General features: G+C 38.9%; 1 pseudogene; it reads left to right on the forward strand.

The window, feature by feature from the left end:
* The first annotated feature begins 27,599 nt into the window (after positions 1-27,599).
* On the forward strand, positions 27,600-27,713 carry LOC124103030 (small nucleolar RNA SNORA72; annotated as a pseudogene).
* The last annotated feature ends 44,376 nt before the right edge of the window (positions 27,714-72,089 follow it).

Below are 72,089 nucleotides of genomic sequence, written 5' to 3' on the forward strand. Positions count from 1 at the left end.
ATTTAGACCTTCACCCAGATCAATGCCTTCAGCTTCTGAAGATTGGATTTTTGTTGTCTTCTCATGTTTTAGAATCATATAAAACAAAAACAGAATCATTCTCAATTGAGTGATGGCTGTTCTTAAAAGGGCTGGCTATGTTTTCATGTTCTGGAATAGAGAGCCATTCTCTAAGAGTCATGCCCATCCGCTCCCACTAGATTCCCCGGTGCACATGCCCCATGTTTCCAAAAAATGGTAACAAATTGATGGGGGGAGTGAAATAAGATCAAAAGACTTTTTACACTTGGAAAAATCTGTAAAAAGCTTAAAAAATAGTTTTAAATAGCCCTCTGATAGATTCTGTTGTTATTGGTATTACTGTAACACTTATTTGCACTTCTGCTGGTCACAGTCAATACTAGTTCATTAATGGCACCACCAATGTACTTACACAATGTACTGGTTATAATTTAGCTGAGTGGCTTGCTGTCCCCCATGAGAAAATGGTGGAAAAAACAAGATTGACCCAGTAAATGTTAATATTCAGAATGTGATTTAGAGTACAGAATTCAGATTGGATTTCCCATTACAATGAAGGATTACAGAGATGTGCAAACATTGTTGGTTCATCATTACTAACACACACTTGCCAGGATATACAGGCAGCCAGAGGGATTGAAAAGTAACTGCCTTAGCTCTGAATTCCAGGGAGTTTATAGGCTTAAATCATCAAGACTTGACATCAGGCAAATGGAGTTTCTGAGGCTGAACAATAATTTGGAACCAAAGGTATTTGAGTATGCCAATGATTAAGAAAAATTCTTTTCTTAGGCCCACCATAGCAAAACAACACCTACAAATGTAGTTATCCCAGGGCTTATTTTCTATATTTTGAGCTTTTGCACCTCTTTTAATGGAAATAAGTATTTGTCCAGCACGGTTTGATGTTCTACCCAGCCCTGAGAGAATGGGTAAAAATCTTCCATGGGGGTTCTTAGTGAAAAAAAAATAATCACAAGTTTGTTAAACAATAGGTCAGATTCTGCTTGGAACAGGAGGACATCATGTTTATTCAAAGGTTGGGTCTACTGTATTTCTATTCTTTGTGGGGAAAAGACCATTTGACTCTCAAATTTATTTACTCTTAGTTGAAGAAAGAAGAGGTTTTTGATTGATCGAGTAATAAGTGTTGAAATTTGGGAATGCTGTTAATGAAGGAAAGGCCTGCCTCTTCATGAGAGCTGTGTAACAACAGAATATCATACACACATTCGTGTAGGTAACACAACACACACACACACACAGCTTAGATCTGTTCATCATGCAAGATTGACAAATTGGAGGAGGCAAAGATACCATAATTACTTGCTCATGCTATTTGGCACCTCTATTACAGTTACTTAAAGTATTCATATCTGATCACTTAAACTAGATTGTTAACCCTTAAACTCAAGGACCAACTATGTGCTTCTTTGTTTCTTCTAAGGAAAGTAACACAGGAATTTACATTCTAACAGGAAACATCCCGATATAGGGAGAAAAATCTTTTCTTAGAGGAAAATAGATCTGGAGCAAGTTAGTTCACCATTTGTAGAATCAGAGGGTTAGACCACAGAAGGAAACCCAAACAGAAGAAATGAGCACTTGGTTAAGACAAAAGTAAAACTACTATTGTATTATTCTCAAGTCTGGATTAAAAACTGATTTTGATTATTAATTTTTTATTTACAAAAGTTGTTTTGCAAGATCTACCTGGTACCAACAGCTCGTATCTTTTTTTCACCCTTGGGTTGCATTAATTTTTTTTCATTATTCACCAACTATTTCCTCATTGCTTAGGTATAGTCTTAGTTCAAGACATTTTTACATATTCATTTAACAAATAATGTTCAAGAGTTTACTCTGTGCTATGTGTAGTCCTGACTTTATGCATCCAAATTAGACATTAATAGTAAATACCAAGAAAAATGAGATAAAGATTTTAAACCTAAGAAAAAGATGCATATATCAGATTACATATATTTGTGGGTCCTAATGGGTTGTATTTTAGTTGAACAGAGACTTCATGGTAATACACAGAGGAGATTCAATCATGTAAAAGAACAGCAATTGGAAAATGTGCATTTCAAAAGGAATAGTTTTAGAACTGGGATTATCTGATTTCTAAATGGGAAAGCTAATATACAATGTCATAAAATCAGAAAAGCCCCAATTATTTTCTGCTTTTATATAATTACTCTCATAATCAAAATAATGCAAGTACTTAGTTTTAAAAAGGCAAATAGTAGTTACTGAAAAACAGTAATTCTCTGCCCATCCTTTCTATGTCTTGACATCTGATTTCCAAAAGTGTAACTTTTCCTATTTTATCTAATGTATTTCATATTTAGTAGCTTATCATGTTCAAATATGGATTAAAACCTGATATTTTTTAATTTTTTTATTTGTTTTAATTAGTTATACATGACAGTAGAATGTACTTATATACTTTGAATCCCATCTGATTCAAATGTGTGATATGTCAAGGTCATTGTACTGTCATGTGTAACTAATTAAAACAAATAAAAAAAATTTTTAAAATACTTTGATATATCATACATAGATGGGATATAATTTCTCATTTTTCTGAGTATAAATACTGTAGAATCATATTGGTCATACAATCACATATATACATAAAGTAATAATGTCTGTTTCATTCTACTATCTTTCTTATCTCCCCTGATTTCCTCTCCTTTCACTTCCCTCAGCCTAATCTAAGGAAACACTATTCTTTTTTTTTTTTACATGTACTTTTTTTTTTTGCATTAGCTAAATGTTTTCTCTGATATAAGGAGGTTGACTCATAGTGGGGGAGGGTGGGAGAGCATGGGAGGAATAGATGAATTCTAGATAGGGCAGAGGGGTGGGAGGGAAAGGGAGTGGGCAGGGGATTAGCAAGGATGGTGGAATTTGATGGACATCATTATCCAAAGTACATGTATGAAGACTTGAATTGGGTGTCAACATACTTTATATACAAACAGAGATACAAAAATTGTGGTATATATGTGTATTTATCTGTCATTTTTAATTTTACAAAATTTGTGCTCTCAACTGGTTCATAAGGCACAAAGAAGGTAATCACTGTTTGCAATTTGTTTGAATTTGGCAACTTTCCTGAGGTTCCAAAGAACCCATCAATGGCAGTGAGCATTAGTGACACCCTAAATACATCAGTGGTATTTTGCTTTAGAAGGCAGATCATAGAGTAGAAACTACAGGAAAGACTTGAAATAGGAGGAAGTTCTAGATGATGTTGGGCAAGTCATTTTTGCTTCTCTGGGCTTCAATTCCTACCTGTAAAATAGGATTATTAATGTCTGCTATTTTTCACAGGACTGTTATAAAAGGAATCAAGTGAGATTTGTATATGCCCCTGTAAAATTCTCCATAAAATTAAGCATTTGTTATTTTTGTACTGTCCAATAGAACATCTAGTGGGGATGAAAATGTTTTATACTTGGGCTATCCAATATTATAACTACTAGCTACTAGCTACATGTGTATATTGGATACTTCAAATCTGCCTAGTATGATCAAGGAGCTGCATTTATTATTACTATGTTTAAGTTAAATTGATTTCAATTTCAGTAGCCAATTAGGGTAGTGTGAATCTAATCTAACCTCCTGATTTTATAGTCTAGGTGACTGAGACCTAGACAGGTTATCTTGTCATGCCAAGGTCACCTGACTGATCCCTAGGCAACAATTGTAGCAGGTCATATAGATGATTTCTTAAATGTAGCAAGTTTATAGTTATTATTGGATTATCTTCTTGATCTATTCCTATGCATCAAATTGTGCTTCACTATATTCAAGGAAGCATCATCTATGACAATCACAGTGGAGAAATCTAGTTGAGTGACAACAGATTCCTTTACACTGAGGAATCTGGAGCTTAGTGACTAGATACTGTATAAATATGGTACAAGTAAAATTTTACGGGCACATGAATTGAATTATAATTTAGATGAGAATTTTTTTCTGCCTTGTAGTTTTGAAGCTAAGTGAGAGATATGAAGCCACTTAGAGGCCACCTAATTAAATTTCTCCATTTGACCCTGAGAAAAATGAAGACTAATTGACTACTTCATTTCTTCCATTGAACTTCTAGTTCAATGCAACATTCATAGACCTAATTTCTTTTTCAGGATAACATTTGTTGAGTCATTTGCCAGTATTTCAATTGTAGAATATCTTGAAAATAATTTTTATAAAAGAGAAGACAAAAATCACTTAAATTCCTTTTATCCACAGATAAATTGTTTTTAATACATGGTATATTTTTGCTCTACTTTTATTCTAATGTATATCATTCAAATAAAGTTGAGATTATTATGTGTGATAGTTTGATGTTTGAAAAACCATTTTTTCAAGATCAGATCTAGTTTTAAAATTCTAATTTGGACATAACTATCTGTGGCACATTGAGCAGGTCACTGGAATTCAGTCCTTGTGTACATAGCTTTCCAATAGTAGATAATGTTGTATTTCATATATTTTATATTTATTAAAGGTCTGGATATACTGTCTGGATATGAAGCCAATAACTTGAGAGACAGAGAGAGACAGGTGGAGAAGGACCGCATTACTGACAACAAGCTGTCCGGTAAAAGATGGAGGTGAAGATTACACCTTGCCAGGGGTCATAGGTACAAGAGCTTATATGGGATGTCTCTGGAGTCAAATTTTAGCCACATCCAGGTGGGCACCAGAATGGTCATTCATTCTTGAAGTAATAGCATCTCTTGATGTGGTTTTAATATTCCATAGGTCACTAGGCATTCCCAAAGAAAGACAACTGATTAAGAGGTCATGTGATTGGTGCTGTTCTCCAATGTTTTCCCTTGTTTTTCTTTTCAAGCAAGCAAATTTTATTGGTTATTTGCAAATGAGGCCTAGGGCAGTGAGACAAAACAGAAACAGTGAAGAACAAACTTGCTACTGCCGGACTGAGCTAACCCATTCATCAGCTTCAGGTTGTTGGAAGGGTTAAATGAAAATTTATAACTAAAGTTTCTGGCACTGTTAGTTTTCTTGTCTATCCAATGTTTATGTTTTAGCAGACAGGATTTGTCTGCTCAGATCAAGATTTCTCAGGTACTTAAAGAGGTAAGCCAAGAGTCCAATCAATGGGATGACTTCACATAGAATTAAACAAACCCTGAGCCCAGATGAGGGTCTTCAGGGGTGTTAGATAAGCTACCGATGAAGGAAGAATAGAGAGTGTGAAGGTATAAAGAGGTGGATCAGCACCAAGAAAGGATAGAGATCAGTACTTCATAACTTTCTTGTTCCACCCCTCGAGAGTCATTATGAAGCTCTGAATCTTCAATCTGTGGGATGAACTGGGAGTCTCAACTCCATCGCTCATTACCTGTGAGATCACCCTCTCCAGTTGTAGTTCACCATCTGAAAGAAGAGCTTATGCAGAGGATTCCATAGGACATGCTAGAGGTTTTTCTAGAGGATTCCACAGGATATTTTGAATACTGCCTTACGTTGTGATTCTGACCCAGTCACCTTGCTAGCCCTTCCAGGTCTTCTCTTAGCCATTTGCTGTCCTCTCTCTCCATCGCCAATTTAAAACTCTTCCCTATAATCTTCTAGAGGTACTAGAAGTGAGGTATACAGGCTGGCAAGGGGAGTGGATGAAATGCCTCATTCTGACCCTCTCCCGGGAGTAAAGAAAATACGTTCGTATGTAAAATACAACACAGTCACAAACATACACATGTAAATATGCCAAGTACACATAAAGGTCACATTTGTCTGCAAGACAAAAATAAAAGCTACCTTGTGTTTTTTGGATGTTTGCTATCTGCCAGCCATCGGACTCTCAAAAACCCTTAGAGGTTTGTACAATTACTATTGCCCCTACTTTACAGATAAAAGAAATATAGTCACTTTGCCAACATGACATAACTAATAACTGACAGAATTCTCCTTTAAATGACTTTAGAGTCCACACCCTATGTGACTAAAATACATCTTTATAAAGGTTCAGAACAAAACAATTCACCTGGAAAAAGAATAGCTGGAATCCTGCAGTGGACATGACCATTGGTAGTTTGGGGATAAATAAATCCTTTGCTAACATTTGCTGTTGCCCCCTACTGCATGATTAGTCATGTTTATGTACCAAAGTCTACCTTTAGGGCCTGGTACAGCACAGTGCTCAAAACATGATGAAGGAGTGAAAGATTAACTGAATGAATAAATGACAAAAAAATGAAGATAGCTTGCCTTTCCTACCCCAGTCAGAAGCAGGAAAAAACAGGATATTATTCTCTGTTTCAGCATGAGAACATCACTTCCTTTCTACTGAGTCAGAATGGAAATGCACATAGGTGTTAGAAAGCTAGTGTTACATTTCGACAAAATTCATTTAAATAAACATGCCTCTGCTTGCCATAGTTTATTGGACGTGCAATGTAGCACAACAAAAAATGGTGAATTTTACTGGGAGCTCAATGAAAAGCAGTTTTCATAGGGGGAATCTATGTATCAGCAATTTGTCTTGAAAAGGGATGCTTATATGATCATGAACCAAATTTTAAGCCAGATTCTGAACAAGGTATGGTAGGAATTGGGGGGGGAGGTCCCTCAACTGCCTGGGAATCTACACAAAAACATCTGATAAATTCCTACCTTGTTCAAAATTTTATCTTTAAGAAGGTATAAAAGGTAATAAGGGACTTGATGACTTGACTCTTTCCACTTGAAAAGAACATTGGGACTATGGGTGACAATGGTGTGTTCCTCTAGGTTAGTAACAGATCTACCATTCTGGTGAGGGGTGTTATTGTGGGAGTCTACCCACATGTGGAGTAAGAGTTTCTGGGAAATCTCTCTGCCTTCCTCACTTTTGCTATGAATCTAAAAGTACTTAATTTTTTTTTTTTACTTTTCTTTTTTAATTGATTCTTTTAAGTTATATGTAACATTATGATACATTTTGGCATAATCACAAAACCATGGAATATAATTTGCTCTAATTCAGTCTCGATCACTTTCCCATCCCTCTCCTTCCCTTGCTCCACTCCCTCTACTGATCTTTCTGCAATTTATTTATAGTTTTTTTTATTCGTAATTTGTGGATATGCTTGCTGTTGGGATTCACTGTGACATGCCTGCGTGTGTACATACGAAAGTTCTGGTCAGATTCATTGCACTGTTATTCCCCTTTCCTGTCCCTCCTTCCTCACCCTCAGTCCCCTTGTCTACTGATATTTCCTCCACTTTGATGACATTCCCTCTTCCTTTTTTTTCCTTTTTCTCTCCCCGCCCCACCCCCCCACCTTATTTTGGATTAACTTCTGCATATCAGAGAAAACTTTTGACATTTTAGGACTGGTTTATTTCACTTAGCATGATAGTCTTCAATTTCATTCTTTACCTGAGAATGCCGTAAGTTCATTCTTCTTTATGGCTGAATTTATAAAAGAATAATGGTGATAACAGGAGATTACTATAAGAAATCTTTATTACCTTCAGGGTATATGACTTTAAAAATGGGATTCTGAAACTTTGGAAATATTCTCTGCCTTTAGGAAAACAAATCTGAAAAAAAAAATAATAATAAAAAAGATGTACTTCAATCTTTGAGGAGGGACTCTGCTTCTAATATAGCATTTATTGTTACCTTATGTCTACTATATTTATGTTTGTCTTCTCAATGAACTTTGTGGGCTCCTGGAGAACAGACATCTCATCTATTGAATCTTTTGTCTCCCAGTATCCAGTATGGCGTTTTTCACATAGAAAGAGTTCCAAAAGTGTTGAATTAGTTTAAATCAGCTCCAGGCATAACACGTAGAATGTGAAATTCTGTGGAGCTGTTGAAATTCTGTGGAGCTGTTTATGAATAGCTGTGATGACTACGAAAAGGGAGAATGGTAGGGTTTTATTGCGTCCCCTTCCAAATGCAGGTACTAAAACTTAACGATGGGACTGAGAGTTTAGCTCAGTAGTAGAGTGCTTACTTAGCATGTGTGGGGTCCTGGGTTCAATCCTCAGCATGCAAAAAAAGCAAAAACAAACAAACAAAAACTTAATGGCCAATGTGTTGGTATTAAGGTAGTGAGATAATGAGTGTCTTCACTTTGTGAAGGAGATTAAAACCCTTATAAAAGAGGCTTCATGAGATGGTCAGCTCACTTATTTTTTTACCTTCTACCCTGTGAAAACATAATGTTCCTCCACTCTGGAGGATGCAGTTATAGGAAACAGAAAGTACTCTTTCACCAGATGACTGAAATAGCCTGAAACTTGTTGTTGAATTTTCCAGCCTCCAGAACTGTGGGAAGTAACTTTCTGTTCTTTTTAAGTTATCCAGTCTCAGGTATTTTTTAAACAGCAGCAAAAATTATGGACTGACCCATGTACCAGGAGAATGAGCCCCCTAACTCAAAGGAGTAGATACACCAAACATGGGAGAAGAAACAGAAAAAGAAGGACTAATAGCATACTGAATAAGACTTGCCTAATTTCAGCACATTTGGCCATTTGCTCCTATGCAGGCTGTCAGGTATGACTGTGATCAATCATAAACAGATAGAGCTGCATAATTTGGTTGGTATTGGGAAGACGGTTGACCTAAAATCAGTGACCACAGAGACATGATGGCAGAATGAGTAGTTTAGTTTATTTAGTCAAGTCAAGCAACTGGTTGACCTTTTCCTGCTACCATCCAAAAACATAAGCCTCTTGAGGATCTAGAATGACATAGGAAAGGCAAAGATCAATCTGATTCAGATAAACTCTGGACAATTGCTTGGCCCCAGTATATGCTTGGCCACTTTTTTGTTTGTTTGTTTTGCACAGTCTGGGCTCTCCCCCACGGCTATCATTACTGCTTCTCTATGGAATGTATGACCTCAAGTCACCCAATACAAGAACATGCGTCACAGAGCTCAGTTCTTGCTGATGTGTCTCTTTAGACACTGTTTGTTTAATATACCTTCTTGAATCCCAGTTCATTTTGCCCCATAAACTGTGATGAAAGGCATGGTAGGGAGAAAATGCCACTGGAGGGCCTGGAACAACAACAAAAAAAAAAATGGAAAGATAATCTAGGAATCTCCCACAATAACTCCAAGAATTATCCTGAATTTTTTCTTCAACATCACAGAGTCAGATCCCTTTCCACATTGATAGCGCTAAAAATCCTACAATAAGTCAAGGTGGGAAAGTTGTCTTGGGAATGCAACTCCAATGTTTATAATCAAAGAATCAAGTCTTAATTACATTATTTTCTCATCTATCACCAGCTATTTATCTCCAGTCTCAGAGGATGATATAATTTCTCATTTCCAAAATTAATTCCTTCACTTAAAGATCTCCTTGCTTCCAGCCTCTTTAAGGACTTATCTCATCAATTATCTCCATTTTGAAGTCTGAAATCCTTCTACTGATTGTTGCCCATAAATACATGCACTGCTCATGTCTTTCACATTAAATAAAAAAGAGGGCTGGGGATGTGGCTCAAGCGGTAACACCTGGCATGCACGGGGTGCTGGGTTCGATCCTCAGCACCACATAAAAATAAAATAAAGATGTTGTGTCCACTGAAAACTGAAAAATAAATATTAAAAAATTCTCTCTGTCTCTCTCTCCCTCTCTCTCACAAAAATAAAAAAACTAAAAAAGAGTATTCCTGAAGCCTATAGACATCTTTTTAATTACAATTTTGATTTTTATTTAGATACATTCAATGTTTAGAGTCAGTGGCTCTAGTTTCCTTCAATCCATGATATTAGGAACTGGAGAATCAGGCTCAGGAAAGTGCCCAATTCCATATGTAGGTCACTGAACTTTATTCAGATCACAGTTATTTTCTCTTCCAGGTCAGGGTTTGTGACAAATCAGAAGACGGGGAAGGGGCCATAGCCCTATGCTTTTCTTCTACTTAGTAATACCACTTCCTCTCTTTTATGATTCTAATGTCACCAGATATTAGAAGCTAAAACCACAGGAAGAGAAGGAAGGCAATGAGTGCAGTGTATTCTTACTTGGTGGTTAATCAGCTAAGACAGCATTATGTTTTCTGTCCTGAGAACAATTTAAAATCAGCTGGTTCTTTTCTGGGTACTTTTGAGGTTCCTCACAGCCCCTACAAAGAATGTTATTTGTTCTTTTCAGGTAATACATCTTCCTTCATTTAGTCTTTCCCCCACCCTGGCTTTTTAGCTGCTTCCACATAGAATGTCTCTCTTGGTCTCATTGTCCCTTCATTTGACCTGCTTCAGCAGGATTTCAACAGCTGCAGATCAGTTTTACTTTTTCCACGTGACTCCCATGTGCTCTATGGAATAATCCTCCTCCTTTGACCAGGGTATGGAGCATGGCCAAGCTCTAACAGCAGTAATTCTACTCCTTTGTCAAAGCAGCCACTTAGCCTCTCTTTTGCCCTCCAAATTACTCAAATCAGACACAAGACCAAAGCATCATGGGAAACAATACATCATGGAAACTGCTTCATGGTCTTGTTGACTTCACACAGTGGGAGAAGCCCCTCCTCCCCAATCATCATGAACTATGTTTCTAAAGCCCAATACTTTTATAATTTTAGTTAATACGTGAGAATTGTAAAATATGCTTTACTCCTACTTTGAAATTTTTCCATGGTTGTCAGGAACCTATCACCTTCAATACCTTATCAATTTAGCATCCTGTTGGCAACATAATTCCAGAGATGTAGGGTGGTTGGAGACAGACTCGCGTGCCTTGTTCATCAGTGGTTTTGCCTTATTGGAGAGATCATTGCCCTGAAATTATCTTCCCTAAAAGAAGTGACTGCTACTAAATATGTATGTCTCCCCACCATCTTATCACCCGCAGAAGTCTATTTGTTTCCGTGATCTTCCAATAGTGTGATCTTAACCACAGTAAGCCCTCTCCTTAAGATAATCCTACAGGGAACATGTCCACTCAGAAGGCTATATGTGATAAGAACTTTGAAGGATTTTAAGAATTAAGACCTGAGAGAATGAGAATTGAAAAGAGATTCAAAGATGAGGTAGTAACTTGTTTCAGGAAAGATAATCTCTCATTTTTCAGATTTTTCACTTTAGTGTCTTAAAAAATCTGAATTAATGCCATTTAAAACCATATTCCTGAACATCAGTGAAAGATAATTAATTTCTTTGGTGATTATTGGGAATGCCGCAGAGAGAATATTCCATGAATCCTAATGGTAAATTCCCATCACTAAAGTAAGATGGATACATCTCTCTTAACAGTCTGAAAAATCCTTATTATGAATGTAGGACTGACAGCTAGGTTAATGGGAAGGCTTCCTTATATACCACTTTCTATATTTTCCCCAGTAGTGGGTGGAGGTTTGGTTTCACTTAGGCTATATAAAAATATAGGACTTTCAGAGGTGGGTTTGGGTCATGGCTGAGCAAGCAGGACAGAGGACTGAGCTATGAATTTAAAAAGGAATAGAAGAAGTAAGAGATGGGGTTGGAAGGAAAGGATATGTCATCAAAATTTGAACTTGAAGTTTGAAGTGGGATAGAGGGATCCTGGGCTCAAGGAACATGAAATGAGTACGGGAATTGTACTCACCCCCAGCCTCCCAGAACACTTTTCAGCACACTTAGACCCTCCATTGGGAGGATCAGGGAAGCAGTGATTTCCCAAGCTATTTTCTTATTCCAGAATGTGTTTCATTAAAAAGTCACTATAGCTCTAGGGCCAGGACTTACTGGTCAACAACAGAATGCTGGAAAACAGACAAACCCGAGTACCCAATTCCTTTAAGTCTCTGTGTCCATTGTAGGAGATTCAGGCAGCTGGGTGCAGAGGAGAGAGGGATACAGGACAGAAACATCAAGTTTATCTTCTACATGACTAAAGAGTAATGAAACAAATGTACAGCTGTCTACATCACTGCCTAAAATGTCCCTAAATCTAAGGGAAGAACAAATCCCATAGTCTGGCAGACAAATGCCCTTCACAACATGGCATCATCTTCTGGCCTCTCTGAGGTCATGTTTTGCATATACCCCAGAATCTAAGCAGAGACACTTCCAAATAGTGCCATAACCATGCCTCTGTGTCTGTTGATGCCATGCTTCCTGCCCTTACATCCTTTCTTCATTTAGTCACCTCCACCTCCCTCTAGGCTCATCTTCCCTGATATTCTTCCTCACTATGATATCTTATCCTGCCTTGCTCAATACGTCCACAACATTCAGGCTTCAGGCCTCAATTTCTGAGGAGTTACACTGTAGAATATTGTAGAGTATTGTAGTTACTTTGTAGAGTCTGATGTGCTGTACATTTTGGTGATTACAATGGAATCAGATCACCTCATTGTAAGGATGGATCAGCTACCTGCTAGTGTGTGAACTTGAGCTATTTACATGACCTCTGGAAGCTTCATTTTCTCATTTTATTATCAAAAACACAATGAGAATGATAATGTGCTTATATCTCATCTGGTTTTTATGAGGATTAAATGAAATAATGCATGTAAAGCATTTAAAACAGTGCATAAAACATGTAAGCTTTCATTAAATGTTAGTTGACATTAATCATAGCATTTATAGAGTCTCACATGGTACCAGGCTCAATCAGGAGACAAAGAGGAACACCCCCTTCCAAATTCTCAAGGAATTAATCACACTGAATTTCATTCTATTAAAAAATTAAACCTTTGGGAGGAGGGCTTGGAGGTGCTACTAAATTAGAGAACAATAGGATGCTGTCACTCCACAGAGCCGAGGGGTTGGTCCCTGGAGAATATCTGTGCCTTCCTCCAACTCTGCCTAGAACCATTCATCCCAGCCATGAACCATTCATCCCAGCCATGAGCAGCTGAGGGGCAACCATGATGGGGCTAGAGGTATCTCACTTGCAGGCCCAGAACTTTCTCCTTTTAGAAGAGAAAAATGGCAAATAAATAAATAAAATCTGTATAAATTTAAATAATTGGAAGGCAGCTTGACTGAAAAAGACACTTTTCTTTTTCACCACAAATGTCACCATCTGGACTTTTCCTTTTTTAATTTCTTTGGGACCTGACAAGTCACTGGGCTGATAGAATCACACCCAGTCAAAAATGACAGACACATCTCGGCAAGTTAGAGTGGGCAGAGTTCCAGGGTGGCCAGTGAGGACCCAGAAACCAGTGGGAGGATGGTTTCAACAGCTCCCGCCTTCCCCAGAACACAAGCGCTCCTGAAGTGTGATCATCTGAAATACACCACACATGCACTCACACACACACACACACACACTCACACACACACAGAGCCTTAAGTGTGTGTGTGTGCTTCCCAGATAACATTCAATTAATCTACTAGTTAATTCATTTTCTAGCAAAAACTAAAGGGCAGGAAAGGCCAGTCGGCAGACTGTGCTGCTATTAATAAACGACATGTGGCCACCCTGTTTCTGTACTTGTCTTGGTTTCTCCTAAGCAGTGTAATTGAGCAAGGCAAGAATAATCCAAGGGGAACCGCACAGTGAGCCCATTTTCTTATAATGGCCAACTGAGAAGCTTTATATGGTCACAGGCCTACAGACTGACTCACAGCTATCACATATAGGTATCTCTATCCACAAAAAACTTCAATATTTCATTTTTGTCACATCTACATTATTTTAGTTATGCTTATCTGGAACTTTGCATGCAAAGTCTCTCCTGTAGACCTTGTAAACAGTATTGTTTTGAAACAGGAAAATTTACCATTTTGCAAATTGTCTTCTTAAGCAATTTATAAAGCTCCAGTCTTCAGGAATATTTGTCTATTGCCTGCTTTATTTGCATGGGCCATACACACACACACACACACACGCACGCACACACACACGTATGAAATCATTTGCTAAGCTTTTGCAGTGTTCTGTGCACAAGTATTGTGGTAAGATTACAAGTTTAAAATCTACTAGGACAGTGCTTTTCAAACTTGAATATGCCTATGAATCACTTTAGGAGCTTGTTTAAATGCAGTTTCTCCTTCAGCAGCCTGCATTTCCAACAGGTGCCAGGAAATGCAATGTTGCCAGTCTCTGGACCACACCATGAGTAGCAGAGTCAGAGGAAACAGATGTGGATTTCATATTAGGGATTCATGGAACCTCCTGGGCACATCCATACCTAGTCATTGACGAGAGCAGTCACTTTCCAATCCCTTTCAAATTTACCTTCTATCTCCATCCTCAGTGCCACCAGTCCACTCCTTCTCCATCGCAATCATTTGAAGTAGTGGTCTTCATACAGCTTACGTATCTCCATTCTTGCCTTTCTTCAACCATATTTAAAATGGTGGTCAGATGATGTATTTAACATGCAAGTCAGATCCTGGGCTTCTCTTGCTTAAAATCCTCAGGCAGCTTCCCATTGTCCCTAGGATAACATCCAAAACTCTTAATCTGGTCTCTAATGCCCAGTATGGTCCAGCTCTTTTCTATCTCTATAGTGCCATCTCCCAGTAGGCTACCTCTCCATCATGGCACTTCATTTACTGTGTCCTTCTTTTGGCTTCCTGAGAATGAAAAACTTCTTCCTAACTCAGGACTACAATCCTGACATCACTATTCCCTGCCTGAAACACTTTCTCACCCTTTCTCATCCCTCACTGCCCTCCCACCAGCTGCCACAAACCTCCACCTCAATTAAGCCTTTGGTCTCAGCTAAGAATTATGCTATTCAACCAGGTTTCCATTTCTTGTGAGATGCTGTCAAAGGACTTTGCATTTGCTTTCATAGCACTTATTAATACATATTTTTTCATAGTTAGTTGTTTGCTTATGTTAAGCTCTGATGGGGCAGGAATTAAGTAAGCCTGACCTATCACTGAACCACCTGGTTCAGAATATGGACGGCAAGAGGCTCTCAGTAAATACAGCTAATGAATGAATGGGGGAAAGAAAAGAAGAAGAAAGAAACCAACTAATGACAAGGGCTGTACGATTGGTTCCTAAAGCTACAGTAACAGCCAATAGCAAGTGAAAGTTTCCCTAGGCTGGGGAAGGGAGAGGGTGGGGTCAGATGTTGTGAATCACATTAGATAAGGGTTGAGGGGAAGAAGTACTTGGAGAAAGAGTAGACACTCGGTCGGCAGATGTGAAAAAAGATGCATTCTAGAGAGGAAGAGAGGAAAACGGTGCCTAGACTCAGAGGGTCTTTTATGCTACAGCAAATAATTTGGTCTTTAGCCTATAGTTATGGGCTAGGGCAGACTGAGAGGATTAAGAACTAGAGATGATATTATTAATTATGTCATATTTAAATTTGTGCTTCAGAGACATCTCTGTGGAAGCAGTACTCAGGACAGGGAAGATCAAAAATTGAGACAGGATGGTTATGAATTTCAAATATCAGCCCAGGTAGGATGGGAAGCAAAACCATGTATCATTGTAGAAAGCAGTAATATTTTTCCAGCCTTCCTTGAAGCTGGACCTGTGATGTGGCTTGGAAGCAACTAGCAAACTACACAGTCTGTAGAGACTCAAAGAAGCAGGAACACTTGAGAATGACTTCATTCATTCATCATTCATTCATTTATTCATTCCATTAATGTGTATTGATGCTAAAATCATGTCAGGCACTTTTGAAAGTAGCAGAGAACAAAGCAGGAAAAGAAAAACCCTGCCTTATAGAGCTTACATTCTAGAGTGAGCAGAAAATAAAAAGGAAATGAGTGAATTATATGGTATGTCAGATGCTGCAAACTGATATGGAAAAAAAACAAAAGCAAGCATAATGGATTGGAATTTGTTGAAGGAGGGTCAGATCTTGAGAGTACACAATTTTTAATAGTGTGGTCACTGAAGGCCTTACTGAAAAGGTGACATTTGAACAAAGACCTAAGGCAGTTGGGGAATAAGCCATGTGGCTCTCTAGATGAAGAATGTCTCATACAGAGGACATGCCAAGGTGGCATTTAAAGCAGTATCCTCCAGTGCCCAGTCAACAGGGGTACTAGCAGTTTGAGGGCCAGTGGCTGTGGCTCTGACCCTGGCCACTGCACAGAGGCAGCTCAGCAGCCAGGGTCTCACCAAAGGATCTGTAACACATCTGTTTGCTCTGACTATTGCTGGCCTATCTATTACTTTCCTGTTTTATGAACTTTATCTTACAGTCTTTTTAGTGATTCTCTGAGCACTCTTGAGTTCCCTCCCCATGAAATTCCTATTCTTAGGTCAGCTGGGTGTGGCTAACTAAGCACTTTGATTGGTTGCAGTGGATTCATGATCTTCAGAGTACTGATGACTCTGGAGTTAGGAGGAAACCTCTGTCTCACCTCCCTTTCCCACACTCTTGTTGAAGATGGCACAAGAGACCTTTAGCTTCTGTGTCATGCTGCCGGCTCCCTTGCCCAGGAGAAAAGGAATGGTATGTGTTTTTCTGAACATGAGATAAAAATTAGACTACAAAGAGCTTTCATTTGAAAATGACACTTTCTTGTCAGAGTGAAAAAAGGACAAGAGACCCAGTTAAAACGCATGGGTTGCTAGGCATGGTGGCACACATCTATAATTCCAGTGGCTTGGGAGGCTGAGGTAGGAGGACTGCAAGTTCAAAGCCAGCCTAAGCAACTTAGTGAGACTCTGTGTCAGAAAAAAAATGAAAAATAATAGGCTGTGGGTGTGGCTCAGTGTTTAGGACCCACTAGGTTTAATCCCCAGTATCAAAAGACAAAACAAAACAAACAAACAAAAAAACCCAAAGCACATGGATAAAGTATCATAGCTCCTGAGTTTAGATAATGGGATAAGAATAAAACTACCATGGCCATGGAAAGAAAGGGGGAAATGCTGTGGGGGAGGCATCTGCCATCTGCTTTCATTGGGCAGTGCAGACTTTCTCAGTTCTGAGTTGCATTATTTTTTCACAGTTTACTAGCACTGAAACTGATATGCATCTTACCACCAATTATACATGTAAAATATGTTGCTCCCCTCCACCTCCAAACACTTTTGAATTTATGGTGTTCCCTATAATGGCTGGCATTGGAGACTTAACAAAAGTGGAATGAATGGAATCTTAGATCAGGGAGGTTATCTGGACTTGTATTCCTTCAAGTCCTTATTAGTACACTACAGTTTAGTTCTCAGAATTGGTCAGAGATATGGGAAATGCCAATCAGGAATGTGCAGCAAGCTAATTTCTGAACATAGAAGCTCCCTAGGTATGGCAGGGTGACTTTGATGCTGGAAATCACTGCTGGGGTCAAGCCACTAACAAGATAGGGTAGAAAAAGCTCCACAGAGACAGAGAGTTACTGAGGAGATGTGAAGTAACTTAGCAATCTCTTGCTCCTAGGGTAGAAAGGACATCTAGTCTAAAGGCATAAAGAGAAATTCACTAGAGGAGAAAACTCATGAGAAAAACTTTCTGAGGAGCAAATATGCTACTCTCAATGGGCTCCAGGTACGTGAAATAATGCCAGAAATAGTATAGAGTTAGAAATGTCAGACCACCACTTCCCAGCCACAACAGGTCACTAGGCCCATAACAATACTAAGTGCATTCCAGGAAATAGATATAGGCTCAGTCACAAATCTGTTTAATATAGTTGCTGCTTTTGAAGCCATTTCTAGATTAACGAATCCCCACTTTTGACCTAATTAAAACTTTTCCGAACATGGGCTTGAGATAGCCTACTTATTCCTCATCTCCAAATCCAATTCACTCCACAGCTGCTAACCACAATAAAACCTAGTACTCAACAGAAAATCATGTAAATAAATTCCCTTCTTCACTAATATTTCCTTTAAACCAGCCAATCCCAAATCCCCAAGGGATAATATCCAGGAACATTAATGAATTGATGTTCTCTCATCTCATCTCTCTCCCCACCATTGTTTCACTCTCTTCTACCTCCAAACTTCCTGTGGCCTCCCATCAATCAGCATGCCCAACCTCTCTTGGAACTGAGAATAAAAAAGTAATTTCTTCTATTTAATGCATTTCACCTTCTTATTGTGTCTCACATCACACACACACACACACACACACACACACTCACTCACTCAACCTTTACTTTCCTGTTTTCAGGCTCTTCTAGAATGTGGCTGCCTTGGCTTATGGTCACTCTAGACAGACATCTCAAGACCAAATTAGAAACCAATCACAACAGCCTCACTTCTGTCCATAATTCAGCCTGAGCAACAGACATTAACTTTACTTCTTTTTGTCCATTAGACAGCTCTGATCCAATACCCCCCCCCCCCTAAGGCCAGGTTTGTTGTCTTTAGAATGGCTAGACTCTAAATCCTAAGGACTGCATTTGGAACGGCAAATGTGCTACTTATGTGTCTTTGGACCATTCATGTCACTTTTGGATTTCCTCCTCAATAACATCCACTAGTTGCTCTTCTGAACTTGAATCCCTGTGATTTTTACCATAATTATTGGTGGTCTCTGAACTGGAAGGAAGTAAGCAGCTTCTTACTGAGGGTGAGATATACTGGGGCCTTCTGTTTCTTGGCTTTCTCCATTTCAGCAATCAACAAGAGAGAGTGAGATAAATGGCATCTATTCACTGTCTGTATTCATCTAATACATAACAAGCAACCACAAAGCCTCAAAGATACACAAAATCCAGCATTTATTTAGCCATCTGGAGTTGGTGAGTGTCCGCTAACCCTGCCAGGTCCTTGCTGAGGCAGCTCAGCTGAAGTAACTCTGCCTTTCACATACCTATTTTCTTCCTTGTAACCAGAAAGCTCTGGACATATTCTTCAGGCACTGGTAAAATCTTCTGGCAAGGTCCATTGTGCAAGTGCTTTTCTAGCCTTTAATCACAAAGAAAGCCATGTGGTCAACCCAGAAATCGAGATGCCTAAAAGCACCCTCTGTCCTTGTAGGTGTATTGGAGCAGGATGCCAAACTGCCTTATTCCCAAACGGTACTTGCTCCCATGGTGTGATCACCAGGGGATGCCAGGTTCTGATTCCCACCTGATTCTATCCTGCTGGATTGCTGTAGCTTCGTTTTGGGTTTCAATTCCAGTGACTAACCAGGTATTTGTCCACTAGGGGCAGGGAAAGTGAACACCTATTTTTTAAGCCTTTACTATGAGTCAGACCCTGAACTATATATGTTATTACAATTGGAATATATATATCTCCAGCCACACCTACAGATAAGCTAAGTAATTGTTCTAAGTTTTAATGAAGACAAATCTTACTCAAAGTGGGTGAGTACTTCTAGATATATCTAGGTGTCCTAGGAGGGCACAAAGCTGAATGAGGAGATTGTGTCCTCCACCCTCATGAAGCTTACTGTGCTCTCCATGATTCATTGTCCATATTAAGTAAATTTCCTAAATTCACAGGTTCTTTATGGTTCAAACCTTGGCCCTCAGACCTCTGTCTTTCTTGTTCATTGTCTACTATAGTCCTGAAATGACCCTTTAAAGGACTCAAAGGCATCCTGTATAGAGTAGGCTGCCCATCATATTGTTAGTTAGCATATTTATTTCTTATCCAAATTGAAAGAAAGTAAGGCTGCTTAGGGCTGGTGTGTGCCAATGTCTTCTGCCTGCCTCCTAGCTATTAACTTCCTTCATCTAAGAAGGAACATGAGAGCATGGGATTAATGGCATCTGTTTACTGCTGATATTAGTTTGCAGCATAGCAAATAACCACCAAGTCTCAGAGGCACACCACAATCAGTGTTTAACCTCAGGTGTCTGGGGTAGACTTTGGAACTGGACCAAGCTAAGTGTGAATAATTCTTGGCCTCGGTTTTCTCACCAAAGAAGGAAAACTAAAGACACCATTCCTGCAGCATCGGTGTGAAGATTAGTTGGAACACACTTCATAAAGGTACCTAATTACAGAGTCTGGCACACTAAATATTCATGGGTTCCCCTCTCTCTGTATTTCCCAGAAAAAAAATTGTTCATCAGCAGTTGCATCTTTGGCTGCAAATAAATCCCTACATCAGGATTTTCAGGATGAAAGAAATAGTACACCAACTTGACTCATGTTGAGTAAAGAATACATATGTGACACCCATATAATGAATGCTCAGCTCGCATGAGTGCGTCAGAGAGGTGGGAGTGTGCTGGGGATGGAACAGACCTAACAAGTTCCTATCTGTGATTTGACCTGTTCTCCGCCTGCCTGGCTGCATATTCATGTCAATTTCCTCCCAGCTACCGAGGGCAAGAAACGAAGAGGAAAGATCTTTAATCATTTTTTTATTCTAATTGAAACATTTTCCTTGCAAGTGGAGAGAGAACAGGTGCCTAACGAGCCCACATGATGATTCACAAGGTAGTAGATATCACCACAGATATAATTAAACTGGAAGATCAATGAAAATTTCCTTTTTGGACTACTGCCAGGTCTACCCAGACTGGGATCCAGCTAGCTGCATTTATGCACAGTGATTTCCAGAGTGTGTACTCACACAGGTGTGACCCACAATATCACCTCATGATAAATTAAACAGCCCCAGCCTCACACATCCAGTATAACTTATTTAGAAAAACACCTCTATTTCTATGTACAGTTAATGATCCTGGACTGCAAACATCATCTGTCAGAAAGGCAGACAATTGCTACCTCTTACCTAGTCTCTCTTTCATTTTTCCTTTATTATGCTTTTCATTTGGGATATAAAAAACAACCACATATATAAGCACTGGCTCCAATGAGCAAGACCTGAATAATGAAAAGAAGGGGAGAGAAATAGAGGGAGGAAAGAAAGGAGAAGGAAGCCAGCAGGGAGTGAAACATTGCAAATGTGTGGGCTCTCCCGTGTAGTTCCAGAAAATTGCACTGCACTTACTCTAGACTGTCTCACCTCTCCAGGTCTCAGGATCCTCAGACTCTCTCAGCCTGTAAATAAGCCTATTCCAATCAGAGTCCAGTGTTCTTCTGTTAAAGGGGCAAGACAAGTACTTAGGGGGAAAGATTCACATGTCAGGCAGGTCCCCATGCAAATGTTACAGGCCTGATAGAATTTTTACAACCTTGGATGCTTTGAAATTTCCTTGCATAAACAAGAATGAAACAAACACCAGACAAGCACAAAAACCTCATCCTGATTGTTCCTTTCAGTTGGTTTGTAACAAGACTATAATTGAAGAAGACTCACTCCCAGAGTTAGACAACTCCAAATGCATTTGTGGTCAGTTCCATAAAACACAGGTGACTCTGTTGCCTAAAGCTCACAGGAAGATCAGCTCTTTGCATAGATTTCAATTAAAAGAAGAAACAGCAAACTGCTATCCAAATACTGCCCCTCATAATTTGCAAAAGAAAAGAAGAGCAAAGGAGAGTTACAAAAGCATAAAAATGCTTTTGTTGGGTCCTTAACAATTACTCTAGACTGTTTTTGCCAGGATAGAGTAAGTGCTATAACAATTTCTAATTCTTAGTGACTTAACAATGATTTGTTCTCATTCACACAAAGTTTGATTTGGATTATTGCAGTTGGGAAAATCATCTCCTTGCAGCAAACTTAGGGATCCAGGTTCCTGCCAACATGAGGCTTCTCCATCTCAGAGGCCCTCCAAGTCCCCTGAAGAAAGGAAAGATCAAATGGGATACTTGATGGCCAGCAATAGAAGTGGCCCACCTTGCATGGGCCAGAACTCAAGCAAAAAGTTTTTCTCTTTTGTATCCTTGTTTTCTTGGACTCTTTGCAGAGGTATAGCAGGACTTTAGGTTGCTGGAGGAAGATCCATAACCACAAGGAAGCATCTTTTCCTTGGCATACAATGTCAGCCTTTTCTCTACTTATCAGAGGCTATTCCTAGAGAAAATTGCAAAATTAATTTACTAATTCATGAAGTTATTCTTTTCCCAATTTTCAGATGGTTGCCCTAATTTCTAAAAAGGTCACACACTCATAAAGATTGAAAGCAGCATGGTAATTTTGCTCTTTTATAATATTTAATAGTGAAAGGAATCTAGTTATTGCTTAATCGTTAGTTGATGCTGAGCATAGTAATACTGAGTCTTAAAAAGATGTCTATGGAAAAACAGAAAGGGAAAGACCAATAACTTTCTGCTAAAAGGGTAGGCAATGATTCCATGTAGTCTCAGTGTCAGGAATAGTTCTTAATGCTCAGGATATGCTTGAGAAGAAAACAGACACTGTAGGAATCTGAGTTAATATACACAGCCTGAACCCAAGGCTCTTTAATGCTGACTTCTGCACATTACATGGGCATATTTGCTAGTTCTGCTTTGCCTGCCTTTGGATATCTGTAAGAAAGAGAGAGTAGCAATAATCTAATACCTCTCTGAATTAGGCAAATATTCACAGAGCAAGGGGAAATGGAGAATGATAGGAAATAAAAGACTTGGTGATGAACTTTCCAGGAAGGCAGGTTAACAGGGCACTGTGTAGGGGGCAGCCCAACTGGCTTCAGAAGGTTATCACTTGTCCCTTCTTCAGAAGGGCTTCTCTTTTCATTGCTGCTTCTGAGATGAGGCGGCAATGATGAAAAATCCAGGGCAGCACAGAAGAAAGGGTTTAAGACAGCTGTATTTATATGAGATGAGTTCATCAAGATTGATGTCATCACCAGAGACCTTTGAAGGAATTTACAACGATGAGATCATTACGAAGGATTCCAAAAAATGCCGCTAATAGTCACTATGACATCATCTCTCCAGTCTCCTGTACTCAAGACAAATAGCTGCAGCTTCAGGCACAATTAGATCTTTTCTTTCATCCTTTTATAAAGAAAATTTCTTTATTTACTTCTGTGCAGAAAGCCTCATGATTCTTCCAACTTTGTCATTCAAAGAAGGAAGAACACTCAAATGGCTCTTTCCTCAAATCCCTCCCAGACTACACAGAAGGTTGATTATCAAATTGACTCCTAACTTTATTCCTTTTACAGAATTATCATGTCAAAATCAAATCTTCTGAGGGCTCTTAACCAGTTCCCATTATAAACATCACAATTTAGGTACTTCTGTTATCCCAGGGATATCCCGGGGAAATAGGAAGCTGTGGAAGAAGAATTGCAAATTTGAAGCCAGCCTCAGCAATTCAGGGAGACCTGGTCTCAAAACAAAAGAAAAAAAATTTAAAGGGGATGCAGATAGACCTGTGGAGAGTGTCCCTGGGTCCAATCCCCAGTACTGCAAATAAATAAATTTTTATACACACACACACACACACACACTCACTGAGGATTGAACTCAGGGGCACTCAACCACTGAGGCACATCCCCAACCCTAATTTGTATTTTATTTAGAGACAGGGTCTCACTGAATTGCTTAGTGCCTCACTTTTGCTGAAGCTGGCTTTGAACACATGATCCTCCTGCCTGAACCTCCCCAGCTGCTGGGATTACAGGTGTGTGCAACCATGCCCCACCCGTAAATAGATTGATAAAGATAAATACTGAATATTTCCTGGTACCTTTTGTCCTGGGCTTGTGGCCTTTGCATTTTCAGTGTGTTTTATCTCCTAGATAGCATGCTTCTTAGAGTTGGAGACTGTGTCTTACACAGCTCTGTCTCATGTGCCTTCCAGAATGAGAGAGATGGAATGATTGAGGTTGTCCACAGCGCCTGTGCAGACCTAGTATCTTCCTGCACTCAGCAGGCCTTGGAAGAGGGGTGAGGGTCATGCTCCTGATGAGGAAGAAGCAGCCTTTTTTTGTAAAGGGCCACAGAATGAACATTTTAGAGTTCATGGGCACACAATCTCTGTGGAAACTGCTCCACTCTCCTGCTATAACAGAAAAGCAGCCAGAGACAACATGTAAACAAACGGGTGGTGGGCTTATGCCAAGAAAATTTTCTTTATAGATTTGAAATTGAATTTCACATAATTTTTGCATACCACACCATATTATTCCTATTTTATATGTGTGTGCATGTATGTTTGTATGTGTGTGTGTGTGTGTTTCCCCAACCATTTAAAAGTGTAAATAGTATCCTTGGCTTGTGGGATATACAGAAACAGGTGGTGGGACATTTGGCCCGGGAGCTACAGTTCGCTGACTCCTGGACTAGACTGTGGGGCTGCTGGCACTGGTCTTGGTGGTGGGATTTACTAATTCTATGAAGCCGTTTTCTGGAACCTTCTACTCCATTTCCTTAGCCAATTCACAAGTGCTTTAGTTGGTCCATTTCCTAACAGGGGAATTACTATTTGTCTGGCTGCTGTCTTCAAGGGCACTATACTGAATTAAGGTTATGTAATTCTTGGGCAAGAGACACTACTTGAGGGCTCGAGAGTTATGATTAAAATATTAAAATGGAAGAATAGAATATAATTCATGATTTATAGCAAATCATCCTAGATACTTTTAGGAATCAATAACCCACACATCATTCTCATTTATCTCAGGGATATTTATTCATTTCACAAAACAAGAATTCCCACTCACATAAACTCATGCCAGACCACATGCAGGGGTCAAGCTGAATATGAAAATTCTGGTATTGTTATGAGACATGATGAAACACAAATATATCTGCTTGCATAATTTTAATAGGCATGTTTGTATTTTGAATAAATTGTTGATGTTCTCTATAAAACACACCACCCTAATAATTTTGCCACACAAAAATATGCACACTAAAATAGTGGGTAATTTGATGTTGACAAACAGATATAATAGTAAAGTTTGAAAATCCATTAAAACATAGTGCCTTCACTTTAAAGAATCTGGCCCCTAGTTTTCTACACACCTGTTTGTTGAATATAAGAGAGCTAGACACTGCCTTGTACCTGCTGCCATTTCCAAACGAATGCCTATACAAGGGAGTTATTTACAAGTAAAGTGCACACCAGCGTCTATGCAAACCTACTGCCTACAGAAGGTCTCAGTGGCTAAAAGTCAAGGCTACTAATCTGACACTCCTGGCTTCAGTCCCTGGCTTTATCACCCATTAAATGTGTGACTTCCAGCAAGTTACTTAACCTCTCTGAGCTTCAATTTCTTCTAAAAACTGGAAGAAAATTTCTAAAAAAATCTAATGATTATTGTGGGTGCAAGTGATACAATGCACATGAAGGCCATATCATCATTCCTTTGCATGTATCTTAACATTGACTAAATAGCAGCTTGTATTAGTAAGTGGTAATGATGTGTGCTTGTCTGCGTTGGATCTGCTTAAACACAGGCACTGGAATGCCTTGGTTTTCTTGTTGGCTTTTTTCTGGTTCCCCTAAGGTGAGGGAGGGTCTGTTGATGGTCTTTAGAATTTTCCCTGCATTTGTGTAGCTTCTCCCTACTGGATATTTTAAAATTCCACCTTAATTTTATTTTCTCCTTCTTATGCTCTTCTAAATTTTCTTTTGCACCTAGATTATGGGCTCATTATAATTTATCAAATTATTGCTTTTCAAAAGTCTCTGATTTCAAGTTCTTTTTAATCAAGATGTTGCTCGTCTACCTTACTTAAGTCAATGTGCTGAGTTAAATCATGGACAGACAGCTACAACTCTATGTCCCATAGACAGAGCCAGGGTACCTAAAGGCTGTGTCAGGGAGATCTGAGAGCACATTTGTAGCTTAGTGTGCACTCAAAGCCTCCCTGGTGTGATAGAAGGGAACAGGATGTTCCTCAGTTTCAGGAGTCCTCTCAGCCAGCAGAGGTGGTGGGAGTCTCTCTAAATGCAGTATATTGGTCAACAAAATGGGAATGATTGTGATACTTACCTCCTGCCATTTAATATAAATGAAAATGGATATAGAAATTACTTTGGAAAATATAAATCACCAGACAAGCTGCTCCAAGATGGTTATTATAAGGATTTTCATTCTTCACCCCTTGTATGCATGTATCTATACGGATATCATTTAGGGAATAATTTTTCCATGAAAAGAGTCTAGTCCTGCCTCTGACACTAACCTGTAAACTTTGGACAAATCGTTCATGTATTTAAGAATTATTTTCCGTATCAACAAAGTAAATTAGATATTGATCACAATCTCTTATAAGTCTAAATGTATGGGGTTTCACGAGTACCAAGAAATAAGCATGGAGAAGTAGGCTGGCTAGAGTCTTCAAAAGCAGAAGTAGTGGTCATGTGATGCTGTGGTCAGGGGGGTCACTCTGAGAGAGGAAGTCTAATGACAGCTTGCAGAAAGTGACTTCAAGGGAGTGTCACAGGGTAGCAGAGTGTCCAATGACTCAAGGGAAGATTGCTTATCAGAGAGCCACCATGGTACCTTAGCTGACGACAAATAGCAACTGCAGAAAACAGAAGTCCCCTGTCCAGCATCACCTTGCATAATGTGCTGAAGGACTGGTCCAGTGTCTTAAGAAAGCAGAGAAGTACAGAAGGCTCAGAAATGACAATCTTCTGAATGGACTTCATGCCTCCTCCCTCCTTCCTCTCTAGTCCCTCTCCCACATTACCACCAGAGGGACCCTAAACTCAAATATGGTCCTCGCCCTGGTAGGATGAAAAATCTGATTGCTTCTAGATATGGATATCGATATGGATATATGGTCTACTCTGACTCCTCAGCTTTGTGTGCAGTTTCCCTTTCCCGGGACCAAATAATGCTGAACTTATATTTGTTTTCTTCCTAACTCAGGGCCTTTGCACATGCAGTTCCTCTACCAGTAATAGTCTTACTTTATTCTCTACCTGGAGAATTCTTTCTCCTCCTTTCAGACACAGTTCAATTATTACCTTCTTGGTTGGAAGCTGTGTGTTGTCACTTATCATAGGATTTTTAAAGATAGTGTTTACTATGTCTGTTTTTCCATGAGCTTGTGAACTTCTAGAAATGGATGTTTTGCAAGTGTAAAGAGATGCTATGGTAATATTTTTGTGAAGTGTGGTAATGGTTAATTAAAATGACCCATTCAAAGCATGGGGCCTTGAAGAACTTTGAAAAGAATCCATAAAAGAACAGGGCTCTTGGGGCTGGGGATACAGCTCAGTTGGTAAAGTGCTTGCCTTGCCTGTACAAAGCCCTGGGTTCAATCCCCAGCAACACACACACACACACACACACACACACACACAAGAACAGGGCTCTTCATAATATAAACAGATAAAATCTAAGAAGAGACAGGTTTGAGTTCAACAAAATTATGAAGAGGAAATAAGATAGATAAGGAAAACTTTACCTATTAAATAATATACTCAGTACACAGTAAATGTCTCTTACGTGGCAGGTGCTCTGAATACAAGGGCAAACAAAAGCTGCCTCATGGGTATTTGCCTGTTCTTGCAAGTGCAGTAGGTAGAAAGTCTTTGCTTTAAAAGTTTTAAGTAAGGGGATGAAATGATCTGATTGACATTTTGGGAGATCATTCTGGCTTTTCTGAGAACAGACAAGCACATATAAGGGGCCACTGGTTGGGAAGCCATTGCATTAGATGAGATAACAAATAAAACTGACCTCCTGATCAGAATCACCTGGAAGGCTATTAAAACACAGATACATGAACCCCACCCCTCCAGTTTCTGATTTTGTAGGTCTGGTGGCAATGTAAGTGGGAGGAGTGGAAAATTTGTCACCCAACAAGTGCCCAGATGGTGGAGCCGATGCTGCTGATCCTGGAACCCCACTCAGCCCCCTGACCTCTGCTGGGTGAGAGCAACAAAGCTGGGATGACAGGCACCAGCTTCAGCCATAACCTGACAGTCAGATTAGAAAGACAGGTGGCACTGTCATAATCAGGACAGGCTGAATTTTCACTATAGAAAGACTATGCATGTGTGCCCAGACCTAGTTCTTTCTCCAGGTCTGATTTTATAAATGCTTGTGATAAACCAGATTGATTTATTATATGATCGTTTTGTGTGATCATATAATGGCTATGTTTCTAGGTTATCTTTGATCAACCTTAAAAATGACAGTACAGCTAGTAGAATAACTTGCAAATAATCAGTGCTGAGTTGGAGATTTGTCTAAAGAATGTATAACCAAAATTGGGGAGTTTTGTGACTACAAGTTGCCATTAAATGTATTGTAAAATTACAGTTTTATTTTTTAAAACAATAAAAGACGTGTGACATATATTACCAGAATATATTAGGAGAAAGAGCATCCCTACAATACTCGAAAAAGAAAAAAACACGAGGAAAGTCTGAGCAAAAAAGAGTATTTATTATATGAAACTTGAATGAGATTAAAAAGACAAAGAAAACTAAAGGAGCCTCTTTCACATCAGAGGTAATAAATGTATGGGCATCATGTATCCTCCTCCTCACACTTACAAGTGAAAACAAGATTTTTTCCAAACTGAAGTAACTCTGTGTCCTATGAACAGAAGTGTAGTTCCTAAAATTTGGTATCTTGTGAATGGCTGTATAAGAGAAAGTAACTATACTTTTGCATTGTTAGACTCTTGGGGTTTCAGATGAAAAGAGAAATTGGATAAACAGACCCTGGATATAATCCAGTGTCAGTCAGTTTTGCATAACTGTGACCAACATACCCAACAAGAACCACTCAGAGGAGACAAAGTTAATTTTGCCTCTTGATTTCAGAGCTTCAGTCCATGGCCAGCCAAATAGCCTGCTTTGAGCCTAAGGTGAGGCAGAACATCATGGCACAAGGGTGCAGTAGAGAAAAGCAGCTCAGCTCATGACAGATAGAAGCAAAGAGAGCTTGAATGCAAGGATCCAAGGATAATATAATCCCCAAGGGAACACACCCAGTGACCCACTTCCTCCAGCTATACCCTGTCTACAGTTACCACCCATTAATTTATTCAAATTTTTAATCCATCAAAAGGACTAATCCACTGATTAGGTTATAGCTCTCATAATCTAATCATTTGGCCTAAACATCCCTGCAATTGTCTCACACTTGAACTTTCAGGGGACACCTCATAATCACACCATAATTGAATTCAGGCATCTCAGAAAACCAACTACTCACCCACCATGTCTTCTGCTCTGACACCCAGCCACATGTCTCTCTATGTCCTAGAATGGACTCCTTACCTTAGCAGCTCTCTTTGCACATTCAGGTTTTAGATCCAGTTATAGAACAAACACTCTATATTTCTATAAGCCAGTGCCTTGGAGACTCTGTCCAGGTTCTGTCTGTCTTCTGAATCAGCTTGGCATCTACATCTCTGCCCTATTGGCTGCCGCAGTCCGGCTGCAGCAAAATAACCGGGGTGGGGGGGGTGGGGGGGTGACGAGCAACTTGTGTACATTGATACAGCAGGAATGGGAGCCGTTTATTGTAGGACAGGAATATATATATATATATATATATATATATATATATATATATATATATATATATATATATATATATATATATATTACACACGGCTTATCTTCATTAACATAAACTAGATACAGCAGTCAACCAATAAGGAATCTCCACACTTAATGGCTCGCTGGCGCCACCTCACAAACCACTCCCCCTGGCAAAATGCTAGGCGCCATCCTGACTTGTTTATAGTCTCTAACATTTCCCTGGCAAAATGCCAGGCGTCATCCTGACTTGTTTACAGACTCTAACAATTGGCAATTTTATTTTTGCCTCTTTGTTCAGCTTTCTTGTTAATTGAACTCTGTCCCTTAAAAATTTATATATCCAAATTATAACCCTCAATAGCTCAGAATGTGTGATTATTTTGAAATAGGGCCATTCAGGTATGTTTAGTTAAATAAACATGAAATCATGGGATGGGGCCCTAATATAGTATGAACGAAGTCTTTATAAAAAGAAGAAATTTGGACACAGACACAGGCTTACAGGGAGAATGCCATGTGAAGATGAAGGCAGAAATCAGAGTAATGCTTCTATAAGACAAGGAGCCCCAATGATTGCCAGAAAACCACCAGAAGCTGGGGGAGAGGCATGGGGCAGATTCCTCCCCATATCCCTTATAGGAACTAACCTGGCTCACACCTTGATTTCAGACATTCAGTCTCCAGAACTGTGAGACAATAAATTCCATTACTTAAGCCATGCAGCATGTGGCACTTTGTTACAGCAGCTCTAGCAAACTCATACAAGCCCCTCATAGTAACTGCTTCAGTTGTACTGTCCACTTTAGCTCTTAACTCTATTTTCTTTGTCTTAGATCCAGATCTTCTACAGTCTGTAGTCAGCAAGCCACTGCTAATCCTTCTATCATAACAGGCCAGGTCTTCTGGGACCCAAATCAGGACACACACCCTGAATCCCCACCTTTCCAGATAGAGTTCTGACACTGGTCCTCATTGGGCCGTTACCTCCTTAGGAATCTGTTCCATGTTTTATTATCATCTTGAATCCTACCAATTATCACAGTGCTTGAATCATAGCCAGTGTGTTTGTTGAGTGAACAACAAAATTAATGAACTAGTCATTCCTTATCTATTTTTCCCTTTAGTAAATGGGAAAACTACAGGGCTTTTGACCTTCTAGTTGGTGTCTTTTTGTCAATACAATGAGTAGTTTATTTGGGAAGCATCTGTTTTTGGATCACATTACTCTGCAAATGCATATTCTTAATGAAAGTGATCAGTGCAGATCAAGCTGACATTAACACTAAAGATATGGAGGATTGCTTTGGTGTGCAAATGGAAATGGTTTGGTGCCGGGGGATAATGAATACATGAGAATTAGGACTGCATTATTAAACTGAGGGGATGAAACTTGTCATTAGTTCCTACTGCTTCTTGGAGTTATTGTTAATAGCTATTTGAGTGAGGAGACAGGAACATGTGGAGAAGAGGATGTGAAGAAACAAATGTGTAGATAACGTCTGCTCACTGAGATATGTGGTATTTGGAATTGATCATCCTGCAGCTTTTGCTGAGAGGCTAGTGATTTTGAACTGATCTGTTTCCCCAAGCTCAATTGGAGGTGCAAGCAGCTGACAACTCTGCAGATTCCTCCTAGTGTCTGCAACAAGGCTTTGATTTTCAATGAAATGCAAACTTTACATGCCACACTTGGGTGCCAGACCCTAAAGAATGATGATCTTTGTTTATCCAGAGACAGATTGTTCATGGAAAGAATGCTGATAAAACTAGCTTAGTCCTTTCAGGTCCCTATAACAAATGCCATAAACTGGGTAACTTATAAACACGCACTATGATTTATTTCTCATAGTTCTGGAGGCTGAAAAGTCCAAGTTCATGATGTTAGTGTATTCTGTGCCTGGTGAGGGTTTCCTCATAGACAGCCATCTCTCTCTGTAAACTCACGTGGTTAAAGGGGCTGGCTAACTCCCTAAGGTCTTTTTATAAACATACTAATCTAATCATGCCCCCAAAGTCCCCACCTCCTAATATGACCTCCGGGTTTAGGATGTTGACGTAAGAGTTTGGAAAGGATATGAACATTCAGACTATAGAGCAACCCAAAATATTTTGAGAAAGAGACACCATTTATATTTAAGCAGGGACAGCAGCATAATCTGGGTCATTCCTGAGCAAGCTAGAGAACACCATCATCCTGCTGATGAACTTCTTAAAGTCCTATTAAAATTCAGCTGTACTCAATCCTGTGTTTTTTCTATCAGCATTAACCTAGTAATCTCCTCTGCCAGGGACTTCCCTTCTCTTTATAGAACTTCATACAAAAAACAAAGTTTCTCCATAAATATCCAACATATTTTTTGCAATCTGTGTTATTTCATGACATGACCCAAAGGTTCAAAATTACTTTTAATTTTCTCACCGTCCACCCAACACCCACCATGCACAGTTCAATAGGTAGAGAAGGAGAAGAGAATAGGCAATCAATTTAAAAATTAAACTACTTATTAGTGGATATCCAGAAGACAACTTGGAAAGGGTAATAACTAATGGGAAATGCAAAGGGTTCCTGCAAGTGGTGATGCAGCGAAGCAGGTGGCATTTGGAATAAAATAGTTTGAATTCCAGCTTGGCTTTTCTTAGATTGATGATGCTGAGAAAGTCATTTCATATCTCTGAACCACAATTTTCTCACCCACTAAACGGGGTATCTTTAGATAGATGGGAAGGAACTTTTGTCAGGACCCAAGAGAACAGGGAATGGGAAGGACAAAGACAGTGCAGGGCCACCCATCATAGAAGAAGCTCATAGTGAAGGCAGTGACTGCAGGTACCAGGGGGAAAGGGCAATAGGCAAGAACCACTTGAATACATCCAAGAACATACAGATACCAAACCACTGTCCTTCTAGAAAGACTAACCTGTCATCTGAGACAAAAAGAAAGCTGGCAGAAGCTTAGCCTGAATTTGGTACATTTGTGTTACAACAATGTAATATACTATTTTTCATGTAAATATAGTGATGTGGCTCTATAAAACTCAAGGTAAGTTTTTCTGAAGAAAAAAAAAACAATTTTAAACTGTGAACCTCACCTACTAAGGTTATCAGAAACTCTAGTATCTTATCACTTTTCAGGAGCTCCTCCCAGCTCACAGGAGGCCATAATAGGTCTTGAGGCTCATGCTGACCTTGAAGCTAAGAAAAGCCACAGGTCCTTAGTCCTGGTGGCCAAGCTTATGCTCCTTATTCAGACCAGTATCTTCCTTTGGAAGATGATGGCTGGCTCTGCTTCTCTTCTTGCCTGATAGGCAACAACCACCAGAGAAAAGCCACCACTAATGGGAACAATTGTTTCCACCTTTTTGTTCCAGGTAATGAACTTCCATTGAATGTGAGCTATTGCATATGCTTACATTTCTTTTGTTGTCATTCTTACAAGAGTTTAACCCACACAGACTCACACAAACTTCCTTATGCTTCTCTATGGTTCAACTTCTGTACTATGAGATAAGTATTTTCCAGAAGAAAAAGCAGAAAACCTGTTGATTCATGTACATTTCATAAAGCTAATCACTAAAAGAACTATTGTGAAAAATAATCCCAGAGTCATAAAACACAGAACAGTGTTATATTAACAGAGGACATGGAATCAGGACTCAGAATAGAGAAAGTTTTAGAGGCCAGCAGATCCATAGGTATCTTTTCAGATTACAGTAAGAGTGGAGAGCCAGCTCTTTGCAGATCCCCTTGGAAATCCATGAACAAAATCCTTACAGTGCACTTTGAACATGTGAAGAAGCAAAAACTAAGAATTTTCTACAAATAGAAATAAATAAGAATAGAAAGAAGGGACCTGTCCCAATAGACATAGTAGGAGATGAAATATGAACTGTATTTCATCACTAGAACTGGAAGTAGAATCCAGACTAGAACAAAACAGAAACTAGTCCATCAATCACTTCAGCAAAAAATGCTTTTATCAGATTCTTAATAAAAAGAAACTGGGCCAGATACAGTGGCACATGCCTCTAATCTCAGCAACTCGGGATGCTGAGGTGGGCGGATTGCAAGTTCAAGGCCAGCTTCAGCAACTTAGTAAGACCCTATCTCAAAAAAAAAAAAAAAAAAAGAAAGAAAGACAGACAGAAAGAAAATCTGGTGTATCTCACAGGTAAATTGCCCTGTGTTCAATCTCCAATATGAAAAAAATAATTAGAACAGAAATTTTATATATTTAGGGTACATTAGCCTTATACCTACATTAATAATAGTAAAATGTTCATAGTGCTTATTCCATAGTATGGGATCAATCATTTGCAATAAATATTTCTGACATTCTTATAAAGTCACAAGTTCATTAATCTGTCCAGAAGACCCAGTGTCCCAAGCTTGCTTTTCTCCTGAGAAAATATGGTTTTACCTGGCGTCCTAAACTATACAGTGCTGCTTAGTTTCCACGTGGAAACTGGAAATTTTAATATTTCAAAATTTGGACAAATAAGAAAAACCCATTGCACTTTAATATAAGTCAAGATTAAAATTTGGCTCCAAATAGCCATTCTTACTGATAATCAAGGTATACTTGAAATCCTTGGTCATTTCCCTGAAGCAGCAATCAAGTGATTTTCTTCTTTATAAAGAACTATGAGTGACAGCCCTGAGTGTGGGGGGAGTTCTTTCATTCTGATCATTGTGTTATTCAGGGCTGTGTCACTGAGTCCTGGTTTGTGGTCTGGCACGTCGTAGGAATGCAGTAACTCTGTTCAATATGTGATTGAAAAAAAGAGTGAATGGAGTAAGGAGAAAGGTTCAGACGAAATCGAGTGCAAGTCTTAATTGTAGCAATCATATTGAATTCTATTGTACAAACAGCAGAATAAAGGAATGTCAAGTGTCTCCACGGGCTAAATTCTGGGACATATGAACATGTTATTACATGGACGTCGTATAACCTCTGCCCAGCCTGAGGCTGCTCTGGCTGTCTGGAAACTTCACTGCATTTTTTTTTTATTGTTGTTGGTATTTTTTTTTTCATTAAGCAGCTAGGTGAATTCCCAAGCTAATGTTATTAATGACATTCTGAGTCTTGATTTTTTTTCCCGTTTTTAATCAGAAATGGAGACATGTCTTTTTAATAATTTTAATGATTTCTAAATTTAGGAATGCTTATGAAATCAAATAGTCTGCATTTTAAATGAAGTTACAAGTATCAAAATGCAGTGATTTTTCTATTTTAGAAAAAAGACTAGTTTTCAATAGGACACCAAATATGTGTAAGATTTACATACCCTTGTAGGATTTCTATTCATCTAGCCTCACAAAAATGAGATAGATTGAATGTCTTATCCTATTAACCTTTTATAAGCAGATTGCTTCTTAGCTCTCAGTGGAATCTAAAGTATTGTTAACTCACAAATCAACAGTGTGGTTGTAAAGCTTCTTGAAGTCAGTCACCGGAATGCATTAAGTAACTAGCAAGATTACACGGTGTTTCCAGCCTAATGTGGCACAATTTAGATTGCAGTAATTGGTGCCCAGTGAAGAAAAGTATGTGTCAAATCAATAAACTTACTCTTCTACATTGATAACTGAGCCTGGCTGTTAAAAGTCATTGATTACCTTAGGAACATCTATTAAAAGAGAGAGGCCAATAGGCTGAATGGGATGTTTTACTCTAATGAAAAATAGCTTTGTTAAAGAAATAGTTGTTTCTAAGCAGCGAGCAGATATCTGGAAGAGCACATCAGTCATTTCTGAATGCAGACATCCCAGGCTACCTTGACCTGCTCAGCCCATACAATATTCTCCCAGTTCCCTTTAGTTGAATTTTGCAAAAGAAGACAAAATGGAGGAGGAAACACTTGACCTCTTATTGTGATATTGTGCTGGATTTGGGGGTATTGATACCCTTGGCATCAACATCCAAATTAGCCCCAGGAGACACTTGACAGGGAATATCTTTGTTTCCTGTTGCTTTAGAGTGCTCCCCTGGGCCCTTCCCACTGTCAACTCATACCCCACAGGCCAAGGACTCAGTGTGAAGATCTGGCTAACAACCAATTTAATCTTGGTTGTATAGACAAAAGAAATGACCACCGATAGTTTCCTGAACTTAATGGACCCACTGTGACTTGGAGTTTGGCTAAGATTGTAATGTATAACCTGGTTTCCATATTCTTCTAGTCAAATAGGGGTGTTGTGATGATGATCTGGATTTCTGGGTATCAATGTCCATCTGGATTCTATGTCCAACAGTTTTGGAGATGTGCACATATTCCTTTTTCTCCAATTCAGTTACTCTAGTAAATGTCCATCAGTACCTTCAGAGAAGAACCGTATCCACAGATACAGGGTCCTTCCTCCAGGAAACCCAGCCTCTTCATCAGTAGAGTGTTCTCAGTAAGAAAGCTGACTCAGATTTAGAAACTGGAAATAGGATCATGACTTTTCATTGGAGAAATTGCTCTCAGCTACTCGATCATCCACCCTTGATTTCTTTTGATGCTACAAATTGGCCCACTGTCAAAAACCTCCTTCCATACTGACTATTGTGGGTTGGGCTTCCTAGAAAACAGATGCTAAACAGGAGTTTAGTGTGCAGGATGTTTCTTAAGGAGAGCCCTGAGTAAAAAACATCTGTGAAAGGGGGAAGCAGGAATGAGAAGAGGGGGGGAAGCAAGGGACAACATAGGCTCTTAGAGGAGCCATAGGGCATGCATACATCAGAACTCTAGGACTTTTAGATGGGCTGAAATAGCCAAGACTTTACTGTCCCTGAAAGTCATTGTATGTCAGTCTCCTTTGAAACAAGGTGTGGCTTTGAGTGAGGCAGGCCTCTGCAGCAAAGGTAATTCCTGAAGGAGCAAGGAACTGAAGGCCACTGCTCACATCATTCCTAGCAGCTGGGGCAGCAGGTACTTCAATGAGTGGGATCTTGAATCACACCTCATATCTACACCACACCACATAATTTGTCATCTAACCCTTGTGTGTATGCATGTGGGCACAACTAATAAAGATGCTGTGACAATAGGTGAAAACCAGTAATGTCCATCCTAGGCAAACAAACAGGGCTCACACCCTCGCTGTGATAATCCCTAGCCATACTCCAAAGCAGATTCAGACAAGATGCCTGGTATACTGGTGTGTAAGAGCCAGAGTGGGATGAGTCTTCCAAGGATGTCAACAATGATGTGCTGTGAAACCTGCCCTCCATGAGCTTGACCACTGTAAAAAATACTCCAAGATAATTTTCCACAAGGTGAAATATGCTTTTTGTGTAAAGCACTTAAAAATTGGCAAATCTCATTAAATTTAAATATTCTCAGGCTTATTTATCCAAATTCTGACCTGACAATATAGAAAATGCAGTACCTCAGAACGCATTTCTACAATTTTCTACCATCAGTTATTAAGAGGTTTTTGGTACATGACAACATCCAAAATGTTGATCAGAAGATAAACTGAGGATGGAACAGTGAGGAAAAGAGAACATGAATCTGAAGTTTTGAGAAAGTTCCACCAAGGCCTCCTCTTGTCCTTTCGTTACATTTCTCTAGCACATGACCTTAGATTCTATTTCTCCTGATCCCCTCCTGACTAAATCCACATTGCTCAAACACTAGGTACTAATCCGAGGATCAAGGCCTCCCTCTTCTGAGAACCATTCTTAACCAACAGCTCTGGAGACTAGCTGAACTTTGGCTGACTCCCTCTAGCAAAGCCCTATAAGGCATTCCTTCTCTGGCCTCCTCAGGTCCTCGTCTGCCTGACACTTAAGGATAAAGTACTAGTAGTGTTCGGGTTGGTTTTCTTCCACCAAAGGAAAGATACTGGAATCAAGAAGGTGTATTTAGGGAGTAAGTTACTGCTTCTATGACTGCCAACCTTAACAGGTGGAATGAACAAGTTGAGGGTTGAAGGCCACAGACAATACAGCCTGGGATTTGCATGTTCTTTCTTCTTCTGAGAGCATCAAAGAAAGAAATAATTTCTAAATCATAAGGAACGCAGCCCTTTTAGTCTAGAAGTACAGTGGCTTTGTTTATGTAGCCCTTGGAATTCTCAAACAAGAATTTATTTGATCTTCACAGCAAGATCTTAAAAACAGATGAGAATAGACATTAATAATATCAATAGTTGATAAGTAAAGAAAGGAAGGCTTAAAAAGTTTATATGACTTGCTCTGGGTTAGCCCATAGTTAGCAAAATTTTGAAACAAACATTTTCTTTCATAATCTAAGGAAATTGATCTTTCCCGAAATGAAAATTTTCAGGAAAACAATGATCTGGGTAGGTGAAAGGGACCACTGTTGTTTTCATCATTTCTTTATATTAGCATTAGTAGGTGCTCAATTCATGTTTACTGAATTGAAAGGAAAAAACAATTGAGCAATAAAGTCTACTGCAGAGCCCCTCTACATGGGCAGCAATGATGAGAGTAGTATTGAACAAGAGAGTAGAGAGGACCTGAACTAGCAAGAGCTTGGGATCTGGTAGCACAAAAACAAAACAAAACAAAACAAAACAAAAAAACCAAGAAGAATCAAAGAATTACTAACTAATGTTAAATTACAAAGTACAGTTGGACTCTATTTTTATTTATTCCATTGTTTTTAGCAATTTATGTTTTATTGGACTAAGGATAAGTAGTTGATAGCTTTGGGTGAACAGATAAATAGCAATGAATATGGCTTATAAGAAAGTAACCCAAAGTCTTTGTCTTCCCCATACTTTACATAGATTCCAGTTGGATTTCAGGACAAGTAACAAAAGCTGTTATAACATCTATAGTTAATATGAGTGGTTGTAGGTGGAGAGGAAAATGATTTGTAACTAACGTGAATAGAAATATTCACTTCCAAATGTCTTAAACCACTTCTTTTTATGCATAAGACTTTAATTCATGTAGTACTTACTTTGGTATCTGAGGTTAGGGAGGGAAGTAATTTAATTTTTTTTTTCAGAAAGACAGCTAATTGTCCCAGTCGCATTTATTGAATGGACATTTTTTAACCCATTGATCATAACTAACACTATTGTCATTTATTAAGTGCTTATTTTTAATGTATATGTTTGTATTATCTCTAGTCTATTTCTAATTTATTTTATAAAATTTTTATAAAATAAAAATTATGAGAAAGAATATGTGTAAGGTGTAAAGAAAATAGAAAACATCATAAGCTTTAGAAATAGAACATGTCTTTATGTATCCTGCTCTGATCATAATTGGCTTTTTATAAAATATTTCTACTTCTTCCAGTTTATTTTAATCAATAGTATGATATTTAGGAAATAATTTAGTCCAGCTCCATCAGTCTATCAGTATGGGAATGGATAAACTTAAGTACATGCATAAACCAGAAGAGAATGTAGCAGTTAAAATAAGTGGCTGCTACCACATCAATATGGATATTTATAAAAACAAGGTAGATTGAGAAAAGGGAAAGAGGCTATATAAAGTACTATAAAATTTTTATTTCACTTAAAAAACACTTTGTGTAACATTTATGAACAATATTTAACAATGACTTTGTATATACAAATATATAACAAGGATATTCTCAAAAGTACTGGAAGACTTTCATTTTAGAATAGTAGAAATAGTGTGTAGATTAACAGTTTGGGCTGGAACTGGTGAGGTACCTCTGGTTTTAGTTGGGCTTACTCTCATATATCTGCTGTCAGTGACCAGATCAGTTAGGGGCTGGCTGTCACTTGGGTATTAATAGGACTAACTGGGCCACATGTGTCTTGTCACCCAACAGGTCAGCCCCCAGCTTGGGCATGTAGTAGCTGACAGGATTTCTCTTAAGGGCCAGGCCCAGCTCTGGTCCTCTGGCCAGACCAAGTCACATGGTCATATTGTATTGGATAAATGAAGTCGCAAATATATAACAAGGATATTCAGATTCAGGAGATGGTGAAATGAACTTTATTCTTGATGGGAATAAATGCAGAGTCATGAGAAGTGACTCCTACAGAGAGATGGGGATTGTATTTCTTTATACACTTATAATCCACCACAGCCACATCTATAGCCTTAATTTTTAATCAGAAGGAAAAAAGGTGGTCAAATTTTTTAAATTCTGAGGTTAGATAAATGGGCTTCTGTTACTTTATACTTTCTTGCACGTTTGAAATAATTTACAACTGATTATTCTAATAACGCTTAAAACTCAATTGTATGGTCATCTTACCACACCAGAAATATTTCCTGGATCTCATCAAACCAATGTAGTAACCTTTAGTTACTCACCTAAGATTTTCATCACCTGGATCCTTTAACATTATATGGATAAAAAAATTTGCAGCATATCGGGGGGCCTGGCTGAATTTCCATTTAAATAGCAACATTCAGCCTTCTGATTGGCTCCTGTTGTTCTAATTACTTAACTGGAGAAATTGTTTCCTCATTTCCTAACCTGTCCCACCATAGGCCTCTGCTGTGCTCAGTCAGACCCTGGCTAAAGAAAACATCTGTAGACTGCATGATGACAATAGCAGAAATGATTGCACGGTTCACTGTGGTCTGTGGATGTGTCTGCAGATGCACCTATTGCCACAAAAGGAATGAAATAAAATATGTAATAGGCCTGAAAGATATTGTCATCCTTTCTTTATTATCTATGGAGGCGTTTATCCACAACCAAATTTTGATCCCGGGGCAAATTCTCAAATATAATTCTACTTTTCCCCTCCTGATGTGAGATTGAATGCAAGGGAGGACAAAGGGTAATTCTAATAGCAGCTTAAGAAAAACATAATGAAGGATGCAAACATAATTGCATTTCAAATTCCAACACATATCATATCAGGTAATCTGCCGCTTTGAATCATCCTTTTGTTTCTCTGACTAATTGAGAGTTTTCTTTTTCTACTCTGAATTCCTTCATCTCGGTAGAGCTAAGCCCTTTATATTTGTATTCAACTTAAAATGGGACCTGCTGTAACCAAGGAATACCAAGAATTAGGCTTTTTTTCTTGCCACCTCCCCAGACCTCTGGGTCTCCCCATTCGGCCACATGTGACAATCTGTCCCAGAAAATTGGAAAACCATTCACTTTAATTAGTTCTAAAATGGAGAATTCAGTGCCTGTGCTGAGTTTGGGGATGAAACTAACATTTTACAAAGCCCAACCCAGCAGCAGCTGCCCTTTGGGATTTGAGAGGTAGAGCAGCAAGTCACTCTGGAATTTAGAGCTTTATTACAAAGAAGTGCTAACTCTTCTGGTTCTGCTTATAAATGGAATAAAGGGGGAATGAGGCTCACCCATGAGCACGTTAACCTTGTACATGCTCAATATCCTTATGAAATGCAATATCTTATGATCCTTTAAATAACAAATGACCTTATTCCCTTTTATGGGGTCATTAAGGCCTCTAACAGTCCAGGTATAAATCCCAGCTACTACTGTGCATCTTAATTTACTATTCATATGTGAATCTCTCTTTGGTTCCCAATTACTATACAACAGCAACTGGCTCATCAAATTATCCCCATCGGAATGTATCTGTTAAAGACATTGCAGTTTACATCTTGGGGCCCTAATTAAAGTCACAATACTTGATAAACCTTGAACAACTAGTAATTGGAAACTAACAATTAGTAGCAACCACCTTAGTTGAGATCAGTTCTTCTGCTGGTTACATGACTAAGCAGAAGGAAATTAGAACACCAGAGATGGCCCAGATGCCAAATATATGTTTTAGCCACTCCTGGGTTTCACCCAAAGCAATGAAAAGAACCTGGCATTAAAATATTATTAGTTAAAAGTCTTTATATAGACATCTGTGCCATGGAATAGATCAGTCTGATGTTCCTGTGGCTTTTCAGCCTTTATCATGCTCATTACTGTTTTCATCATCCTGCCTCTGGATATCTGTGGAGATGGTGCTGTAAGACCACCTCTTTGAGCTTCTTTTCCTCTCAAAAGCCTAAAGCTTGCTTGCTTTCTTAACAAAGCACAGGTCACATTGTCCTACTGTATTCTATACATACTCTCCCTCTTTGTGTCTCTCATTGTCTACATCTTCAGAATGTCTGAGGCTGAAGGCATGGTAGGAAGCACACAGATTGATTTGGTGAGTGGAAGAGAGTATAACAGAAGCTGGAAGGACCTCAGGCACTGTGCCATGTCTTCCAATTAGCTGCCATATGATTCTGAGGCCATACACTTTGCAGGGACACTGGGAAGAGTACATCCCAGTCCTCTGTCCTGGAGATTGCTGATCTGCCTTTTGTAACTGGAAATATGTTAACAGTGGCACTTTGTAATGGGCAACAAGAGAGGAAACCTCCCTAGAATGACCTTCCGTTTTGCTGGTCAGCATCGCATCCCATTCTCTCATTCCCATTCCATTGAATAGCTAATGGAATGGGATATTGCTTGAAAGAGCTTCAGCCGACTTGATGAAGCATGCCAAATGCCTTCTCTCTAATCCGCTTACCTCATGATTTTCTAGGAGTTCTTGGCAATGGAAGAAGTGTGATCTTTAAGCAGTCTCCCCTGAAAACATGGCTTCAGTTACCATGGCAGATACGATTTGGATGGTTTTGTAATCTTAACCCTCCTCCTTTTCACCCTTTGCAAGAGAGCCCAGATGACCATTCCAAAGATTTCCAAGAAATTGATTATGCATATTACTGGCAGGTGGGTTTAAACTAGTACTCTGTACTCTTATAAAGTGACCGTATATGCTTAAGCAGATCTGGAGTTTTGCCACAAAATTGCAAATTACATGTTCTTGACATTTTAATTGTTCTACACACTTGGCCAAACATGGTTTCATATGAGCATTGAATTTCGATCCATTCTATGGCAGTTGCTGAGATCTCCTTCTATCCAAAGTTTACATAGCCTTAGATATATAACAGAGAAATTTTCTGTTTTATCTGACCATTGTGGATCAAACTCAGAAGGGAGTCAATTCAAAGATTATCCAATGTCTAGTTATCACAAACCAAAGCAAGGTGTTCTCTTTGTAGAATATATATGTCCTCAATCCCTAGATCATCATCAATAATGACTAATTTCAAAAGTTAGGATCAGTGTACATTGATGGGATATTTTCTTACTGGTTTTGTGCAGTTTGTTCAAATTGTGAATATAACCATGAACTCTTTAAAGTAACTCTAAACTCAGAATCAAAATTATCCTATTGTTTCTTTGCAAACAAGAGTTGAAAGCTATGAATAGATATTAACCAATGTATAGCAGTTCAAGAGAGCCAGTGACTCATTTATGGACACTTCAATTATCCAGAACAACTCTCAGCAAAACCAGCAATAATTCTCTCTCCTCTCTATTCCACAGCTAATAATACCCCCTATCTACTCACTTCCTCAGAGCCTATTCTACCACCTTAACAAGGGGCAGGCTCTCAGGTGGTAGAAAACCTGTTACATTGAGTATATCCATGATAAATATAAATATTATTCTTGAGAAACTAGAAACCATCAGGAAAGAGAGAAATGAAACTCTGATCAAGTAGATAGTACAATAAGTCAAAGGGGACAGCTTATAGTAACCTTACAAATAGAAGATTATCAAGAAGGGGAAGGTACCAGAGAAGGCCATGGGATAAAGGAACCTACCCTTGATAAAGAATTCTCTGTTATCAAATGGAGCTGGTAGAGAGGACTGTGTGCCAATCAACTTGCTGGATCCTCAAGCCTCAGTCTTAGAGTTAATTTAGTCTCAGATTTTTTTCTAACATATTAACCCTTGTTGGATACTTATTTGATCTCTCCTTGAATACCAAGACAAGTTTTCACTATCAAGTCATGGCACATCATGTCCTTTAACAGCTCAGATTGCTTATGGTAAATCAGAGTTCGCATCTCAGTACCATTTTCTCTTTGGTCTTGGGTCTTCTTTCTAGAGGCATTCAGAATAAAAAATGTCTATTTCTTCTTGATCAAAGGCACTTTACTCATCATTTCAGCCCTAAAAATTTTAATTATTAATTTAGAAAATACAAATAAAATAGAACAAAAAAATTCAGGAATATTACAACCAGATAAAACCACCGTGTTGATGTCAGTATATATCTTCAACTTTAAAAATCCTTATCCATACCTGTTCTTTGCAGAAAATTAAGATTATGGTATACATAGTGTTGAAAATCAGCTATTACCATAAGTAATAAGTAATATGAATATTTTGTATGTTATGTAAATTTTATTCCGTAGCATGATTTTTAATATCTGTATCATTTCCTTTTGTATTATCAGACCATATTTTATTTACTCCATCACTGCTGTTAAACACTTAGATGTCTTCTAATACCAAAATACTATAATTCATTTGTATTAATTTATGTATGAGTACCTACTGTCACCTGTGTTAGCATTTTTACTAAATACTGGGTAAAGTAAGATAAAACAGTTCCAAAATAATCCCTGTCCTCGAGTGGTCCATATCCTTGCAGCTTAGCGTCATCTGTTGCTTTAGGAAATAAATGATTTGACTTCTTTAGTAGGGAGGGGGAGGAGTGCAGGGAAATGCATATGTCACTTTGGATGATTTTATGAAGAAATAGTCAACCAGGAGTACACTGTCCTTGTCTGCAAAAGCCTGAGTCCTCACAATCTTGCTAGGACTGAATTTTTATCATTTTGTTAAGGTTTCCAAATTTGAGAGGTCAACTATTAAATCACACTGGTGTCTAATTAGAATTTCCTTAGTTTCAGGCTATTTACCATCTTTTTTAATTGTTAGGACAAACTCTATTCAGAATATTGTAGCATTCATCATAAAATATACTTCCTAGCATAAAAGAAAAAAAAGTGTCTTTTCATAAGTTAACAGAATTTGAATTGAAGATAGAACACACCTATGACCTCATTTCATCTTTCCTTGAACTAAGTCAAATTGCTTGTTTGCTTCTTCAAGTGACTGGTTTATTTTTCAGCAAGCATTGCAAGGTGTTTAAAAATGAAGTACTTTTCTTTTACACCTGATTTCTTCCACTGGAAAGCCTTTGACCCCACAAAACAGGTTTTAATAGGGTTAATTTAGTTATTCAGGCTGTCACAGTGACTTAACTCCCAATTATCTTAGGTGGTTTGTTTTTGTCTCAACCTACACATTATTTTAATGTAGTTGTGTTTAATAGCATGTGAAGAGAGTGTGTTTAGTTATGTTTAACAGAGTAGCCACGTGATCTATTCAACAGCCACCATCATGAAAGAAGAAAAGCAGGTCTCAGAGTATGAGAAGTGAGTCTGAAAGGCAAGTCCAGACCCCTGAACGGCTAGCATCTCACCATGGCCTTTCTCCAGGTCTGTTGCCCTTACATGGAGTCGCAAAGGCAGCTGGACGATGGGTTTGTGACCCCACAACAGATCAGTGCAGCTTGCCTGGTGGCCTTCATGCGTGGCAGATGCCCCAAATGGTGAACAGACCCAAAGACTCAGCATGCCAACTGTTACAGTTTGGATGTGAGGTGTCCCCCAAAAGCTTACATGTGAGACAATGCAAGAAGTTTCAGAGAAGAAATGATTGTGTTACAAGAGCCTTAACCCAATAGGTGAATTAATCACCTGATAGAATTAATTGAGTGGTAAGTGAAGGTAAGTGGGGTGTGGCTTGAGGAGGTGACATGTTTGATTCATGCTACTTTTCCATGAAGCTCCTTCTGGTCCTTTCTAGTGTATATTATAGGTCCTGCCTCTGAAACCCCAAGGAAATCATAAGAGCAAACACATCTATAGCATTTATTGTGCTAGGCACTCTCTAAACACTCCCTTTAATTAGCTCACAAAAACCGTAGGAGAAGAGTATCATCTCTAATTCATAAATGAAGAAACTGCAGAATAGAGAAGTTTCTTGCCCAAGTTACACAGCTGATAGTAGAAAAAAACAGTACCTGGCCCAGGCAGTCTGGCCCTAGAATCCACTAAGCTGGCATTTAACCTTTCCTCTAGCAGCTGGACTGAAGCACACAATTATTTTGCTCTGGAAAAGGCAAATGCAGCTCTTTTGTTTGTTGATATGGAAGCCATACCCAGAGTGATTTGCCTAAAGCCACATGGTCATCAGGGGTCAAAAGTGGCATTAGACATAGATGTTCTCCCCCTTATATTGCTTAAGAAGTGTGTCTGCTATCAGAATGATGTGTCTGCTATGCTCACTGATCACTGCACTGGATCTTAAACACCTGGAACATGGTATAATACATTGTTTAATAAATGATAAACTGTAATATTGTACCTTCCCTCTCTCTGTACTATCATTATTTTAATCTTTAGCTTAATGTAATTTTTATCTGCTTTAATCTTACCCTAAGAAATAATATCACTGAAATCATGGTTTTGCAGTGCCAATTTTATTTTTCTAGCACATATTAAAATAATTACTTGTATTTTTTCAGGTTCACTTGTGTGCTTCCTAAAATATGCCTCCCCCACAAAGGAATAGCACATATTGGGAAGCACTGGTTCAGTGAAGAGACAGAAGACACCAACCTGGAGCTGAGGTCCGATGCTAACTCTGCCCACTTACTGCCTTTGGACTAATCACTGAAACTCTGTCCACTCTCCTGTAAAAAGGGTCAGATACTTTGTCCTATTTATCTTCCTGGGACTGAGTGCAAAAACAATGATTCTTTATGAGTTCAGTATACCCCACCCCACCCCCCAACCCCTGTCATGATGATGCATTTTTGTACTCTGTGTAGCTCAGCCTGAGCACCTTTGGGTCATGGACACTCCAGGCATGCTTATGAAATGAGCTGAAATGTTCTTTGTCTGTGTACCTTTAGAAACCACTAGACATTCTGAGGGGTAAGAATGTATGCCACATACATCCACCTTCTAGAAGGTGCTGCTCTGGCCACTGGGTCACTAGTAGATTCTGACCCTCATCAGATCTCATATACCTTCACGGTTTCCCATAGAAATCTAATCACTCAGCATTTCTTGCATGACAACTTTATGAATATTTAAGAGATTTATGGAGTGGAATCAAATCCCAATCCCCACAGCTTCTGTGAATTCCCTGATTTTCATTCATTCATTCATTCATTCATTCATTCATTCTAGCACTCATGCGCTTGTGTCCCCCTTCCCCTTCCTCCCCTTCTCCCTTTCTCCCTCTTGCCCTAATTTTCTTATTAATGCTTACCCTTGAAAGATCCAAATAGTTATTATTTAAATGTTCTGATGCAACTATAGAAGTAATAACAGCAGCTTCCTCCTGCCATATGCATTAATCCAGTTAATTAATGACTTTAAAAAGTTGCCATTTTATTAATCCCTTCCCCTCTGTCTCCTCTCTCTCTCTCTCTCTCTCTTTCTCTCTCTCTCTCTCTCTCTCTCTCTCTTTCTCTCTCTCTCTCTCTCTCTCTCTCTCTCACACACACACACACACACACACACACTCATATACCCATCAGGTTTCCAGTGTCTTACTACTTTTATACCATCTCCTTGAAGGGCAGATCTGCAATACACAAAAGCTGGCCTATTTACCCTTAGTTCAAACCTTGACCTCTTTCATGCCTTTCCTCTGCTCTAATTATGTTACTCCACCATCACCCTCCAGAACATTTAAGCTATCTACAATCACAAAGGAAAATCTTTAGGCCAATAAATTTCCACCAAAATGTGAGTGATAATTCACTTTATGCCATTTTTCAATGGGTATTGACATTTTTAAAGAGATTTGAAATGCAAATAGTAATCATTTTGTGTATTAGTTTTCCATCACTTCTTAACAAATTGCCACAAATTTAGCAGCTTAAGACAACACCTGTTTATTATCTCACAGTTTCTGTAGGTCAGTAGCCCAGCATGGCTCAGCTGGTTTCTCTGCTTAGGGTGGTGTAAGGCCAAAATCAAGGTGTTGGCCAGCTGGGCTCTCATCTAGATGCTTAGAGAAACAACAAGCTCCAAAATAATTTGGGTGGTTGGAAGAATTCAGTTCTTGCAGTTACAGAACTAAGGTTCTCTTTTCCTTCCTGTCACCTAAGGGCTCCTAGAGGCTGTCCATGGCTCCCATGATCTTCAAAGTCAGGGATGGCTTGTCAAATCTCCTCATGCTTTGAATCACTGAATTCATTTTCAGCTAACAGCCAAAGAAAAAGCTGCTTTTGGAGGTCTTGCCTGGTCTAATAAGGCCTAACACGTACTCTCCATGTCTTAAGGTTAACTGTTTAAAGTCCTTAACTCCATATGCAGAATCCCTAAATATAGTAGTACTCAGATTAGTGTTTGATTGAACAATAAGACAATTGGAATCTTGGAGGCCATCCAGCACACCCTAGAGCTAAAGTCTTCAGGGATCATCTGCATGATCCCTGAAGTCACCTCTGATGGACACTGTTCTGCCTACAGATCTAGGCAGCCGTGTGTTTTCCAGGTGACACTCAAGTCCTCCCCTCCCCTCATGGCTTACTGGAGTTAAGTATAGGCTCTTGACCCATGCAGGAGTCTCAGACCCTCATAAATTCCATGTCCTGGCCCTTCAAGAAACCCATTTGTCCTAGCTGCCCATATGTTAGGTGACATTAATTAAGGTCTTGCTCATTTGTTGGGAACAATTTAAGCAAAAGTTGTTTACTCACAACCGAAAGAGATGTTATTAAGGAACCAGGACATTGTTAGTAACACTCTCATATCCAACACTTCATTCATCTAATCCAAGGACATTTTGTTTCTTCTGTATCCAAGGCTCTGTGCCAAGTATTACATTAGGAAAGAAAACTGTTTCCCTTTCCTGAAGAAGGCTATCAATCACCAGAAAACTACTGGATTTTTGAGTGTGTGGAAGCCTGTTTGAATTGATAGCCTAGTACTTTCCTTCCTGTGGTTCTGTTATTTCTGCCCTCCCACTCTGACACGTGGCGCAATCATGTGATTTGCCTTCACCAATAAGAATCTGGGAGACTGGACGTAAACAGGGACTTGAAAATGAAGTATATTCATTCTCTCTCTCTCTCTCTCTCTCTCTCTCTCTCTCTCTCTCTCTCTCTCTCTCTCTCCCTCCCCCTCCCCCCCCCAACCCTGCAACCACAATGAGCATAGCCCAGAAAGTCTGGAGAAGGAGGAGACAAACCCAGGCTGATCCAGCCCTGGCCATCATGGACCACCAGCCCCAATGGATCTGAAGCTGTTCAAGCACTATGTTTTGTTATGTACTAAGTGATACAGAGAGGACCCAAATTCATATTATGAGCCACATATTTTCTAACATATTAACATGATTTGGAGAAAAGAGGAAATAAGTCACCTAAGATTTATAATTTCAGTCATTTGAGAGACTCTAAGGGTAAAGAAGCCTTGACTGCTTCTAATATAGCCCGGCTCTCCCTCTGTTCAGATTTTAGCAAATCTGCCAGCTTTCTCTGGCATTGGCACCAGGTCTTTTAATTAAGTAATAGAAAGGTAATTAAGGCAGAAATATGATTATGTGGGTTATTCTTATGCACCCACAGAGGAAGCAAAGCAGACCATGCCAGCTGCAAACATCTGCAGTAAAAGAAGTCATGGGACAAAAAGCAGTTTCTGCTCTTGCTTCCTCCTGCCCTTTCAGAAAATACCAGTCTTCTAGGGCAGTAAATCAATGGTGAGTTACTAGCCATGTAATCCTTGCTGTCCATCTTGTAAGATATTAAACTGAGGTCCCTTCTGCTCACATCCTACACCTGTCACTAGGTGTCCAATAAAAATCCTGTTCTCTGAGGGCCTGTCAGGAAGGAGCTGGATGAACACTTGCCCAAGCCTCCCTCACCAGTGTGGGAGAGCCCCCAGGCAAGGAACTCCCTGTAGCCTGCCCCAAGGCTGAGTCAGCAGGGGCCCTCATTCCATGTATGGCTAGTGGCAATCTCAGGGAGCTCAGATAAATGAGCATAAAATGAGGGGATGTTTTCTCCGTCTCCGAGGTGGTCTGGCTAGGTTTTGGAATAGTTCTCACCTAGGTAGTGGATAAGGACAGGCATAAAGCCAGAAGTCGGGAGAGCTGGGTTTAAACCTTTTGTCATTTATTCAATGTGTGCTCCTGGATAAGGTCCCTAAATTCCATCAAGGAGATTTTGTAAAATAGGGATAAATGGCTGTTTGCCAATCTTATAATTCAACTTGATTTTTTACATGGAGCAACATATATAAAGGGGGCTTAAAATGGTAAGGAACACCAAAACAAGACCCTCTCCCTTTAGAGGTACGTGAGGTAAAAGCTTTAGGGCTGGGACAGCTAATGGGAGTCAAGTCTCTGCCTTTTACTGACTGTATGACTTTTAGCTGGTGACTTAATTTTTCTCATCTATAAAGTGGGGCTGTTTTTTCCATAAAAATTATAAGGACTAAATAGAAATAGAAAAGTGCATGGAACATAGTAGCAGACATTAAGTATTCATGCATCACTATTAATTTTGTTCTTTTAATTATTACTAATCTCTGCTCTGTATCTTAGGCATTTTTTAAGAGACTACTATAAGTTAGTTTTCCATCACTATGACAAATACCTGAGACAAATCAATTAAATAGTAGGAAAGGTTTATTTTGGCTCACAGTTTCAGAGGTTTTAGTTCATGATCACTTGGCCCCATTGCTTTTGGGCCTGTGGTAGCAGTTTATCATGGTGGGAGCTCCTTGTGGGAGAAAAGGCCACTGTGCATGGAGGTAGGTCATCTGGCAAGAGAGAGGAAGGGGTCAAGGTCCCAATTTCCCCTTCAAGGGCATGCACCCAATGAACTCACTTCCTTCCACTAGGCCCCACTCCCTAAAGGTTTCTCTACCTCCCAATTGCACCATAGGCTGGTCACCAAGCGTGTAGCTTATGGGTTTTGGGTAGATATTTAAGATACAAAGGTAACAACCACCAAGGAAAAGAATAGGCATGTATTTGTATTTATATTCCAGGTCTTCAGTTTCCAAATCCTATAACCTGGAAAACTAGATAATTTCTAGCTTCTATTTTTCTTCACTTGCCCCATAATAGCTTATAGAGGATTAAGTGACACAACTCACGTAAAATACCTGGAACACAGTAGAGCACTTATTCAATATTAGTTATTTTTGTTTAATTTTAAAACATGTAACAAAATTTACCATCTTAACCATTTTTTTAGTTGTAGATGAACATAATACCTTTATTTTATTTATTTTTATGTGGTGCTGAGGATCCAACCCAGTGCCTCACACATGCCAGTTGAGCGCTCTACCACTGAGCCACAACCCCAGGCCCCCCCATCTTAACCATTTTGAGCGTTCAGTTAGATAGTATTGAGTGTATTTACATTGTTGTGAAACAAATATCCAGAACTTTTTCATCTCATAAGACTGAAACTTAATATCCATTAAACATTATCTCCTCTTATATAACCAGGGACTGAGAAGGGCACCTCTTCTTCCCAGCCCCTGGTAACTGCCGTTCTCTTTCTTTTTCTGGGAATTTGACTACCCTTAACACCTCATTTAAGAAGAATCATATAATATTTATCCTTGGTGCCTAGCTATTTCAAGCAGCATAATGTCTTCAAGGTTCAGGCATATTGAACCATGTGACAGATTCCCCATATTTTTTACAGACAAATAATATTCCCTTACATTGTATTTACCACATTTTGTTGAGCATTCATCCACTGGTAGAAGCCTGGACTGTTCCTGCCTCTTAGCTCTTGTGAGTAGTGCCACTGCTGTGAACATAGGCATGTAGTTGCCTTCCTTTTTATAGTGTAATAACAGGTGTGTGTATTTTCTCCCCTTTTTTATCTTTTCATAGTCAAAGCAAACTAATCTTGACTATCAGTAGCAGTATGGGGTGTTAAAATTTATTTTTCTCTTTTTCTTTTTTTGTGTTACTGGGAATTGAACCCAGGGACTCATTTATGTTAGACAAGCAATCTACCACTGAGCTAGATCCACAGTTCCTAAAATTTTCTTAATATATTAATGTAGATTTTGAAACAAAATTAATACTCAAAGACAGCAAAAAAAAATTAAAGCTCATTGTGCATGTATATATCAACAGAGAGTCATAGTTGGCTCTTAACATGTGCTTGATATTAAAGGTAGGGGGAAAATCAGACTTTATTTAAATAGGATGTAGTCTATACATCTACATAATCACCAGGAATGATGAACTGTCAACAGCCATCCAATCAAAAATCTCTCTCTCTTCTGACCTTGCTCCGCACCTCAGCTCAGTGTAATTTCCCTAAGGAGACTCCTTCAGATCCCAGCTGAGGTCAGAGTTCTTGGTGTCCTGCACTCACAGAGTGATGTTCTTTTTTTCAGAATGTGTTCAGCTTTACTTTTAAGTTTATTCGTGGAAGTTTTGGTTAATACATTTCTTCTTCACTGGACCTTCCTGACAGCTGGGGTATTAACTATTTTCACACCCCCTTCGATTCCCTACAACTTTCACTATAGATACTTTAAATCTACTGTTCATAAACCACAAATGAATGAACTTTCCATAAGGAAGCAAATCACTCCAGCAGGGAACTATCAAGTCTCTTAATGGAAAGGAAAAATGTTTTACATTGGAAAATTAGGAAGGGAAAAGCATTATGTTTTTCAAGGAAATAAAGAGCCAAGTCCTGATGAACCAGGTCAGCAATGCTTTCTCATATCAAAGATGATAAAATGTATTTTTAATGTTTTAGTTGTAGATGGACACAATACCTTTATTTATCTATTTTTATGTGGTGTTGAGGATCGAACCCAGCACCTCACATGTGCCAGGCAAGTGCTCCACCACCAAGCCACAACCCAGCCCCAATAAAATGTATTTTTAATCTTTCCTGAGCTAAATATTTTTCCATCAAATTCCTAAATATACCGGGCTATATATTTTTTTTTATTTATGTGACTTATGTTGTCAATACATTTTTCTATAAGTTACCAAGTTTTTAAATTTTTCTACCATGTCTTCTTGTCTGAAAGATTTTATACCAATTATTAATTTTTCCCTATACTAAAAGTGTTCCTACCTGATTGAGATCATGTACTAGACACAGTAACTCTTTGGGTTGCGTTGCATTGCATTTGGAAAATGCAATGTCACAAATAGTGACTATTCAATTAGTTGAAATGCATTCTGAGTCAGACTGCCTTATTAATGTGTGTTTGGACATGTCAAGGGTGAAAAATAGAAAATGTCAGCTAAAGCAGATTTCAGGAGGGAATCTCCATCATCATCTCCCTGTCCTGCCCCAACTCTGGTACTTGAATTCAACTTCTGGGGGATGTGGAGAGTAGGCAGAGGGTGAAGGCACCTTCCTTGGATATTGAATCTTCTCTAAGATTGGCATAAAAAGAATAACTATAGAAATGTAAACATATTGTTGCAAAATAAATACAGACATATTCTAGATCTACATTTCATTGTAGATCTAGACTTCATATTGAATAAAGTGCTAAATTACCTCTAAAAATCTTTCCATTGCACCATGCAATGGCACATGCCTGTAATCCTAGCAGCTTGGGAGGCTGAGGCAGGAGGATCATGAGTGGCAAGGTGCTAAGCTACTCAGTGAAACCCTGTCATTAAATTAAATACAAAATAGGAGGGCTTCAAATGTGGCTCAGTGGTTGAGTGCTCCTGAGTTCAAGCCCCACACACACAAAAAAAAAAGTCTTTCCATTGACTGACGTGTAAATCTGCAATAATTAAAGAATTTAGGGGCTGGGGATATGGCTCAGTGGTGGAGTGTTTGCTTAGCATAAATGAGGCCCTGGGTTCAATCCTCAACACCACAGGGGGTAGAAAAAAGAATTTCCAAGGTTACAACAGCTGATAAATGATATCACTAAGCCTTAAGCTCAAGCTCAAGTCTTCTGATTCTGAATATGAAATTTTCAGATTAAGAGATTGATGGATGAATGGAGGGATTCCTGTGTACACACAGGTATACTACTGAGACTTCATGAAAAAGTCGGGGGACAAAGTCTATGATCTATACTGTTTCATTGTTTAAGTAACCTGACTCCTCTTCCCTCAGGACTTGGCTCTTTATTTCCTTGGAAAACATAATGTTTTTCCCTTCTTTTTAAAAATGCTTTTCCTCTTCTTTTTAAAAATGAAGTGCCAGGTTGATGAACCAACTTCCCAAATAATCCCAAATATTAAGTTCTTTCCTGTCAGTCATCTATAGGGCTGCCCAACCTGGGACTGTCCATCACACACTTGTGCCCCTTTTGTGCCAAGTCAACAACATGAATTGTGTAACAAGGTGTCCAGCACCCAGTCTGACAACATTGTCCTGTGCATACATGAAGGGAAAAAAGAAGCCAGCCTACCCACCCCGCTGAAAGGCATTTGTTAACTGCCCACTAGCAATTGTTGAGCGATAACACATGCAGTTCCCCACATGTTTATGCAGAGTCTCAGATTTATCTGACAGTTTTACACCCTCAGGCATGATACACAGTAATTAAAATTAAAAATGTTTTGACAGTCTAAACAAATGGCTATATAAATTAGAAAGCTGTAAAAAGCCACAGTAGCCGAAAATAAAGATATATAGATAAATCATAAAATTATAAACAAGGAGAATGTTTTAATACGGGCATGTTTATATCCAGACACTTAGAAATACAGGCTAACTTTTGCCTGAAGGAAGATGGTGGTGAATGGGGATTGTGGAAACCAGCAAAACCTTTCTTTCCTGCTTAGCAATTCTTTCCTCTACCCTTCTCTGGTAACTAAAGAAGGAAAGAAATTCATTGAGGCTATCCAACTGCCTCTAAATCTATAATCAGCTGTACAACCTCCAAATTTTAAAAAGCACCCAAATCAGTTACGCAGAATCTTTACTATTAACCTCCTTGCATGTGTAAAATGATGTGGGCTATATAAAACTTGACTTCATTTCTTGAATACATGGCATAAAATGTATGTTTATGAAATAAGTCCCAAAACATGATCTGCATGTTAATGACACATGTCTTTAAACTAGATGTGTGCAAATTTTACAGTATCATTTTTCACTTACATCTAACAGGTCTGTCTCCAAAGACATCATTGTATCACCTGGCCTTGAATTTTTTTCCTTTGCTCCCAAGGAGGTCTGCTTACCACAGTCTCAGTGCACTGAAGTATTAGGGCATCTCTAAGGAGGGAATAAAATAATTGGAAACAATCAATGGGATTTTCTGTCCCTACAGGGGCTAGATTGCTAGAAAACAGTCATATCGTGTGGATAGTCTTTGTAAGTTTTCAAAGCCATCCTTTACTTGGCAGAGTTCCTAAAAACCCATTGCCACATCATTATCATGTCTCGTGGATCTGTGGATTAAGATGAATTAAGATGAGAGAACCAAAGAAATGCCATAGCTTTTCATGATAATCATTCTGGACTCCTCCTGTTCTCAATCCATTTCTTATTCTTAATCCCACCCCTCACTCCCTGACTTGGTTTTACTATTTGGTCTCCCCATTTTAATGTTGTCCTTGTCTCCTTACCCCCACCCTCATCCCAAATGTGCAGACCTTCTTTCTCACTGTGAATTACATTATAGGGAGACACAGTCCATCTCTCCTTGAACCGACTTCCCATCTCACACTTATTCCTGCATAGTCTGGAGCCATCTCCAGAAGGGGGAAGAAGGATTTGACCCTTCTTTTGAAACATAATATTGTCACCAAATAACCATGTTTTCAAAAATCCTTGAATGGAAATCTTTACATTTTAGAGTTCCTCTGTTGTTTTTGATGAGCAGGCAATTGGGCAGCAGAACTCTTTCATCTATTAAAATCTTTTAAAAAGCCAATAGCAAATAAACAAAGCTCCTGATATACCAAAAGACACTTCTGATAAAACAAGGAAATTATTCATATGTGTGAAATCATTTCCTGTTGGAGCAGAGCCTGGGCTAAATGCTGCAAAATCAAATGCCTCCTGGATTTAAATGAACCAAATAGACCAAGTCCAAAGCCGCAGAGTCCTGAGGATGGGATCATGTTAAACGATCTTTTTAGTTGATGTAAAGAAAGTAAGAAACTAAGATATTTTCAAAACCTTCCAAATGTGAATGTTAACAATTAAACATTTAAAAATACCGCTTGTCCTTCTTCTACAATACAAAACCCTATCAGCATGCTAGAAATGGTCTGCAGTTCTCAATTTGAAACCTCCAGTTTAGATTTTGCATTAATTATCTATTGTTGTGAAGCTGATTTCCTAAAAAATGTAGTAGCTCAATGCAGCAAACATTTATTTGACAATTTCTGATGGTCAGGAATCCAGAAGTAGTTTAACTGGATGATTCTGGATCAGTATCTCTCACAGGTTGTCGTTTAATTTGCCAGTTGGGACCACAATCATCTCAAAGCTCCACTGGGGCTAGTTGTATAGATATTGGCTCATTCTTTATTCCTTGCTGGCTGGTGGCTGGAGGCCCATGTTCCTCTCCATTTTGGCCTCTCTGTTGGTCACGCAAATGTCCTCACAACATGGCAGCTGGCTTCTTCCAGAACAAGTGATCTAAGAAAGAACACAGCAGAATTCAAAATGATTCAGGCTCTGATCACATTTTATCACTTCTCCCTGATTCTATTGGCTGTGTAGATCAGCCCTAGTCTAGTGTGGGGGTGGACTACACAAAGGTGAGGATCATTGGGTGCTATCTTGGAGATGGGCAACTATAGCTTTAGAAACATTAAAATGGCCCAAATCTTGGTTATTCAGTTTTGATTCAGGAAAATATACCATGAATTCTGATGCTTCCCCTATACACACACACACACACACACACACCCTGACTCTGTGCCTTTGCCATTGTTCTTTTTTTCCAAATTCCTTCATTACCATCTTGACTCACAGAAAAACACATCCTTTTCTGTTGAATATTTGCTTCAGGCTGGGGATTCATCAGCTAGTTGTTGCACTTCTGTGCTTCAATCCTGATGAAGCAGACTGCCTATGGGTTTGACTTTGGGCTACAGCTGTTAATTTGTAGTACCATATGTCAAAGGTCTGGGATGCAGAGAGTTGAAATTAGAATTAGCAGTCTGCAGGTAACTGTGACTCAGATTCTAAAACTCTATTCAGTAAACATTTATAGAGAAAAGAGTATGTGACAAACCCTGTGCGAGTATTTAAGGATTTAGAGATAAATCTGACAGAGCGGAGAAGTCAAGAATCAGGGATCTAGATGGTTCCATAGATGGTTGGTCAATCAGGAAGTGAAGTGTTGAACATGTAACTGTTGAAAGGGTCTTAGAGATACCTGGTGAATGTGTTTACTGAGGGAGAAAAGACAAGAATGCAGATTGTAGTGAGAGCTGAGGCATAGTGTAGCTACTGAAGAATGTGCCTGATTGTCCAATGTTTTCTTTCTTCAGGAATTGTTTTCAAGGTGTCATAGCTGTTGGGTCTAGGTGTCAAGGGTGGTAAGGTAGCAGCTGTAGGTGAGTTTGGATGATTGTTGACGACTAGAGTGACAACAGGGATTAGTGATTTATTCTTCCTTCTTTTATAGAGGTAAAGGTTGTCTGTATCAGTGGTTCTCAATCCTGGCAACAATATATGGGTGGAGGAGAATAGTGGCCAAAAAATGCATATCTCTAGACTCTCTCTGAAGATCGTAAATTGGAATGTTTGAGGTTCTGATAGGAAAAAAATATTTCCTTAAATAGACTATATATCTCCCTAATTTCTTAAATAAGGTTTTCTGAATAGGGCATAATATTTTTCTACATTTTTTTCAGATTATCATGATTGCTGATTTTTACAGTAATGTATAAGATAGCAGTATCTTTAGGCATTTTTGTTATTTGAAATGTTGACTTCCATATTAAATGGCCCCTGACTTCTAAGCTTTTTGAGTTGTTATAGTTACTATTGTGTAACATGACCCCAAAATTGTTTTAATTCTTTGGTGTTGCTATCAGGATCTCTGTTGATCTTCTGTTTGCTCCTTAGAAATGTACATGACTATCTTTATTAGAATTATCTATAAAAAGGAGGTATGTTCTAAGTAAGAACCTGAGAAGTCTTCTTATGAACAAAATGTACTTGGCAAGATATTTATTATATCTATTTAGATTGTATAGGGGTCTTTGCTTTGTTCTAAATTGTTAATATATTCTGGTAAATGGCTGTACAAGTCTGAAAAATTCAAATAAGAAAAGATTTATTATAGGAAATTAGAGACTCGTGCAATAATAGAAATAGCTAGGGAGTGAAAATCAGGAAGACCTCTTTGGGGAGAATCAAGAAGTATACAAATCACGAGGAAGCTTCCAACAATGAGATCAACTTCTGCAGCTCTGATATGTGAACCTCATGACCCTGGAAACCAACAAAAGCCAATTCTGGTGATTTCAGATGTTTGCAGGACTTCAAGGGTGATTCTTAAAATACTCATTGGAACCTATGGGATGCACAGCAAATGTCTAATTTCAGGAATCCCCAGAAACCAGGGGAACTGTTGGAACTGTTGGAACTGTTGCAGATCAACCCAGTTCTCTATCCAGGGCTGCTACTGAAATGATGGCTTCTTTTCTTCCACTTTCAAATCTTTCACAATTGCTTGCATACCATATAATGCCCTACAATCATATAATGAAAAGGATTCTATGAAATGGAAGCCATACTTCTCTGCAGTGCAAAGAAAACTGAAGAAGGAATTGAGGTTGATGACTAGTAGATGATAGAGAGTTTGACATAGTCTACCTCTTTACCAACTTAGCAGTCATAGACACCACTTTAGCCATATTGAAATTTTAAAATAACAACATGCTTGTAATTGAAATATACAATTATACTTTATAGAACAAAGATGTATTTACTCTCTCTCCCAAACAGGAAAAAACTTCCTAAATTCCTCTGTATTTTCTCTGTGTAATTCTTACTCCTTTCCTCTTTTGATATTTTTAACTTAAATAAGGAGAAATAAATTATTTTTAAAAATATATGAAATTTATATAATAAAACTAGAAATCTAATATCCATAGTTATGACAGTCTTTCTGAAATTGGTTATGAAGCCATATTGGGTTTTTTTTTGTTTGTTTTTCTGTGGTTTATTCTGTGTTTTACTTATTTCAGCTGGGTTCAATGCCCTCTCCCAAATTGTCTCCCGGTTTGTTCTGACTGCTGTGACAAAATATCTTGGTCTGGAGGGTAAATTTATACTTCACAATTCTAGAGGCCATGAAGCCCAAGATCAAGGACCAGCATATTCAGTTCTGATGAAGGCTCATTCTCTGTTTTCAAGCACCCTTTTTTTTTTTTTTTTTTTTGGTGTGTCCTCGCATGATGGAAAGGCAGGAGAAAAAAGAGGGCAAACATTCCCTCAAGCCCTTTAATAAAGGCACTAACCCTATCCGTGAAGTTGTAGCCCTTGTGACCTAATAACATCTTAAAGATCCCACCTCTTAATACTATTGCATTAGGGATTAAATTTCAACATGATATTTGAAGAGACAAACATTCAGACCATAGCACAGACCTTTACTGCTCGAGTCCTTGGTTCTCAGAGTCTTCCAAGGGAATATCCTAGTTTCAGACATACTTCTTTCTGCCCAACTATGTAACTTTATATATGCCTGCCCCCATTTCTCATTGACAATCTAACAAGAAAGGTATCTCCAGCCACTATATGCTGAAGCTTTAGGCATTCTGGCATTATGGCTAGTGACATGAGAAAAGCAAAGTGCCCAGGTAATTGGTTACTCCAAATTCCAGTTAACTGAAATGATTGTTGTGTTCCCATTGGAAGCACCTTTTCCTTGAGATTATCTTTAAGTAAGAGACTCCAAGTTGTAAGAACAGGAAGAAAAATGGTGGGCATAGGTTATTAGAGGATGATAGAGAAAAAGCTGCTTTTACCCCTATGCACCCCAAATTGAATATAATGGCTATAGGAAAAACTGCCATCGTTGATCACTGGCTCAGAGAATATATGGAGTCATGTTATATTTTCCCACATCCTCAACTGCCTACACCCTAACTGGGTCTTCAGAAGGCTGATGTGCCATTCTATTAGACCCATTACTTTGAGGTTATGCAGATAAATCCAGTGAATATTGCGGTTACGTGTATATTCTTTTAATATAAAGTGAGATTGTAACACCTTGTTAGTGTAAAATCAGTAATTCCACAAGTGATGTTTCTGGTAAAAATCATCACAGGAAAGTTGAGCAAATGATGTACAGAGAAACTGTGTATTCTAGTAACTAAAACCTATAGCCTTCTTCATGATAGAGTGTTCTAATGTCATTGATTGTCCCTAAAGGATTACCAGTCTTCCATATTGAACCTTCAACATCATCTCTACTGTTGGCATGCTGGGTAGTCAATACAATACAACCATCTTGTTAAACCCACACATTAACTTTCATTTTCATGCTTCCTACCAAGGCCTCTGTGTTCATAAACCCATTTCTAGACTGAGATCCACTGAAAAGACTATCCTGTTCATCTGATTAATAAGAGACTACTTTTTAGGGAAATCTTTTTGAGAGCCATCACATGAAGACAAATATTCTCATGCCCGTTTTAAATTAATCCCATCTATGAACTTCTTTCTCAGTCTTCCTTGTATTTAGTTGTTCCTTATATCTAAATCCTTTGACCACATGTCCAAACCATTAGCCATTGTCCATAAATCAATATAAATTCACACTTCTGCACATTTATCCTCCTAGGTAAAGATATCAACTCTATGCCCCACTAAGAGTTATGCTGAGAGGGTTGTCTTTTCCCATTGTCTTTTGGAATCATTTCAGAGCATCCTCATAAAGCTGAAGAGATCTAATTTGGAGTTGTGACAAAATTTTATCATTCATAAAGCAGGTCTAAATTCTTTCTCACAAATGTTTACATTAATTCTCAATGTGAGGAACTTTGATTGGGCAAAGGGAAGGGTGGGAAGGGGAGGAGACATGGGGTCAGGAAAGATATGGTGGAATGAGATGGACATCATTAGCCTAGGTACATGTATGACTACACATATGGTGTGATGCTACATCATGTCCAGAGAAATGAAAAGTTGTGCTGCAATTGTGCAGAATGAATCAAAATGCATTCTGCTGTCATATATACCTAATTAGAATAAATAAATAAATTTTAAAAAATAATTCTCCATGTGAGCTGAGAGGAAGGTTACTGTTATCAATAGGAGGTGCCATGAGAGTCAATCACCTGCACATGAACTTGTGCCTTGAAGACCTGCTAAAATCCAATGTCACGTATAGCATGTCCATTTGATGATGAAATTCTGTCACATGTGCCCAAATTTATGCCTTGGAGGAGCACACAACACCTAATTCATGAGCTGTAACTCAGATGGCATGGTCACTGGGTGTTTTATGGTCAGTTACAGTCTCAATGAGGGCCATGGAGCAAGTCAGAGAATATGTTTTTCAAAATGAGAATATTTATCGGAAAACAGAAAAATGCCTTTCTACCCAAATTCTAGAGTTACATTCTGTGATTCTCTTATCAGGATTGCCAGAGATATTATATCAAAACCATATGAATTACAAATAGCTGATTACAGTTGAATCTTCTGTGTCAAATGGCTAAAATGGGAATTCAGCCAACACCACAGCCTGAACCTGCTTCAAAAACCATCTTGTTCTGGGCTCCAGTTAGAGCTGGCACAACTGGCAGCCTGAGTTCCTAGTGAATGGGTTAAATAGTAACTTCATATGCTGCCTATCTGCCTCCCAAACACAAAGATCTTTAGCAAACACTGTGATCCTATCTTAATAGTTGGAGGTTTAAAGTACATTGACCCGTCTTCCTCTTTCAACAGTCTATCTCAACATTCTTCAAATCCCTGGACTTCTAGAAATCTCACTGAGATAACAGATCATGAATTTTGATAGAGTTTATTTTTCATCCTTCCATGTGTGTGCATTTCACAAATTCACTTTGAGTATTTGCAACCTCCAGGTCCCATCGGCCTTAGTGTCTATTTAGCGAACAAGTGTGATGTCCTCTGAAGATGGTGATGTGATCAAAGTTGCTTTAGACAAGACCATTTCTTCTCAAACTTTTAATGTGCTTATAAGGAACATGTGGATCTTCTTAAAAGACAGCTTTTGATTTAGTAGGTCTAGAATGAGACCTCAGTTTTTGCATGTGTAACAATATCCCAGGTGATGGTAATACTGCAGATGTGATTTTGAGTAAAAAGAGACTAGATTTGGTGGGAGGGTCAGAAAATGAATATATCATTTCAGAAAGCCAGAAATTATATAATGCTATCTTTCCAAGTGAAAACAAACTATTTCCGGTAATCCTGTGGAATGACAAGAGAAAAAAGTAGATGCCACATCAATATCTGCATAATTTTGTGAAATTTATGCATGACATCCCCCACTAAGGACACCACAGTTAGAATAGTAAATGTAATTGGAATCACTGCCGGATTAAGGTTGTGATAATATACTTTCCTTTTCCAATAGCAAACCATCTTCTGCACAAATTAAATAAGGAAACAAACAGAGAAAGTGATAGAAATAATCTTTCTGCAAATCTTTGATTTTAAAACTGATCTCTGCATTCCCCTCTGGAAAGCATTCATATTTTTATTTATTTTTTAGAGAGAAAATTCATTCCAGGTAGTTCCCGTGACCCTTCCTACCATAATGCAGCCCTCATTCCATGGCTGAGGAAGTAACTAGAGTATTCCCTGTGTGTATTGTGCCAGTTGCCAAGTATATCTTTTCCTTCCTCATATGTATCTAAGACCTGGGGAAATAGCTACAGAGTGGGATTGTAGATCCTCTGGCCTCGCTCTAAATGGACAAAGGCTTAAATTATATTTATCAACTTACCTTCCTAAGCACTTGGTATATCACAAAGTTTGCATTAACTTATAATCAGTATACTGTAACCTCTGAAAAGACTGAGTGTTCCTCTTATGTAGGACACAGTTGCCCTGATTAAATAGCCACTGTGGGAAAATGCTTGGAGGGAGGGATGTAGGTCATTCCTGCCTCAGATGTGTAGGATCTTTCTTCAAGAAGCCCAACTTCACCTTCTTCAAGTTCACCTTCACCAACACTCTGTGTTGGAATGCCTGTAAGTTGAGAATTAAACAAGGAATCATACCTTTTGACTTTGGTGGCTGAAGTCAGATCTCCACTCACCAGGACTAGAGGGTAAGTTTTTTCTCCTACTTACATGGATTAAGTACATCTTTATAAGGCTCTTCATTTGCTTCAGTCATAGTAACATCAGAAACACCACCAAAGATTTCTGTGGACTACCTCAGACCATTCTGAATTTGGTCCTAGACCTTAGATATGTTACCATGACAACTTATCACAGGCACATAAGCCCTGCTCCTTAGGCATCTCCCTCTCCTGGATGTTATCATCCCCCGAAGAAATCACAGAACATTCTCTAGTCAGTGGTTACATCTCTACCTGCAATTTCTGGCTTGCAGAAGAAAGACACCACACACCCTGTCAAAGGAGCTGCTGCTGCCCCATCACTACATTTCTCAATACCTTCAGAAATGTGTGCTCTCTCCGGCTTCTTGAGAGCATAGTGGAGGAGCACTATGTGTAGAAATTGATATAATAAATTAACTTTATTATTCTTTCTTCATAATACTTTAGATTTCTTTCTCTGCTTTCTACCAAGGAGGTTTTTTGTTGTTGTTGTTGGTTGGTTGGTTGGTTTTGGTACCAGGGATTTAATGCAGGGGTGTTTAACCATTGAGCCACATCCTCAACCCATTTTAATTTTTTTTATTTTGTGACAGGATTCCTTAGGCCCTTGCTGAGTTTGCTGAGGTTGACTTTGACCTTCCCATCCTCCTGTCTCAGCCTCCTGAGCTGCCAGGATTACAGGTGTGTGTCACATGCTCAGCCCACCAAAGAAGTTCTAACAATTCAAATCTCAAAGAAAAGAGGCTAGTGTTCAGTCTTGTTGCATTCAAGTAACCTAGAAGACTATTTAGATACTGGCTTCTGGAGATAACATATTAGATGCAAAATCTCTATCAAGTGCGCCCATCTTCTTAGTTTTCATTTTACTCTCACTTGCACTCTTAAAATCCTATACATTCCTTAGTTCTTGCCACTAGAAATAGGCAAAAGTCTTCTTTGGTTGGATGTGGCACCTCTTCTGAAGTCAGGCTTTCCAACCATCTCTCTCCAGCTATGATTCTGGAAGCAAAATGGTGGGCCTGAGTATGGCATCTCCTTGCAAGGCAGCAGTTTCAGTGAGGTTCCTAAGTGTTCTTGAGTGATAGAAAGCTAACATCCTTATTGACCTCTGATTAGTGAAGGCAACAATCACAAGTGCATCCCTGGAAGAGAAAGGATCAGTTCAATCAGCACTGCTTGCCTGTGGCCTCAAGCAAAAAGGCTTTAGTTTCCTACACAAATGATATTAAGAATTTACCTGTTATGTCACTAAAATGTATTCACTTCGAGGAAAGACTTGAATATGTAAGTTCTGTATCTCCATTTAATATAATACTAGGAATCAGTAACTCTTGTCATTGTATTCACTATTAAAGTTTTAATTATCTAGTAACTGTATAGCATTACATATTATAAAGCAAAAAAAAAGAAAGAAAGCTGTACTAATCATTTATGTAGATGTATTTTGCTTTTAAATGTATTTTGCTTAGTTTCCTTATAGTATTTCAGCAATCTGCATTTAAATAGTATATGTTATACTTTCCAAGAAGTTGCTCCAAAAATTACATGAATCTTTTCTCACTCCCCTTAATCCAGGCCTTGATGCAATGGATTTCATCTCAGAGGTAGGAAACAAACCTCATTTGCTTCTAGATTTACATAGAGAAGCTTTAACTTGACATTGCCTTGATGACTAGTGGAGAAAAGCTTCATTTCAAATTTTTGAATATATTCTAATAAAGTATTTTTAAATAATATATTAAGAAATAGTAAACAATATAATCATATCTGGATTCACACACACACACACACACACACACACAGTCATACTATGGACCAGGATTCTTCCTGGGAAGGTGCGAAGAGTCATCATTTAAGCCACATTTAAATTACTTTAAGATTAACTTCTGAACAGAACAACATTAAAATGCATAATCCTCACCTGCATAATGTTGCTCTGGAAATCACTGTCTCCATTTAAGAAGTGCTTCTATTTAGCAAAGATAAAAAATGTGCCAGTGTTTAATTCTCTAGACAAGCACCATCCAATCTATATGCATGTCCCAAATAAGATGGCAACTTCACTGAAGCCAGTTTTTCAGCTTGTATAAAGTTTATAATGGAATGCTAATTCTCTTGACATTAATGCATGTTTATTTATAAGCAACCAAAAATGATTGAAAATAAAAAGTGTCAAGTAATAAATTATGTGAAATAGACATATTGAAAAAGTGAAATGATATAAAACCACGCACAAAAAAATAATCACGGCTTTTTTTTTTTGAAATGGTTGCCTGATTGCTTTTATATCCCCCCTGAAGGTTTTCCTTCAGTCTCTAAGGATAAATTACACAAAAAGGACAAGTTTTCATTAATCTGCAGACTGATGTTTTTATAATAAAAAGAGAAAAATATTTAAATAACACTAAGGGTTGGTCAAAGTGTCAAAAACTGGAAGATTAGACAGGAAAGTTTGATATGCATTTTTAATTTGTGGAGGCAGAGACTAGGGCCTTTAAAACTAATACTACATTTTGCTAGTTAACAGTTGCTTGTAGAAAGAGAGCCCTTCAGAACAAATTTAGTCTTTCTTAAAACCATATACATTGAGTTGATTAATTAACTGCTTGATTTATTAATAGCCCCTGTGCATCAACTTCAATTTGTGATTCATAGATTTGGGCTTTAGCCTGCATGCAGGTCTAGCTCTTGTAGACATCAATTATGTTTTAATGGCTGAAAGAATCAATGCCCAAATCATCGAGAGTGTGGAAATGCATATATAATGGTTGTTCAGATATCTGGAACCTCCTTGTGACCATGAGTCCTAGCCATCTAAGGAAATACAAGAAATCAGAAAAACCTGAGTTTGTCACAGCCTCCCTCCATCCGTGTTTCAGCTACATCCTCCTAGTTTCTTAGCCCAAAATTTTGGAACCATCCTTGATTCTTCTGTCTCCTGCCTCCACCTTCAATCATCAAACCCTGCCAAATCCATTGATCTTCAAAATAGTTTCAGACTCCAAACACTTCTCAATGACTCACCACTAATACGCTGAACTATTATTGCAAAAGCCTTATGGTTCTCCCTGGTTCTACCCTCACCTTTTCTTGGTTCTCCAAACAGCAACCAGTCAGGTCCTTATAAACAACAAGTCAGATCATAGGCTCATGTGCATAGAATTCACTAGTGTTATGGTTTACATATGGTTTGAGTGTGTCCTCAGAGTTTTTTGTACTGAAAGCTTGGTCCCCAATGTAGTATTGTTGAGGTGGAGAAATCTTTAAGAGGTGGAGGGGGTGGCCATGGTGAAAAGCAGTTGGATCTCTGGGGTGGTATTCTCAGGATTGATGTAGTTCTCACAGGACCGGGGTTAGTTCCTGTGAGAGTGGGTTGTTATAAAAATGAGCCTGGCTTTGAATAACTCTTGCTTCCTGTCTAACCATTTGGTTTCATACCCACTTCCACTATGATGCCTTCTTCTGTTTTGAGAGTAGCCAGAAAGCCTTCACTACAGCCAAGCATGGAGCCTCCATGCTCAGAGACTTCCAAGCCTGGGCGCTTAATAACATCTTTTTTACACATTACTCAGTGTCAGGTATTTGGGTATAGCAACAGAAAATGGACTAAGTCAGCTCCTACCTTAGAATAGAAGCAGAACTTGAAATCAGGCCTCCTGGTCAAATAATTTATTAAGGAACTTCTATGAAGGTAAACCTTTAAGGAAGCAGGGGGAATGGGACAGGAAAATGCAAAAAGCCAAGCAGGAGAATGATTATGGGCCACGTATACCCTCAGCCTGCCCCTTCATAGGAGAACTGGAGCACACATTTTACCTGGAGTACTAACTGTGACTTTGTTTCTTACAAAGCTTGGGAGCCAGACACGGTACTTCCACAATAGTTATTTGCTTTGGATCACTCTCCTTCAAACAAGTCAAGCCATATCCTTCCCCATTTCCCCCTCTTTCTGCCTGGAACGATCATCCATATATCACCATGCTCAGCTCCCTCATTTCCTTCTGGTATCCAATCCAGCAAAATCTCTCAAAGAGGCTTCCCCTGGTCACCCCAACTCTGGCTCTCTTTATGCCCCCTAATTAATTTACCTATCACTTATGACCTACATATTTTTGAGATCCCCCTCATGTAGATGTTGTAGAATGTAAGCTACATGAGGGCAAGAGCTCGAATTCATGCACTATAGCACCCCAGAGCCTAGCACAGTGTGCCTAGCACAGAGTGAGCCCTCCATAAATAGATGTTGCACCAATGAAGATGAAAGAAGACACCACACAGCATCAGAGGGGAGATTAATCTTTAGTATAGTCTGGAGCCTTTCCCTCGGGGTAGAAAGGAGGATTTAACTGCTTTGCTTATATTAGATCCTCTGCCTACAATAGAGGAAGCAGCTGTTTTTCCACCAAGGCTATTAAAAAATAGCAAAGAGTAGCTCAGAGCTGTGGATTTCTAGCTCATTCTGCAGTTACTGAATATTTCCCCTTTCCCCTTTGCCGCTGGGGGAAAGGGCCCTTTTTCAGGTGCATCATGATACACCTTTCCTTGTTCCCTACAGAGGCAGAATTTCTAGTCACAAGGAAAGGGGAATAAAACATCTATGAACAAGAATGAGCTGCTTTCAGGTCTGATGTCTCTCTCCTCTTCTCCCTCCTGCCAGCTCTCCTTCCCATCCCTTCCTTAAAAACCCCTAGATCCTGAAAGAAATTATTGGCAACTAAGGTGAAACAAGGGTGAAGTTTTTGTCTTCAGAAAACTGGACTTCTTTCCATTCCTGCTAACCAGGGCTCTCCCCAGAATCTTTTTGCTTAGGCATTTCCAAATGTTCTTTAAAAATAAAGCTAAGGAAAGAGAAGAATTAGTATTCTATTACAGATAAGTAAGAAACTACAGCTCAGAGTTGGAGTAATGATGAAACAAACTTTTCTTCTAAATAATTAACATCAGTAGATTGTCTCTGAGAATCAAAGGGAGGTCAATGGGAGCACAAGACTACAAACCAGACTCACTGTTCTGCAGAGATGTGGGGACCTCCAGCTGCAGGCTTGTCTGTATACTCAAATCCTAGCAGATATGATAAGAAACACATTAGCATAGCCCTTGGGGGGAACTTCATGATGTTTTCATATCCTCCTGTATTTAAATATTAAATGAGTATTCCCACATACAGTGTCTCCTCTAAGTAAACGCCTTTCTTCCCCAAAGTATCAGATACTCCAAAGCAATGTGTTTACATAAAAGAAGTGTCATAACAGAGAGGATTAAGCCTACTGATTGTGGTTCCAGAACAAAAACATGGCAATGCCAGTTTGGGTATTGTATAACCAAGACACTAGTATCTAAGGGTCACAACTAAAGTATCACCATGTGCCATCTTCATTCTGAACAGGGTTCCCCTTTGGACAGGGGCCTTGAAACCTGTCTGATGTTCATCTATGCTTTGGACTCAAACCTATAAATGGGATATTAGTAACAAAAGATTCTGGTTAAAAGGATCACACTTTCCTATGTACTTATAGGAATATACCACAGTGAATTTCACCTTCATGTATATCCATAATGCACTAATTTTAAGTATATATATATATATATATATATATATATATAAAAGAAAGATCAGTAGAGTAGAGGAAAGGGAATGGGGGGGGGTAGAGAGAAAGGGGAATACCCAGGGATTGAATTGGAGCAAATTATGTTCCATGTTTGAATAATTATGTCAAGATGAACCCCAATATTATGCACATCTATAATGAACCAATAAAAATAAATAAATAAACAAATGGGTATGCTAAGAAAATGTATGTCTTGTGAGGAAAAGAGAGGAGAACAGAGGAGCAAGCCCAACCCGGGAGAAAGGCTGCTCCTCAGTGTACGATAAGGTTACATCCTGATAAATATATTGTAAGTTGAAAATTTCATAAGTCAAAAATTCATTTAGTACACCTGACCTGAAAAATATCCTAGCTTAGCCACACAAGTACACTGCAGAACATCCATTTTTTCCCCTTGCAATGATGTGGCCGACTGGGAGCTGCATCTTGGTGCCAATGCCTGGCATCCCAAGATATTATCATTCTGCATGTTGCCAGCCCAGGCAAAAAATTAAAATTCAAAATTCGAGGTACAGTTTTTACTAAATGCGTATCACTTCCACATCATCATGAAGCTGAAAAATCATAAGCTGAACCATTATAAATTGGAGACCATCTGTATTCGTTTTCTTAAGGCTGCTGTAAAAATAACAACAACAACAAACAACTCACACACACACACAAACTGAGTGACTTAGACAACAAAATTTATTGTTTGAGTTTTGGAGGGTAGAGTCCAAGATCAAGATCAAGGTGTGGGCAGGGTTGGTACATTGTTAGAACATGAGAGAGAATCTCTTCCATCTATCTTCTGGCATCTGGTGGTTTGCTGAAAATCTTTGGCATTTCTTGGCTTGTGGCATCAAAATTTCATGAATTCCATAGCCTTCCTCCTCTGTCTCTATCTCTGGGTCCAATTTTTTTTATTTTTAAAAAATCATATTTATTTATGCTCCAACATAATAATCTCTTATTTGATCATCTGCAAAGATCTTATTTGCAAATATGGTCACATTCAAAGGTATTAACCCCTGATATCAATGTCCTTTGAAAGGAAACAATTTAATCCATAACAAGAAGGACTCTGGGCTCCTTGAGAAGTAGAGGGGATTGGACCTGACACCCTCCCTCACCCTGCTCCCCTGTTACCCTAATCTTCTTACTACCTCCTCATCCAGGTAGCTAAAAAAATTATGGAAGATGGGGGGCAGATGGGAGCTATATTCCATTGAAAGTCTCCTTTCATGACTTCAGCAATTAAACTGAAGTCAGCTGAATCTGGATAAACTTCAAATGACTAATAAATATAATATACACAAACTCACAGGAAATCTAGGAAATGGAAACAGAAACAGTAAGACACACTGAAAGGACTTTAAATAGTGGTGTGGTGTTTTGAATGGAGGCAAGCAGGGACACTTTTTAGTACTTGGTCTTTGGAAACAAACAGATCTCAATGTGTATCTCAGTCCTACCCTTTACTAGCTCTGTGTCTTCACGAGGCTCTCTTGCCTCCCTGTTCCTGCTTCCTCATCTCTCAAACTGATGGACTGATGGATGCCCAGCTTCCAGGCTGCTGCTGAGGATAAATGAGATGATAAACATCCAGCTAAAAAGCACTTGGACCTTGCCCAGCTTATTGTAAGAGCTCAATAAACAGTGAGTATCAGCAAAAAAAGCCCAGGAGCATGGCTCCTTTGGGCTTCTTTAGCACCATGCGAGGAAAGCCCTGTGATGTATTAACTTCTAAAGTGACACATCCTTTACATTACCTTTTGTGTCACTAATAAAAGGACATGTCTTTTTTTTAATGCCAAAAAATCCCACAAAAGAAATAACTGAAAATTATATACTCACACCACCATCACCACCTCCCAACCCCAAATAAAGAGATAACAGCTTTTCATTTATAACCACTGGGCATCTTAATCCAAAAAGAATCTACATCATATTGTGGATGGATGTCATCTGAACAAAGCTTATTACAAATCAATACCGCAGTGCATCTTTCCTAGTTGTCCCAAATTTCAAAGGGCTAGATTACCCTGCTGTGTATTTATTCTTCTATTTCAAAGCTTACAAGAAGCTGACAGGAGAAACTGGCCCATATAGTTCAACTGACTTCAGTAGGAACAGCATGTTCTCTGGGTAAATATAAAAATGAGACTCAGACCTCCCAAGGCCCAGGATTTCCATGCTAGTTGACCTGTCAGAAACTATATACCAAAATAAATAAATAATAAAATCTGAATTTTAGAAAATACATACATACATACACTTCTCAGGCTCCATAGAGAATGGTGGTTCCCAAATTCAAGTGGAACAAAGAGCAAACAATTTTAAATAAATCGTTAGGAAGCAGACATCAAAGTTTCGTGTGATATGCATTTAAAGCCAGTGTGCTCTCTGTTATGTCTTGCATCTGTTCTGATTCTTCAGTTTAGTTTCAAATATAACAACTACATTCTGACTCCTACCAGCTCGTTCATTTTTTGGCAGAAGGTTATCAGAAAGTCAAAAGTCTTTATTGAGCTAATTTGGTTTATATTATAATACAACACATTTCTCTACCCCTTAAATGGTTTGGCTTATTGTCTCAGTTTAAGAATGCATTTTTTGAAGTAGCATTCGATTGGTGGAGTTATCAGAAGGATTTTGTTTTCAGTGGCTTACTGAATTAGAGTTGCCTTTGGACTGAACTGTTTACCAGTACAAATATGATGTTCAGAGCACTGTGGGTTATGCAAAGATGACAAGATGCAATTCTTACCCTTGGGGAACCAACAACATAAGTGGGAAGAGAGGTCGAGAATACAGACAAAGGTGGCCCCTGGTAAGCTGTGTGTAAGTGCTCCAGTGGATGTACGCTCTGCGTGTTCACAGGAGAGGGAGATGCTCTGATGGGGTAATGGTGTCAGTTTTGGAGCTTAAGGAGGATTGAAAGGTATTAAAAGTTTTGGGTCAAGAAAGACCGAAGCTGTCAAGATGAATATAAAACAGATGTGATGGAAAGGAGGAGACAAATGGTCTACTTTGGGTTCTTTAGCAGACACCATTGATGTTCGGCCCCATATGTCCTTGGCCCATGGGAATTCACCCACACAGTGGGAGACAGTTTCTTGTACACAGACAGATGCCCACATCAAGCTCTGTTCTCCCTGCTTCACTGCCTGAGAGAAGAGGAGTGCTCAGCAACAAGCAAGAGGCAGGTTTGATCTAAACATGTGAAAATATGTGAGTATGGGGAAGCCTCAATACTTACGCCAAGAGCGACGAGAGCTGGTACGTATGTGGCTGAGTCCTGAAACATGCTCCTTCCTTTCCCAGAGATTCCAGGGGATTGCCTCTGGGTGCTTTCAGCTGTAATTCACTCATTTGTTCAACCTTTCCTGACTTACCTTCCTTTTAGGATTTTGGTTTCATAAACTTCCTGACCTGAGGCTTTGTCTCCAGGTCTTTTGGGGGGACACTGAAACAGTGGGACATAGAGTGACACTCATGATCTATCCCCGCACACATCTCCAGGAAGATCTCTTGCTTTACCCAGCATCATGTCAGACCTTCAGGGATACCCAACTGCTGCCAGTTCTCAAGGCAGGCTGGCTCCTGCCCCAGGTCCTAAGTTTGTGCTCTGCCCATTCCACCACTATCATACCTACAGAAATACCATAACCAGCAGGATTCAGTCCAGGCATGCCATCCTCTGCAAAAGCCTTCCTCCATCCCACTTTCCCACCCCTTGTGTGGTTGGACATGTTTTTCCTTTTATACCTACTGCCTGTATCGTAGCATTTATCACATGGTTTAGGAACAGGTAGTACCTGTCTATCTCTATAACCTAACCGAACTCCTTAAGAGCAGGCAGGGGGGCATCTTTCTGCTTTTCTCTGAATTCCTGGAAACTAACCAAGGGCCTAGTAAATAAACAAACAGATGTGCAATTCTTATTTTTGTCATAATAACAGTGTCTTAGGGGCCGTACAAACCTTGTGGACTACGGGTGTTATGGGTTTCTAGTGGGAATCCAGGCAACTGAATTTTATTATCAGAGACCTTTGTTCTCCCTTTTTCTCAGCCTAAACTTTTCAAGGCTTTAAAGCACAGAATCTGTTTAACCTTCTGAATGCATGTGAAATCTACTACTCTGCTTCATATTTTGCCCTCCCACTCTACCATGGCAGAGATGCTGGACGTCTTCTTGTGTATTTACCATGGCAGAGATGCTGGACGTCTTCTTGTGTATTTTCACACCCATTGTGA

Source organism: Marmota monax, unplaced genomic scaffold, assembly GCF_021218885.2.
Source record: "Marmota monax isolate L192 unplaced genomic scaffold, Marmota_monax_Labrador192_F-V1.1 WCK01_AAM20220418_F8-fsc00059, whole genome shotgun sequence".
Taxonomy (NCBI): Eukaryota; Metazoa; Chordata; class Mammalia; order Rodentia; family Sciuridae; genus Marmota; species Marmota monax.